Genomic DNA, 72,089 nt, shown 5'->3' on the forward strand with positions numbered 1-72,089 from the left:
TGCAGAGTAAGTCATAGAATGAATGAGACCTTTAAGGAAAAGCATAAACAGTGAGACAGAGGACCAAAGCCTGACCTTTAAGGAATGCCCGCATTCAAAGGATTTATATATATATTTTACAAAGCTGAGTTTACAAGTGCCAACTATATACATGCTGCTTGTCTTCACCACTGAAATATCAGCTTAAAGTATGTATCCGTTTGAGAAAGCCAAGCAACACAGTATTTTTATGTCATAGTAGGAACTAAATTATAAACACCTAAACATGCTTCTAAAACAAATCTGGCTGAAGAAAAGGCTGATTTTCATAAAGAAGAAAGAATGATATAGTGAACATAATCTATAAGATTAGTGTATTTGACCCCATAAGGATGAGTCAAATGAAGAAAAATTTGTGAGAAATATACTATAAATAACATTTAATTAGAGAAAAGAAGATTATTTACTCATTTTTAACAGAAGTAACCCAAAATTTACATTTTCAGTGCAGTGTCTTCTTGAAGTATGAAGTCAAACTAATTCATTAAAGTATTTTTAATAAAAGCTAGAGTAAGTATATGTTGGCTGAAACATTTGTGAAGACAAATTAATATATGAAAGCTACCCAGAGTATAGTAACCCATACCACCCTTAGTAGGGAAACAAAATCTTTCCTTTTTTAACATGTACCATTAGACTTTATGTGAAATATTTACTGTATGTTGCATGACACATAAACTTTAATATAAGAAATGATACATTATCTTTTATTTTTTATAATTGTGAAGTAGATACACAAACTTTTGAAATGGTAGACTTAGATTGTAACATGTTCTTATATTTAACATGTTTAATTGGTATTTTATCCTAACAAATTTAGCACATATCAAAAGCAGTTATAAGATAGAAACCTCCTTTCTTTTGGACATCTGACTTTTTAAAAACAGGAACAAGATTTACAAATTATACAAAAGCAGCAGCATATATAATACCAACATGGAGTTTTTAAGAAGATACTGGTTTTCCAGGTAAAGCAGTCTCTAATAATATGTCAACCCAGAAAACATATACAGATGCTAGCTAGCCTTAGATATACTACTTATACATTTAAAAAAATAGATGGAGAGTCCAGCAAAACTTACAAATTTGGTAATTTCCTACTCTCCAGATATTTTGAACACATCTAAGAAATTTAAACAGATAGGATAGAATATGATCTTAAAGAAGGGAACCCAATATTAGGGAATAGCGAAACTGAGTTATTAAAACTAAGGCAATTGTTTTTTTGATGTCTTCAGTCTCTTGACTAAGACCTAAATAGTTTAATTCTATCAGCTAAATTTAACCCAAGCTGACTTTTTATTTTTCTGTTTACTTTACGGTCTTTTATTCACATCAAGTCTTTGATGTAATTTTACACTCACAGCACATTACAAATCAGACAAGGTGTGTTTCAAGTGCTTAATAGCTTAGGTGGCTGCTGTAATGGAACAGCTCAGGTGTAAAGAGACATAAAGAGATGCATGTGCAAATGTGCTTTCAAAGCACTTCTTGGTGATAAGCTAAGTTGAAAGGTACCAGGAGAAATAACAGTCAGAGGGTCTGGGGGACTTGGGTGGTGGTGGTGGGGAAGGAGAGGGGATAGTCCCTTGGGAAAGCAACATTTAGGCAGAACTTAGAAGGGTGCTGAGGAGGGTCAGAAAGACCAAGAGTAGGGCAGGAATGTCTCAGGCAGCGGGAGTGCATGGAGGCCACTGAGAGGGCCAGTCTGGCTGGGGCAGGGAAGGAGAGAGGTAAGGCAAGACTGCAGTGGAAGGGGCGAGGGCATCACAGAGAAGACCATGCAGCATTATTCAAACCATGTTCAAAAACTGTGAACTTCAGAGAGCTGACTTTTTAAACATTAATACCATCAAATCTCTTTCAATAATATTTAAAAAATACACATGAATTAACATTATTTAGAAGTTTATCTCATTTCTTTAAATCTGGGCCTTGGGCTGATTTGCCAAACACTGGGGAAATACAGACATTAAAAAAAATGAGCAATTTGCTTGTTTCTTTTTAATTATTTATACTAAATAACTCAATTGAAAAAACACTTTTGTGGGGAATAGTACGGTGAATGATTCTTATTTGGTGGTTACAATGAAGGACTCGAATTAATTAAGACGCACTGTTTTGCGTCAACAAAAATCTGAAGGGTTGTAGTTTTTTCTGAAATGATAAAAAATTGAAGGTAATTTTTCTTGGTGTAGAATATGTTTCCCACTAGCTATTTTCTGTTACATCTAAAGAGTCTGTAACATACACATACTATCTTATTTCAGAAGAGGCAGTGACTCAGATGCTTAGATTCAACTTCTGATTCAGTCAAATAAAGTCCAAATGTTTGGATTTAAATTATCCACTATTCTCCAAAAATCCACAAAATATTCACACCAGAGAGGCCAAGATTAACTCTCCTAAAAAAAGAAAAAAAAAAAAAAAAAAAAATTAGTGAAATTGATTGCCAAGCATTTAAGGTCTTTTTTTCCCCCCAAATAACAGGAGTCTTTACAAGGAATACAAGTTTAATTGACATTTAGTGCTTTTCTGCAATCAGTTATGTTATACATGGTTTATCAGATGAATTCTAGTAACAGTTATTACTTTCTTACCTGTGCTTAAAACCCAAATTTAGAACAAATGGTTTATGGAGTGTTGAAAATTAATTTTTCAGTGGAACTCAAGAACTACTACAACAGATGGAGTTAACAGGACAATTTTAGCAAGTAAGTAAAAGTGTCAATTAATTTTTTTAAATGGAGATTTAGAGATGCTAGGCCTCTTAGAGAACTTTACATATTTGATTTCATTTAGGAGTTTTCTAATTATTTGGGATGCTTCAGTAAATATGGGTATTACTAATATAGCTTAAATTAAGCCTTACTGCACATAATATAAAGAAAAATCTACTCCACAGAGTAATACAACTGTATTCAAAGTAAGAGGAAGAAGAGGGCCAAAAGAGAACAAGGACTCATCTAACAGGATGACAGTCAAAGGAGAACTACACATCTCTACCATCTGGAGCTAGAAGAGTTTTAAGCGGTTGCTTTTGGGAGGTGGGCTTGGGGAATACTGGGAATGCCTTATTTCTGTCATGAAATTTTAGCACACTGTGACTTTTAAAATTATGAGTATGTATTCATTTTAATAAAAAAAATTTTAAATGTACCAAAAATGCCCTTCAAAAAGGGTAATTTCATCAACTGTGTTTTTTCTCCATACCCTCAACAACATGGCAAATGAGAAATTTCAGTATGATAGGGACGGAAAACATTTAATTCTGGCTTGCTTGTAAATGAGACTAAGCCTTTTTTCATGTTTGTTAACCATTTGCACAACACTCTTCTATGAAAAAGTCTTTCGTTCATGTTTTTGACCATTTTCTGTATTTTTCTTTTCTAATGTGCATGCTCTTTATGTATGATGAATATTACCTTGGCTTTGCTCTAAGCATTTGTCTCAGTTTGTCGCTTAGTTTCAAACTTTATTTATGGTGTCTTTTGCTAAACAGAACACTTGACTGTGCAGTCAATTCTGTCTAGATTTTTTTCCTTCTTGGAAGTAAAACATTCATATCATTCTAGTAACTGCACAAATAAGTGGCACTGAATTGATAATGTATTTGTATCAATCTGCTGTATTATGGGCATGATTCCAAGTGGACTATATTTGAGCCACTTGCTTAATTCCTTTATGACACAGGAGGGCAGTTTTTAACATTTGGTTGTTCTACAATGTATTAAAAAGATCAATCATATTTTAAAAGCTAGTAATTTGTTTTTTTCCCCTGGATTAAAAAAATCAAATAAAAAACAGATTAATTTTAGTCTAAAATGTTTCACTTATGTTTCCACATATAAGGGGCTCATTCAGATAAAATAAGCACTTTAAGAATTATATCAATTATTTGGGCCTCTGAGTAAATCACTGTCCCACTAAGTACTTTAAAGATTTTACATTTGTATGTATCTGACAAACTATATATGGCGCTCAACACAAGCTTGTATCAGTTATCAATTTAGATTTTTAGAGGAAAAGATAAATTTTCAATTAAAATAAAAAATTCACTATTTAAAATACTGCTAAATTAATTCCCCACTTCAAAATAGCCTTCCAGAAACACTTTTAAATGAAGAATTACAAAACCATAGCACATTCCATCTTTCTAATATATGTGTATTTATAACCAAATGCTGCTAGAAAATTTAGGAAAAAAGTCTATTTATTGACACAGAAAAATATCCAAGCTACACCATAAGATTAAAAGGCAGTTCACAAGGTAATATGTTTGGGTACAATATATTTTTAAATAAAATGAAAAATAAAAACAGAATCAACTTTCCCCATAAAGTAACTGGAAAAACATACACCTCCAACTGATAACGCAGTGGATACCTTGAAGGAGTGGCACTGAGAGAGAGTTGATCAGAGGGGAGTTTTCAATTACTAGTTTATACACTGCTGTATTGTTTAAATATTTCTATATTGAGCATGCATTATTTTTACAATTAAAAAATAAAAAAGAACCGTGGTAGCAGAGATGTCTGACAAGTGAGTTTCTTAATCTTTCTTACATTAAAAAAATACATGCTACAGGAAGCTGATAAATTTCTTAGAAAGCTGTTTATAAATTTCAGTTTATGTCCTAAAAATCTTTGCATCTAATATGTTTAATTAAGGAGTTTGTCTTTCTCCAGTGCAGTGCTGTCCAACAGAAATATAATATATAACCTTAAAAACTAAACAGTAAAAAGAAACAGGTGAAAATAATTTTAATAATATACTTCATTTAACTCAGTATATCCAACATATTATTTCAACATGTAATCAATATACACAATTATTAAAGAGATATTTTACTTTATTATTTGATACTAGGTCTTTAAATTCTAGTCTATGTAGTTCACACTATAGCGCGTGTGCGTGCTCAGTCGCATCTGACTCTGCTGTTGCCCTCCAGGCACCTCTGTCCATGAAATTTCCCAGGCAAGAATACTGGAGTGGGCTGCCCTTTCCTCCTAGAGGGGATCTTTTACACTGACAGCCCATCTCAGTCTAGACTAGTCATGTTTCAAATGCTCAATGCCACACACATGTGGCTGGTGGCTGCTGTGTGGGACAGTGCCGTTCTAAACCTGTATTAAATAGGACACGCATAGAACTCAACAGAAACATGCAGATCAGAGCTGAACAGACTGATGCTTTCTACTCAGCTCTTCCCTTTTCATTTTTTTAGCCTCAGGTTACTTAGTGCAGGCAGAGATGCACCCAGAACCCAGATTCTCAGACTTCCAGCCTGTGCATTACCAGATTTACCCAGCATTAGCCAGGGTCCATTTACTTCACATACTGTTTTGAAGCACTGAAATTTCAAATCACCAAAATGACAAGACAGCAATTTTGAGTTTACTGTAACAGTATGTGAGCTTCATTACTAAGTATTTAGACGACACAAAGTAAATAATTTCAACTGACCGTTTTTCCATTCCAATTAACAGTATTATGGAATGGGTGCTGACTCAGTCTCTTTGGAAGTGTAAATATTTTGTAGAAGGCTCTGTGTCTGAAATGGGATAGCCTGAACAAACAAGACTCCAGTTGGTTTGTTTGTTTTTTTAATTTTAAAGTGGCGAGAGCCTGATATATCTGAATTGTCCCTCTGGGGGACACCACTGTAAAAGCCAATAATGTGGTCGAATTGCCTTTTTATCAATAGGGAAATGGAGGTTTTAAGGAATTAATGGACTTGCTCAAAATGGCAGAAATCGTTAGCAAAAGCGCTGAGCCAGTACTAGAAGTCATGTCTTGTATCGTTTAGTGCACACATCTTTTCAGTATATGATGCTGCCTTCTGCAGAATCCGAACATAAGAAAAAGTGTATAAAATAAGTACTTGTATTAAAGCATAAATACCTACCCAAGCATTCCTGACTCTTTGGTTTTTATAATGTAGAGGAACATCAACAGTGTATGAAACATATTATTTCGGCCCTGGAACAAAGACAAAAAAACCCAGCAAGATTTAAACCAAACCAGAACAAAAATTCAGCCTGAGAGGTAAGTGTGGGTCCTATCAATTTATATTCTACTAATTCAGAATTCCATGTAATTCAGGCTTTCATTGATTCATTAAACAAAGTGCCTACTTTTGTGCTATAAGTGGGACTTCTGTGGTGAATAAAACAGAGAGGATCCATGTAATCAAGGAGCTTAAAGTCTAGCAGAAGGAAAGGCAGACAGGAAACTCAGAACTAACGTGCAATGAATGTTATGAGAGAGGAGGAGGTGCAGGGTGCCATGGGAACAAACACATAAAAACCAGAGCAGTGAAGCAATGCCTCCCTGAGAAGAGATATTTTTAAGTTGAGACCTGAAAGATAAGCAGAAATAAACACACTGCGAAGTTCCCACACAAGGGGAGCAGCATTTAGGAAGGACTGGATGGGAGATACTCTGAAGTTGATACCCCTATATCCTACACACAAAACACTACCCCCAAAATCAACAGTTTAAACAAAAGTGTTGAGATTAAAAAATCTTTAATCACGCTTTAAAATACATTATGATATATACAGTATAAGTAATATATTAAATGTAAATTTATTTTATCTACAAGGGACAAGGCAGTATTTTGTTAGCACTAAAATCAAACTACTGATAGCTCCTCATTTAGATTTTCAGTTTACTGATTAACTTATACCTGTCCACTCTGATTTAAGTTGTTTTGACTAAAATATCTTTAGGATATATGATTTTTAAAGACAGTGTTTCTTTAAATGGCCCAAATTATTTACACTTAGAAAGTTGAAATATTAAACTTAAAAAAAAAAAGAAAGATTCTCTCTTGGGTATCTGACAGAATGAAGAATATAATTTATGATTTAGTCTACATAAAATTTCTTTAGTAAAGATGCTGGTAACAAAATAACCACAAAGGTCATCAACAGAACTGATGTTTATAATTAAGAGTAAAATGTCTGGATAGAAGTATAAACTGGTACAATAAATTTTTTCATATAGTAATTTGATAACATATTTTAACAGCCTTGAAAATATTCTATTACCTAGAATTCCACTTTTGGACTTTGAGCTAAAAAATTATCCAAAATACAGATAGTTATATGCATAAAGGTGTTTATGACAATGAAGAATTAGAACATCCAAAATGCCCAACTGTAGGGAGTGGTTGCATAAATTATATCTTTATTATGAAGTTTTAAAATAGTCATTAAAAAGTGTTTTTATGAATACTTTTAAGGTCATGGAAAATTATGTTATAATGTTAATTTTTTAAAGGATATAGAACTATACAAATAATATGATTTCAACCCATAAAAAAGTACAGAGAAAACCAAAATGAAAAAAAAAAAAAACAAAAAAACAAAAACACCAAATAGTAACAGCTTCCTCTAAGTAATGGAATGAATTTTTCTTCCTTTTCTTCATACTTTTCCAAATTTAAGTATATATTACTTTCAGAATTTAAAAAAAAGGGATATAAAAATAGCACTTTCCCCCTAAGTTAAGAAGTTTACCTATTTCATAAAGAGAATCTAATTTTAAAAGAAATATCAAAGTCAGTCACCCATGACATTAGTAATAGCAACTGCTGTTGCTTCTGAGTAGAAGTACCTTGGGAAGATTGTAGACATGACGCTGGTAGATTAGCTCATAATGGGGAGGGTTGATAGCACTCTGATAAATGCAGAAAACATTCTCATTTGTCACATCTGTAAAGGAAATAGGCTACATTAAAAAACAAACGAAAAGCTTCCACTACATTATTTTATGTGAAAAGCTCAACTCATTCTTTTAGGAGAGGTTGTTTATACCTGGTTTATTTGGTGTCTGAACAAAGTGCTGAGAAGTAAATGTTTTTCCATCAGGATATTTAGGATGTGGAGGTAATCTGGAATCAAGGTAGGTGCAAAATACATGCATGATGATCTGAAGACAAGGAAATAATTTTTCAAAGTCAGCATGAAAACCTATGTGTGGTACTTTTCAAACATCTGTTTATAATGATTGCAATTTTTAAATTTTTCCCCTGAGAAAGAATTAGCAAAAATGCTTTCAAGTGGTTATATTTATAAGATGAAATCTATAAAATGAAAAGATAAAAGACATTCCTAATTTTGTGTTAAGTGGATTATTCACCCTCATATAGTTAATTAACAGCAAAATGAAGATAAAATACACATATAGTCAATTCTTGAATATCAGCATTTAAAACTTCATTTTCACATGCAACAGTCATTTTAAAAAAACAAACATAATTTTGAGAAACTTTTAAATGCCCAGAACTTTAGTCTTTGATCTCATAAATCTACTTCTAGGAATCTGTCTTAAAGTCATAACCCCAAATTAGAAAGAAACATGCATTATGTTACTCCCAACAGTATTTAAGATAGAAAAACAAAAATTCGCCCCCTGCCACTACATATTTCCAAAACTTTAAGGTCAGTTAAATGACAGTGAGTAATAATGCAAATACTTAAACACTGAAAAGTGAAAGAAAGCAGGATACAAATTTTACAATTACATCTATGATAAAAAACATTAAAAACAGCACAATCTAAGTAAAGAAAAAATAAGAAAATACATCAAAATATTAATAGTGGTTGGGTTAAGATGCCAGTACAATTTTAATTTTTTATTTCTACTTAATTTCTAAAGTCTTTTTATTTAAAAACATTTTTTTCAATTTTTTTTTTTTTTCTTTTTCAGCCACGGCATGCAGCTTGCAGGATCTTAGTTCCCTGACCAGGGATTGAACCTGGGCTTACAGCAGTGAAAGCAGTGAGTCCTAACCACTGGACCACCAGGGAATTCCCTCTAAGTTCTTTTAATGCTTATTTTATAATGGAAAAATAAACCCATAACAAAAATGTCAAACTGAGAAAAATAAATAAAAATAAATAATAAAATAAAAATAAAATAAAATAAATAAAAATAAAACTGAAGACTTACAGCAGAATCCGTGGGCAGGTCTGTATCCCACTTGCGACCTTTAAAGTCTCCACCTCTATTCCATCGAAACGAGCTCATACAGCCTCCCTGAGAAAGTTCTGTAGCAACAGAGGTGAGATTAAAAAAGCTAAGAATGTATACTAAAGAAGGAGAAACAGGCTAAGGGGTTACAACAAGGAAAGCACGTCATCTTAAAAACCCAATCAAAACACTCAAACAAAGAAATACATGATATAAAAAATTAAATAGCACCATGAAGAAAGAGTAAGATAAATCCAATGTAAGACAAGATTACTGTTCTGGATTCTTAAAAAAGGCAATGTCACGTGGGGAGGGGGGGAATTGGCAGAACTGTTTTAGACAAAGAGACAAAAAAAAGAGAAAGCAATACAATGTAATGTGTGAACATAAACTATTCCAGTTAGGGAAAAAAAGGGTATATAACCGTCTCTGGACAAATGGGAAATCTGAATATAAACTGGATTATCAGATACAGAAACATTCATTCTTAAGGTCTGACAACTGTATTACAGTTATGTAAAATGTTCTTACTTTTAGGAACTCATGTGCTGAGAAATAATGATGTCCACAATGTTAGAGCAAAAAAATGTGTGTGTGTATATGTAAAATGCATGTGTGTATGTATATATAGAGAGAATCAAATATTGTAAAAGGATGGTAATTGTTCAATCTGGAAGCCCCATATAAATGTTCACTTTGTTTTTTAAACATTTTTGTATACTTGACGTATAAAACTTTATATATATATATATATATGTATACACACTCTGTATATATGTGCACACACACATCTTTTTTTGGATGTATAAATATCTTGTTAGCTATGAGGCAAAGTGAAGAGTTAGTCACTCAGTTGTGCCCGACTCTTTGCAATCCCATGGACTGTAGCCTGTCAGACTTCTTCATCCATGGGATTTTCCAGGCAAGAATACTGAGTGGGTTGCCATTTCCTCCTCCAGCGGATCTTCCCGAACCAGGGATCAAACCTGGGTCTTTCTGCATTGGCAGGCGGATTCTTTATCACTGTGCCACCTGGCTATGTATATAAGCTCTATTTTTCATAATATAAATGTATGAGGTGTGATCACTGTTTGTGGTTCTCTTTTTAAAAGGCCTTATCCTCTTCTACAGATACATATCAAGATCCTTGCAGATAGTCTGATGATGACATACAGAACTGGCCTCAAATAACGCAGGAAGGGAGGAGGTAGATGGGCATATGCAAAGGGTGAGGGCTGCACAGGGACTGATGGCTGGAGGAACTGGGTGCTGGTATAAGAAGGCTGAGCAGATTCTTGTGTCTAGTTTTAAGTACGTTTGAATTCTCCTTATACAAAACGTTTTTGGGAGGAGAGGGTGGGATGAATGAGAGAGTAGCACTGACATATACTACCATGTGTCAAACAGCTAGCTAGCAGGAAGCCGCCGCACAGCACAGGGAGCTCAGCTCGGTGCTCTGTGACGACCTAGATGGGTGGGACTTGAGGGGGACTGGTGGGAGGGAGGCTCAGGAGGGAAGGGAGGATATATATATGGTGGAAACTAACACAACATTATAAAGCAATTATACTCAAAAAAACAAGTCATGATAAATGTTTATTCCTGAACCCTAGTCTAAACCTAGAATACAGAAGGGGCAACATAGCACATAACATAAATTAAGATTTATGATAAATCTAAAAAGTGAAATAATATTTCTAGAACTTGTTTTAGTGATGAGACCATTTTACAGAGTCTATCCAAATAAATGTAGGGAGGCATAAACAGAGTATGTGGGGGTACCAGGGAGGCTAAATATCCTGATTCTCAAGTCAGTCTCCTGAGAAGATTGTGTATGTGTGTATACGTGCACACTCTCTGTCACTCAGTCATGTCTAACTCTTTGAGACTTCACAGACTGCAGCCCTCCAGGCTCCTCTGTCTATGGGATTTTACAGGCGAGAATACTGGAGTGGGTTGCTATTGTCTTCTCCAGGGGATCTTCCCAACCCAGGAAAATAACCAGGATTATTTTCCCCAAATAATCAGGCTATAACACACATATAAAGAAGCAACATATTACACATGACCTATAAAAACTGAAAGAAGTAAGATCAGCATACTAAAATTTTAAAGAATGTCATTGTGGCATCCATTCTTGGTGGTGTAAGAATAGAAAATGAATGAAATATTCACGTGAACCCATGTAGCTCATATTTAAGTTTCCCTATATAGGACAAAATTATTACTGTATTCAAGGATAACTACATTATTTTGATCATTTTTAAGCATATAAAATATAAAACCCAAATCTGTTAAAGTATTAGCCTTAATGAAGCCATAATGTGTATTTATAAAGTAAGAGCATACTTAGTGATACTTAATAATGAAAAAAAATTTCTTTCCCATGTTACCTTTATTCGTAAAATTTCAAAGTAGTGAAACAGCTCTCATTTTTTTCCCCCTTCAAATCAATAATTACCTTTGATCCTTTCAAACAAGTATTCCTGATTTGGAGTGAGGTCTAGATACTGCACGATTGTATTCAGAGTTGGAATGAGTGGAGCTTTGACTAAAGCAGCCTGTTTCAAGCTAGTAATACTAGCCTCTGTTAAAATTAAAACACACAGGACACACAGGTTATTTTTCACGGGGACCTTCAAAAAAACTTCAAATGCTCTTCCCTGAATAGACGTTGAAGGAATAAATAAAAGCAATGATAGTTTATCTTAACAACCTGCATTATCTACTTCACCTACAATTTACTTGACCATTTCTGGCAAGGTGGCAGCTATATAAACAACTAATACACAGGAGATTCTTGCAGGGTATATATATTAATAAAAAGATACACAATAGCTTTCAAAATCAGACTGAGTTAAAAGATGTCTATTTTGCCACTGACAAGTGAAAACTTTATGACAGTGATTTCTCTCATCATTTCATGAAAGACTACTATCCAAAGAAATTAATAAGCCAACAGAAAGTTTCAAATGCCCAACCTTACTATAGAGTGTTGGGAAAAGAGGCTTTCTTATAGGTGACATTATTGCTAGAATATAAATTCGTTTTAAGCTTTTTGAAGGATTATGTACAAAGGCTTAATACATTTATATCTATTGAACTTACAACTTCACCTCTCAGAAATTATCCTAAAGAAGTAATTATAAATGTACACAAATATTTAAGGACATTTACTCACAGCACTATTAGTAACAGTAAGGGGAAAATCTTCTATTAAATAACAAAGATCAGTTAAATACAATATATTACATACATAGAAAAGAAATATAAACTAGCCATAAAAATAGTACTGGAGAATACTTAACAAAAAGAAAAAGTGGAGGGAAAAAAGGAGGTATGACTTTAATTCAATTAAAAATATATACACATACATACTATTTGCTCAACTCCCAAATACATACTTTCCACATTTTAATGTTCTTAAATTATGATATAACGTAATCTGATATATACAGTTGATTATCATAGTATCTTTCTCCAAAAAAGAATACACAGTTGTAACTAAAACTGACTGATTCTCCATGTTTTTTTTTAATTTATTTTTAAATTGATGGACAATTGCTTTACAGAATTTTGTTGCTTTCTGCCAAATAAAAACATGAAATCAGCCATAGGTATACATATGTCCCCTCCCTCTTGAAAGATCTTTCTACGAAAACTAAAACTGAACAGTTTTCATGATTAAAGTAAAAAACAAAACAAAAAAACAACTGACTGATTGTGGAATACCGGAGTGGGTTGTCATTTCCTTCTCCAGGGGATGTTCCCAAACCAGGGATTGAACCTACACTGGCAGGTGGATTCTTGACCACCAGGAAAGCCCACTTTCCAAATTTTCTACAATGAACATACACATGTTGTTTTTGCAGTGATAAACAATGCTGTTCTTTCCTAAAAAGCACATCACATTGGTAAAATATGAAAGATACTTCTTTTTATAGCTTATAAAAAATCTCAAAAAAGTTAACTGTAAGTTCAAATAATACTACCAAGACCTAGGAAGTAACCCTTCTAACTCTGCAATCAGAGAGCTCTGGCCTCAAATCACTGCTCTGTGACACTGGGCTAGTTACTTTACCTCTCTGAGTCTTAGTGGCCGTTCCATAAAACAGGCACTAAAAGCTAGCTTTCAAGGTTAATGTGAATGTTGTGTCCATTACATATAAAACATCCGGGGACTTCCGCAATGCAGGGGGCCCAGGTTTGATCCCTGGTCAGGGAACTTAGATCACATATGCTGCAACTAAGTAAGACCCAGCACAGCTAAATAACTAAACAAAAAAATTGGGGTTCTCAGTAAATTGGTACTTTGTTGTTGTTCAGTCACTCAGCTGTGTCTGACTCTTTGTGACCCCTTGACTGTGGCATGTCAAGCTTTCCTGTCCTTCACTATCTCCCCGAGTTTGCTCAAACTCATGTCCACTGAGTCAATGATGCCAGTATTTTAGCAATGTACAATTCTATACTTACAGAGAATAAAGACTGATGAAAAGATACCCAAAGCAAGTGGAAAGTGTTAATATGCAATCCAAAGCTTTTACATATTTCAAAGAGAAATCCATTCTCTAGAAAGATCTGGTTGACTAAAATACTCCTTACATTTTTGAAACTTCACTACTTAGCACTAAGTAAGTTATAGTATATATACCTTAGGCAAATTATATTACACTAAACTTTAACAGTTTTATTTTTAGCAGATAAATTGAAAATGGGGGATTTTAAATTAGCATTGTTATACATTTTTTATGCTTTGTACAATTTTGTAATTAATATCTAATAAGCTACTTGTATCTTGAATATATAAAGAACACCTACAACTCAATAATAAAGACAACTCAATTTAAAAATGGGTAAAGGGGGGAAAAATGCATAAAAGATCTGAAAAGGTATTTCTCCTAAGAAGATATACAAATGGCTCAGCACATGAATAGATGCCGTCATTATTATTACGGCTATTATTATTAGCCGTCAGGAAAATGTAAAAAAAAAAAAAAAAAGGTAACAAAGGATGCTGTTAAATAGCCCATTACAAGAAGAAATTTTCCACTTGGCAGATTCACTGAAGGAACTCAAATGCTGGGCTCTGTTCTCACATACCTCCTATTTGCAGCTCTGGACAACCCATTCGCCTCATCTGCGTGCTGACAGACTCGATCTCTTGCACAAGCGGCACTAATATTGTCTCGTTGATCCACTAGGGAGAAATGAGATGAACGATTTTACACACATAATTTTAAAGCATTTCTCAAAAGATTATTTTCGTGAAAGTTTTTTTTACTGTCTTGTACTTGAATATTAATAGAGTACACAGTGAAAGAGAATGGAAGTAACAGCACCCAAAGTTACAGAGTTAAGTAAATATGCTAACAGAATGCAAGTTAATGAAGTTATACTCTTAAATCAGATATGCTTGTTTGCCTGTTTTTTGAAGATATAAAATTTACAATTACATGTTAAGTTTTTCTTAAATTCTTCTATGATTATATATTAATACTTAGTTAAAAGGATCATCTTTAGTTTATATTTCTAGGGTAATTAATCACATATTTATGCATGTAGCATTTTTTTACTGGTTTGTGATTAGTATAATAGGTTTTTTTTTTTAGTATAATAGTTTTTAAAACTAGCATAACTGATTATCTCTCAGCAGGCTCCCTCAATTCCCTAACCATGTGAAAAACGGATATTATTATATTTAAAACTAGTTTGTGAATATTATACTATTCACTTTAGGACTAGGAATTTCATACGCCACTTTGCATGGTATGTGAAAAGACTGTTCAAAGAATCCACACCCAACCTGGTTTTGTGTTATGGGTTTTGGGTGTGTGTTCAACACCAACTTCAACTACCCTTTCTGCTTCCACGTTTCTGTTTAACCATAAAGCAGAAGGATGAAAAAAAGTTTCAGATCAAATACAAGTTATACAACTCTTAATAAAATTTTTGAATTAAAAAACCTCTGAAAATGAAGTGTTTTTATAATTTAGTTAGCAAGAAAATTTGATATATTGGCAAGACCTGAATTGAATTCCTGTGGAACTATTTTTAGACTTTATCTTACTCAGCATGATTGCTCATATGTTTTGCTGCAGAAACAATAATGTGGTTGATTACTGAGTACTAAAAAGACCCTGCTACTGTATTATAAAATATATGGTATATGTATACACTGCTTTTCAAAAGAAACTACATAAAATCCCCTAAATTTCAGAACATTGTAGCCTAAGAAATTCAGATCAAGGATTGTGTTTGCATTTCTTCCAAGCTAATACTCCTGACCAAGACTTTGTCTTTTAAATATATTAGCATTTTTAGATAAGCCTATAAGTGGAAATAAAAGGAAGTACAGTTCTAGGACATCATTTCACTTGTTCATTCTTCCAACATTTATTAAATGTATCCTACTTGCCAGCCACACTTAGGCTGCAACAAAATTGTCTGAGGTGCAGGAGGCCTCACTCCTAGGAGGCCTCACTGAGTATTCTAGGGCTGGCTATGGAATTTTTATTCAAGAAAGCCAACCAGGCTTCTGGTTCAATAAAGTAGCCTACTATTTTCACCATACCCTCTCTTGATACCCTATGTAAATTACAGCAAAAGAACAAAAAATGAGTACAAATGACTTCAACAAATAATATTTCCAGAAGATGGGGAGTTGGCGAGTAAATGGTGGAGGATGAAACAGTGGAAGAAGCTTCTACAGAGTCTAAGTGGGGCTTCCTGCAGTGGAGGAGGGGCCAATTTACCCCCTAGACTGGGGACATGTGGGTACTACAGAGAGCAATAGAATGAGGTAGGGTTGAAACCAGGGAACTCACTCTGTATGTGGGAGAGCTGGCTTTTGCCAACCTCCAGGCCAAAGATTAGAAGGCTCTTCTCATGAAAAATTGAAGAAAAGGATACACTCTGAAGTAGTTTCAAGTATATGTTATGTTCTTTAACACTGAAGTTTTCAGAGAATAATGACCGCATTTTTGCTTCCCTCACATGTCTAGACACACAATAGGCTCTGATAGGAAAGCTCTCTGAAAAGCAAAATTGAGATGTTGGGAAAGGGAAGATCTTAACAACTAAATACACTGTTCCTTTATCCACTCAAAATACGGTGATTTGCTAAGTATTGTGGGGAAAAGTCCCAAGAATGCAGACACCATATGGTAAACGTCATGTTTATCCTTGTGTGTGTCACCCATAGTGCAGTTTTAGTAATATTTAATTCTGATAGTCTAATAATTAACATCTCTAATTGATACTCTAATAACATACTTTGTATATGAAGAGGCACAAACATTGTCCACAGAGTAATGTCAAAACTCACATTTCTGAACTTAGCTGTCCATGAATCCATATGATCAAGAAGTTGTCTATTCATAGTTACTCTTGCCCAAACCTGTTTAAAAAAAATGTTTAGAATGAACAATCAGTGAGGAAAAGTCTTGCCAGGTTATCAGTCATCCCTTCCCCCACCCTCAGATATATTTTGAATACTTTGGAAAAAACTTCATGATCATCAATAGTGACCTGATTAACATGTAGTAGTTGCTATTCATGCACATACATTTAAAATTCCTTACATTGGTATGTTTAAAGAATATTCTTTCTTTTAAGAAGAAAATTCAAAATCCTTTATTTGGTACTAAACTGATGAAACTACAAAATGTTCCATATCAAATGTATATTCTAGTCAAATGTTCTAATCCAAATGCTATTTTAACAGCAAGAATCTTGTATGTGTTAAGTACAAATAGATACCTGAGATAACTTTTTATGAATGAGTGCCACAAAATGTTTTAGGTAGGACAATAATGTTAACTCTGTGTCGTAAAGAGTAAAATGTAGAATATAATTCAATTTTCAATACGCAAGTTAGCTAGGGGTCTTTCTAGTGTTTGAGAAAGTGACAGTGAAGTAGCTCAGTTGTGTGTGACTCTTTGAGACCCTATGGACTGTAGTGGTTTGCCATTCCCTTCTCCAGAGGATCCTGAGACCCAGGGATTGAACCCAGGTCTCCCACACTGCGGGCAGACTCTTTACCATCTGAGCCACCAGGAAAGCCCCTTTCTAGTGTATAACATGTGCCAGATTTACATTTCTAGCCAGTAAAAGTGGATGTTACAGAAAACAATTTCCAGAAGTAGAAAAGAAGACTTTAGAACAACCTGTAAATCACAAACATCAAGTCACTTTCATTTTCCATTTACCTCCTCTGCAGCTTGTTTAGAGCTGAGATCGGCTTCATCTTTGTTAGCACATGGCGCCTGAGACCTACAGGCAAGCTGATACTGAAACTTCTTCAAAGTCTGTGCATAATCCCCCACAGAACGGCTGTAGTTCCAGAAAGTAGGACTGGTGGGAGGCGAAGTAGAATCTGGGCTTCCTACAATGATGAATGGAAGGAGTATCACAGTGTGGTGTAGTAATTTTGATATCAGGGGCTGGTATATGAGCTCTGGGTATCTAGGAACCTATGCAATGGCAACCCAAGACAAAGTCTTCTCTCCTCCCAACATTATCTTTTCTTTAGAGAAATGGAGTGCTCATGCTAAACATTAAAAAGAACTTTTTCTGAGCAGTATCACTTTAACAGCCATGAGATTTCTAAGTGGTTGAAAGTGTCTGCTTATTTTTGTTGTAAAATTAAGCTTGTTTCATTCTCTAAGACTTTCCAATGATTCAGAGAGAAACAAAAGACAAATTTCATCAGGAAATAAATAGGCTAAGTTCTTGCTTGAATTTTTAGAAGCTCTTTCTGAATGGGATAACTACAGCCTCCTATTAATATACTAGTCTTTTGGCTAGCAGCTAAACTCACTCTTTCCAGCACTACACTGTGGTCTATTTATAGTTTAGTAATTCTTGTGTTGTATTAAGAGACTGTCTGCTGATTACACTTCTAGGTTTATCATTTTACTTTTAGGAAATGTAAACAGTCACATTTAGGGACTTAATACCACAGGGGACTTTACCATAGTACTTACCACACTTTAAGGTTTGTCTCCTTTCCCAAACAAAATTTGAGCTCCTCGAGGGCAGGGAGTATTTTTTCCCCTAGTATCTAGCACGTGTGTGCTTAATCGTGTCTGACTCTTTATAACCCCATGGACTGTAGCCCATCAGGCTCCTCTGTCCATTTTCCAAGCAAGTATACTAGAGTGGGTTGCCATTTCCTACTCCAGGGGAATCTTCCCAACCCAGGGACTGAACCCACGTCTTTTGCATTAGCAGGTGGGTTCTTTACCACTGGGCCACCTGGGAAGCCCAACATCTAGGACAATTCGTTAATAAACAGCAAATTTTCAATGACAATTATATGATACTTTGCTGTTGTTGAGTCACTCAGTCGTGTCTGACTCAGTCGTGTCCGACTGTGACCCCATGGACTGCAGCACCCCAGATTTTCCTGTCCTTTACCATCTCCCAGAGCTTGGTCAAACTCATGTCCACTGATACTTAGGAAGAGTTTATTTTTTTCAAAGTTTAACTGATGTCAAAATATCAACTGATATTTAATACCCTCACAGAAAAATCATAAATAGAGACTAGTTTTTTTAATCTTAGCAGTATTTTTAAAAGGCATGATTGTAAAATAATAAAACTGGTCTTCTTTTGATGTTTAGAGGCATGGAGGATGAGAAATGAAAGGGACATGTGGCAGTTATTTCAAGTCACAGCATCAAAACCTTGGAGGTGAGCCAGTCTTGTGCTGGTAGCACTGGTGAAAGTATGCTCCATACTGGCATAAAGATAATAACTATGTATATTAAGAAATATCACACTTGGTGTGATATTTCCAAGTAGAACTTCCGGCAACATTGACTTAGAAGAATGAATAATGTCAAGAAAAGTTTTAAACAAGTACAATGACTGAATAAATAGGGAATAAAAAAGGAAGAGACATGGGGTCATGATAAGAGCAAACAGTTTACCCTATTCTGACTAATTATTTTGACTGTTAATTTTAAAAATGATAATCAAGCTTTCTGAGGGCAAACCTGAACTTAAGGAAAATTTCAAAGAAGTCCGGCTTTAGATGACAAAAGTTCTATGTAGATGACAGAAATACATTTTTATATCTGTTGTACATGAGCTAAAGTACAAGGAAAATATATAGCAAGACGTGACACAATAGGGCCTCTCTATCATGACCATCATCACCAAAACAGCACAAAATCTGCAGCTGGACAACCCCAAAGACGTAAGAATAATAAAACATATAACTTAAATGAATAATGGAGCTTGCAAATATGTAATAGGAATAGCCGCTAAAAATGAAGAGGGAATTGAAAATCAGAGTGGCCAGTGGTCTGTGTGTGAAGTGATGCTGCAGTTGCTCTGGAGAAGTTTGTAGGCCTTGGGAAACCTATCAGTGTGGACTTCAGTGCCTGGGAACTGGAAATGTGCACACAGGTATCGGGCTAGACTGAGGCCTCCTTCCTACCTCTATTCCCTGCACCTGGCACACAGCTGAGGCCCTCGAAGGGGCTGCGTTCTCAGTGGATAAGGAAGAGAACATGTGTTCACTGACACCAGGAGGTAACAGGGAAGCCTGTCTCTCTTGGGTTGTTTTTAAAAAGAAATCCCCAGAGATTTAAAAATTACAGCTCCGCCTTCATGTGGGTTTACTGCACCCATTTACACTCCCTGTAAGGTCCAGGAACCTCCAAGCCCAGAAATTACTTAAATTAATTCAGGATCAATGATATTCCTCAATCACCGGATAGAGGCAAATATGAAACGGCTAGGAGGAAACAAAAGGCTTCCACCCAGCCTGCCTAGGACAGAAACAGCACAGATGAAACTCTACCGAAGACGAGCTTACCAAAAATGAAAAATGCGTTAAACACAAAGAAACATATCTCCAAGAAAATGCATCAACAAGAAAAAAATGTTAGTATGTAATCAAGAACTTTAGATAATGGAGCTATTGGACAGGAATTTTAAAGTATGCTTAAAGTGACTGAGATAAGAAAAAGAATGGAAAACATAAGAACAAAGCAAGATACTCTAAAATAAATCAGGCATATATCAAAGAGAAGCAAACAAAATGTTGAAACCAGGGAAAAAAAAAAAAGACAAATGAAAAAACTCATTGAGTTAAATAGCAGTTTAAAGTTTAAATTAAAAAGACAGAACCATCGGTCCTAACTGGATAAAACAAACTGTGGGGTGAGGAGTAAAACAGAATGCTCTTCTTTGTAGCAGAATGCCAGAATACTAAACGTACACTGAAGAAATGGAAATATTAGAAAGTCTCCATTTTGCAACTACTACTGTGGTAACGCTGGATCATCAATGGACGCGAAAACCGCCGGCGGGAAAGACTGCTTAAGGGACAGGACAGTCATAAGTCTCAAAAGCATCATACTGTACAGATGGTTTATAAATTACAGAAGGGAAAAGCTACTATGAACAAACTGTGCCATCACCATGACCAGGAGATCCAATTTAACTTTGCCAATAGAGGGACAAATAATATCATGTAGCCTCTGATGTGATGCACTGAAAGCAACATACCACCAGTTAAGTTTTATTCTTGCCCAAAAATATTTAAAATGAATCTAACAATGAGAAAACCATCACACAAATACAAATCTACCAAACTGGCCTTGTATCTTCAAAATGTAAATGTCATAAAAGATTAAAAAAGAGAACAAGCACTCATAAATGGTCCAGATGAAAAAAGACTAAAGAAGCATGACAATTAAATGAAATATGTGGTCCCTGACTGGATCCTCCATCAATAAAAGAAAAGAGCTACCAAGGTAATTATTGGGTCCACTGGAGGAAATGTAAATATGAAGAATAGTAGTAACTTAAATATGAAAATCATATGGTAGTCAGAAAGGAAAATGTCCTTGTTCTTAGGAGATGCATGTGAACTACCTTCTGAGAAACCTGTGTACAGGTCAAGAAGTGACAGTTAGAACCAGATGTGGAACAACAGATTGGTTCCAAATTGCAGAAGGAATACGGCAAGGCTGTATATTGTCACCCTGCTTATTTAACTTCTATGCAGAGTACATCATGTGAAATGATGGGCTGGATGAAGCACAAGCTGGAATCAAGATTGCCAGGAGAAATATCAACAACCTCATAAATGCCAATGACACCACTCTAATGGCAGAAAATAAAGAGGAACTAAAGAGCCTCTTAAGGAGGGTCAAAGAGGAAAGTGAAAATGTTGGCTGAAAACTCAACATTCAGAAAATGAAGATCATGGCATCTGGTTCCATCACTTCATGGCAAACAGAAGGGGAAAAAGTGGAAGCAGTGACAGACTTTATTTTCTTGGGCTCCAAAATCACTGCAGACGGTGACTGCAGCCATGAAATTAAAAGATGCTCCTTGCAAGGAAAGCTATGACAAACCCAGACAGTGTATTAAAAGGCAGAGACATCACTTTGACAACAAAGGTGTGTATAAGTCAAAGCTGTGGTTTTTCCAGTAGTCAGGTATGGATGTGAGAGTTCAATGATAAAACAGGCTGAGTGCTGAAGAATAGATACTTTTGAACTGTGGTGTTGGAGAGGACTCCTGAGAGGCCCCTAGACTGCAAGGAAATCAAACCAGTCAATCCTAAAGGAAATCAACCCTGCATATTCAGTGGAAGGACTGATGCTAAAGCTGAGGCTTTCAATACCTTGGCCACCTCATGCAAAGAATTATCTCAATGGAAAAGACTGACGCTCGGAAAGACAGAAGGCAAAAGGAGAAGGTGACGACAGAGGATGAGATGGTTAGATAGCATCACTAACTCAATGGACATGAATTTGAGCAAGCTCTAGGAGATAGTGGAAGACAGAGGAGTCTGGCATGCTGCAGTCCATGGGGTCACAAAGAGTTGGACACGACTTAGCGACTGAACAACACACAGTATATGTATCTATTTTCTCATTATTGGAGAAAGGAGTTATAAATATGTAAAGGAAGGAGGCTAAGACAAACCCTGTATAGTTGGACTGGAATTGGAGGTATCATAGGAACTCATGGTTTTTAATACATATAGATGGATTCCCTGGTGGCTCAGACAGTAAAGAGTCTGCTTGCAATGCAGGAGAGCTGGGTTCGATCCCTGGGTTGGGAGGATCTCCTGGAGAAGGAAATGGCAACCCACTCCAATATTCTTGCCTGGAAAATCCCATGGATGGAGGAGCCTGGTGGGCTACAGTCTGTAGGGTTGCAAGGAGTTGGACACAACTGACCGACTTCACTTTCACTTTCATGGATGGATGGATGGAGAAATATACAAGTGTGTGTGTGTGTGTGTGTGAGTGTTTCCATATCTGTTTCCTAGCTTTCTGCCCAGTGGACTTAAGATTAACCATGGCATATCCAGTGCACAGACATTAATTACAAAATATCTTTCTCCACTAAAAGCAAACATGACCCCCTGGAAAAACAGACTAATTCCAAAGCTAGTTACTAGAGAAAGAAGAGCCTGGAAAATCTTATGGGAAGTGGGTTGGGGGTAGGGTTGGGGGAGGGGGGAGGAGTGTTCAAAGAATGATACCAGAAGAACACAGAAGCTAGACAATCACACTAGCCAAATCTGAGACAATCTAAGCATCAAAATAAATAACCTAACTGGAGGAAAGAAGCTCTACCTTACAGGAGAATACTAACAAATATGTATATTTAAGAAGTGGCTGCACAACAAACAATGTACATAATGCTAAATGATACACTTAAGATGTTTAAAATGGTAACTCTTATGTAAATTTAACCACACACACACAAAGTTTATAAAAAACAAAAAAGGGATAAATAAAAAAAGGAATGAAAAATTAGAGAAGTACCATGACAACCAGTAATAATTAACTTTGAAAAGAATCTTAAAAGGGTATTAAGGCTATTAAGTGAAAATTTGATAAGGAAAAGGATATTTATAGTCTCAAAGTAGTTTTCCACAAAATATCAATACAGATTAATTCATACAAAATACTTAATTACCTAAAACCTATGGGCCCAGAAGGCTTAAAAGTATATAGATAGACATAGATACACAGGCAATTAGTATAGCTGTTACTGTCAGACACAACAGACTCAAAGGCAAAAAGCCTAAGAGATAAAGATAAAAGGAGTAACTGACTAGAAGGATATTCTGAATTTACATGCACATAACAATCTCATAAACATTTAGCAAATTTGACAGTTACAGGGAGACATTTATTGGGAAACAATCAGTGGGTGCATTTAGCACACTTTCATAGTAATAAATAAAGCAGATAAAAATTAATAAAGAATTTAAGAATACCATTATGAAGCTTGACTCAATGAACAAACAAGAAGCCCAATATTTATAGACTATGCATTCTTTCAACACACTAAGATCCACTCACAAAAAGTGGTCATAAATAGCAGGCCTAGGTACAGGTTTCAAAAACTATGAAAAAATTAATAGGGTACAGATCAAAATCTCTAGTCACCGTACAATTAACTTAGGGGAGGGAAAAAAAAGATAACGAAGCCTTTCATTTCCCATATTTGGAAATTCAAAGCAACACCAATCACCAATAATACTTCTAAACAGTATTTCTAAATAACTTGTATAGGTCAAAGAAGAAATAAAAATGGAAGCCAGAAAATATCTGGCTGTGACAAAGGCAATGTAGAGGGTACACAGGGTTCTTTGTATTTTACTCTGTAATTTTTGGTTTCCTTGAAATATTTCCAAATTTAAAAAGAAGAAAAAGCATGTATCGACAAATAACAAGGTAATATTGATTTGTTTCTTTGACATCTGTGGCACTTTCAGGCAAAATTAAATTAAAAATCAATAGAGAGACTTCGAGTGACACAAAGAGCCATGGTCCAATAACTGGCTTCCTCATTGCAGCCGTGCTTTAGCACCGAAGGCGCTTTCTGTGAAAGTTCCTGAGGGGGAAAAATCATTACTCGGCTCGATAACCTAATTTGGTTTCAAATAATTGACTTTGTAATAATCAAATCCACCCCAAAGAGATGAAGATTTGCTAACATTGTTTCCCAAGGTAAACAAGAGACAAGTTAAAAAATGTTCTGAAGAACAGCAGCATGTCTGGTGTAAATCCATGCTCCCTCCATTCTCCCTGCTACACCGACCTTCACAAGAACTACCCCAATAGACAACCCTCACTTCACCAGGCCCTGCCACACACCGCTTCAAAAACATTTTATAACCTCAACTTTTAAACAAATTATAAATTACATTTTACAAAAAAGCTTTTAATCGTAAATGAAAGGTTTAAGATTTCTGTTAGCTCAGCTCTATTTTACATCTTAAATTTTGATGAACTTGATTCTAACAACACAAAATGCTATGCTATGCTATGCTAAGTCACTTCAGTCGTATCTGACTCTGTGCGATCCCACAGACGGCAGCCCACCAGGCTCCCCCATCCCTGGGATTCTCCAGGCAAGAACACTGGAGTGGGCTGCCATTTCCTTCTCCAATGTATATAAGTGAAAAGTGAAAGTGAAGTCGCTCAGTCGGGTCCGACTCTTAGCGACCCCATGGACTGCAGCCTAACAGGCTCCTCTGCTCATGGGATTTTCCAAGCAAGAGTACTGGAGTGGGGTGCCATTGCCTTCTCCAACAGCACAAAATACAAAAACAAAATAAATTCCTCTGCTAAGCTACACAAGGTGTATTAGTAAAAAGATTTAAAACAATTATGCATGGGATCAAAGTAAAAAAAATAATATATGAACAATAACACCCCAAATATGTATATTAGCTCCAAGTAAAATATATACATACCCAGCTTAACTCTCTGCTGTTTTTCTTCTTCACTTCTAAGGAAAGTATCCAAGGTTCGCAGGTCGGTCATGTAGTCTTCTTTGTCAGTAGGGGAGTTGTAGACGGTGGGTGAGGAGCGGTAGCGAGATCTCAGCCCACTGCTCTCCACTGGACCAACAGTGGTAGGATACGGAGAAGAAGGAGAGGGACTATAGCTTGCCAGCTGTACAAAGTGAAAGAACTTGACTTTATTTCTCTTTAATTGATACTTCTTTGTTGTGGTTTTTGAACTTTCAAAAAGTAACACACCAACTAGAATGGTCAAAATCCAGAGCACTGACAACATCAAACGCTGGCAAGGATGTAGAGTAACAGGAACTTGGATTCATTGCTGGTGGAATGCAAAACAGTAGTCACTTTGGAAGACAGTTTGGCACTTTTGTACAAAACTAAACCATACAATAGCAAACATCCTGCTCCCTTGCATTTACCCAAAAAAGCAGAAAATGTATATCCATACAAAGACTTGCACACAGGTCTTGTTTTCATTGCCAGACACTCCTCACTTAACAAGAGATAGTAGGGAACCATCACCCTACATGCCATGCTGTATGCCCCAAAATAAAATTAAACAAATAAATAAATAAAGAGTCTGCAGAAAAATCCTAGATGGTGACCCTCAGTACATTGTCTTTTGCAAAAGCTAAATCTTTTTTTTTTGGAGGATTCTTTTAAGATGTGATATAAAGAACTTCTAACTGGTGTCAGGAAATCTGGGTTCTATTCTTGGCTCTTTTTTAAAATTTTTGGCTGTGCTGGGTCTTCACTGCTGTGCGTGCAGGTTTTCCTCTAGCTGTGGAGAGTGGGGACTTCCCTCTCCTGTGCGGGCTTCTCATTGCGGTCGTCTCTTATTAAGCAGTTGCAGCACACGGCACAGTAGTTGTGGCTCCCAGGCTCTGGAGGGCAGGCTCAGTGACTGCAGTGCAAGGTTTAGTTGTCTCACGGCAATCTTCCCAGACTAGGGATCAAACCCATGTCTCCTGTACCGGCTGGCAGATTCTTCACCGCTGAGCCGCCAGGGAAGCCCTATTCTTGGCTCTTAAATAGGCAAATTTGGGCAAGTCAATTACCCACTGGTTCTGGGTTTCTTCATTGATTAAAAAAAAAGAGTTTTGACTCACTAGATGATTTTCAATTCAAACCTCCCACTTCTAAAATAGTAATCAAAATAGTAGTAGTAATAGAAACAGTAAGTCAAATAGTAGGAGATAAGAGGCCTACCTTGTTATAACCACTGATGGGTGAGTAGGTCACTCCGGGGCTGTAAGATCCACTGCCACCTGATGACAGACCTTGCAGCTGAGGGCTATATCCAGTTATACAGCTGGTGGTGAACTTGGGGCTGGTACTGGGTGAGCGAGATGGGCTATAACTTAACACACTCTGACCCTGAATTGAAGGAGAAGGTGGAGAGGGAGGGATTTGGGCTGCTGCCAGATCACGTGGAGGAGTAGTCTGTACAACTAGAAGGAACAAACAAATAATTGTGTGTAAGTATACCACCTGCCAATGCAGGAGACATACGAGAAGAGAGTTCGACCCCTGGGTAAGGAAGATCCCCTGGAGGAGGAAATGGCAACCCACTCCACAGACAGAGGAGCCCCGAGGGCCACAGTCCATAGATTAAAAATTTTATCAGTGAGTTTCAAAGAATCCGTCACGGCTGAGCAACTGAGCACACATAAAGTAAATAAAATTTCTATGAAAACAAATGCAATGAACTGAATCTTTTTTTGTCAGGGAAATGGTAAGTAAGTGTGACTTGGTTGTTAAATTACATAAAGTATTATTACCAAAAGACACAAATGGTTGTGTACCATTTTCCATCAAGTTCAAAATAAGAAACTGGCTTTAATGCAGCAAAAATTAGTCATTTAATTTTAACCATAATTAAACAATGGAACAAACTTCCATGAGGCTATGAATGTTATTTAATTTATATAAATAGGAATATAATCATTGATCTTAAGAGAATTTATTGTAAAACTGTTTAATAGAGTTGAATCAGATGGCGTTAGAAATCCCTTCTAGCTGAGTTTATGAGAAAATTAAATTGAGAGATTTACCGCCAAACTTTCCCCTCACCTTTGCAAAAGGTATAAAACACTTACCAGCTGTTTTCAACCCTAAAAGTGTTTGCTGTCCAGGGCTAACAACCAGACTTGTTGGTGCCACAGTGTATTTGAAATACCTCCAAAAATCAAATAAGGCATTTAGACTGAAGAGAGATGCAAGGGCAAGCTCTGGAAGAGAACAATTTATTTTTCAAAAGGGGAGTGGAACATTTAAATGGGAGAAACAAAACCATGCATACTTTAGCAAATTAACAACAAAAAAATTAAAAACTATATTCTTATTCCTCATTAACAGTTAACATCTAATGAATGTCTATTATGTGTAGGGCATTTACCAGTGAGTTTCAAAATAGTATCATCAATCCTTTTACAATAAACATTTTCACCTTTATTTTAAAGCTCTGCCAACAGGTGTAAAGAAGTCAGGTGACTTTTGCAATAGCACCCAGCTAGTTACTGAAGCCAGATTCTAACTCAGGTATACAGATTTCAAAACTCTTGCTCTTCCACTTGCCCCATCACTTCCCTATCAAGACTTTAATGTATGTATTAGACTTTGGAATTTATTTTAATGACCACAAAGACTCTTTATACCTAAGGACTACTGAAGAACAGAGAGAGGAAACCGAGGAAGGTATCAATGGGAAAAAAATCTGGTTGGTCTTGAAAGGTGAAAACGTAGACAAGTAAAGAAGACAATTCAGGGAGAATAACAAATACAAATCTTACCAGCTCCAAAGTTTATTCTTCTTCACAGAACTCATGATTACCTGGAATTCTACTGTTTATTAACTTGATTGTCTCTTCTGCTAGAGTATTCCTCCCATGAGGGTACGGACCTTGTTCCCCTCCTGGTGTATTCCCAGTTTTGGGAACATAGCAGGCATTCAAATATGTGTTGAATAAAGGAATGAATACTAAGTTGAATTCAACTTGAGAGCAGTTTTCCATTGGGAGTAACTAAATCACAGTGAAAATTACTTACCTATATACCAGAGGGGCCAATATGTCACATTATAATAAGAACTAATCAATTTTCCAGTCCTGAAAAAAATCAGAAAGGCTTTTTAATATTAAGACACACACACACACCCCAAAAATCAAAACACAAAACCTGTGGAACCAACTGTTGGCCTCTTCAATTTTTACTTTTTTCCCACTTTTTTTGGCTAATTAACTTACATTTCAGTATATATCATTCCAGCCATAGACACATTTAGGAGTCCCCAGGCTAAAACCACTTTCCTAGCTTCTGTTTCTCTTCTCATCTTGATGGTTCTGTCAATAAGGGAAGCACTTGGGTTTGGCTCCCCCTGCATCTGTTCAAAATCAAAAAGCTTAGGAATTAATCAAAAGGAACTACTGCTCCATTTAAGAAATCAAACTTGTGTCTATTACTGTTGTTCAGTCGCCCAGTGGGTAACTTAAAATTGCACATACTTTTCCTCATCTTTCAAATGCTTTTCCCAAATTGTTTTTACCCTTTAATATTAGTTAATACCCTTTAATATTAATTAATACCCTTTAATATGAAAAAGGAACCCTAAATGACAGTTTCATTGGCACCACAGTGTAATCAATAGAGAACTGGGTGGTCCCTTCAGAGAATAATTTAACATTCCCAATAAAGAAAACTGTCTTACTTTGCAATTCAAGGGTTAGTGTTGTGTTTTTGGAATATGTAACAAGGACCAGGCCAAGAGCTATAAGAAATCCAAAATACCAAGTTTGGTGAGAGAATATTCCAAATAAAACATGTCATTATTTGCCTGCTACATGCTTGTGCAGAAATCATTAACTGCCTACGATCTTTACCAACTCTGCACCCAGGCCATCTCCGTTTTGTGTTGCTAATAAAAGTATAAGGATTTAAGTTTTAGAAGGGCGAATACTCGCGGTGTGAAGGGAGTAAGGGTGAGTGGGGACAGTGAGCAGTTTTGGTCCACATTGGGATGTATACTTCCTGTTTCGCTAGGGCCAATCTTTTGCAGACAAGTGTTAAGGCCTGTTCCTGCTCTAGGGAGTCGTATCCCATTAAGTACAGACCAGTACCCTTCCCGCCACCCTGACCAGGAGTCAATATTCCCCAGTGCAGAAAGCTTCCCTCCCTGGCTGTCCCAGTACAAACTTTAGCAACTCCTATGGCTTCTTTCCTCCCTTCCACTACGGGCAGTGGGTGGTCTGGCCACATTCCCCTTTGGCTGAACCCTCGCCAGGTCCGCAGGCGCGAAACTCCTACGGCCGCGCGTACTCCTATTCCAGGAAGCACAAAGATGACCCCGAAAACGCACCGTGTTCTTCGGCCGGAAGCGGCGGGTTCGCGCCACTCTCCACCGCACATGCGCGAAACCAAGCGCGACAGCGAAGTCGACCCGCTCGTGCGTCTACAGTTACCGGAAGGACGGGACTGTCTCTTCTCGCGGGAAGGGGAGGAGGGGCGGGGGAAAGGCTAGGAGCGTTACCAGGGAAACAGCCTCCGGATCTGTGGCTCCCACTCTGGTGCGGGGAGAAAGCTGAGCAGCAAAAATTCAGACCAGGTTCTGAACCCACAGTAAAAAGTAATAACTATAACAAGCTGATTTTCTATATATTAATATCATTTTAGCTTCCTTTGGGCGTTTATGGACTTATATTTTTGAGCAGATTTTATTAAGCAATGTGGGTAATTGTAGGATACAGAGTACTTGGTAATGTGTCCAGACACCGTCAGCAATGAGAAAGCATTTTTCACACCTCTGTGTTAAAAAAAATTATGTGTCCTGACCCCATGTAAATTTTTAAATATCCGTGTAATGAGGTTGCAGCAGTAACAAGAAAAACCGAATTGTGTTTTGTTAAAGTTGTTAGTGGTTTTGAGGTTTTAAAAAGAAACAGTCTTTACTTTTCATGCATATTCTTTGGAAGAACTTCTAATCCTGAGGAAAAGGTTCATCGGGGAGTTCAGTTTGCTTTTATTTAACAAATATAGATGCCTACAATGTGCCGCTGAACCGCGCGCGGGATGATGTGAAAGTAAAACTTTCCCTGGTTTCTGCCTGGAGTAGCTCAGAGAGGGGATTGGGGTGGAATGGGGAGGCGGGAAGGTGCACTAGAAAGGTAGGTGAGGTGGAGTGCAGTGAGCCCTAAGGAAGCATGGCGGGCCCAGCCAGAGATCCCTGCAAGCTTCCTGGAGGAGGTGACGCGGGCCTGAAACAGTCAAGGTTCAGGATGCACAAGTTCTGGAGACTTGCTTGTGGGGATGCAACGAAGCGTGTCTCTAATACAAACATCACACTGGTCCTGATAAACCAGTGGATTGTCACAGCATGTCCTAATGGCCAGAAATTTTCCTAAAATGCTTCTAAGTTCCAACAGAAGAAAATGAAGTTTTCTTGTGGTATTGCATGTTAATGAAAATCTGCAGGTATGCTATGCTCTTAAAGATCTAACTGATTTTTTTTTAAAGTGGAGTTTTTATACTTTTAAGGCAATGGCACCCCACTCCAGTACTTTTGCCTGGAAAATCCCATGGATGGAGGGCCCTGGTAGGCTGCAGTCCATGGGGTCGCTAGAGTTGGACACGACTGAGCGACTTTCACTTTTCACTTTCATGCATTGGAGAAGGAAATGGCAACCCACTCCAGTGTTCTTGCCTGGAGAATCCCAGGGATGGGGAAGCCTGGTGGGCTGTCGTCTATGGGGTCACACAGAGTCGGACATGACTGAAGAGCCTTAGCAGCAGCAGCAGCAGATTGCCTTAGCAGCAACCGTGGTTTGCTCTAGTTTTAGATTTAGGGATGAACTAACTTGAAAATTGTTCAAATGTTCAAAATTAGAATGGAGAAGGAAATGGCAACCCACTCCAGTATTCTTGCCCAGAGAATCCATGGACAGAGGAGCCTGGTGGGCTATAGTCCATGGGATCTCAAAGAAGAGTTGGACACGACTGAGCAACTAACACACACAGAAAATTAGAATACCAGTTTCCTCCCCAACACATGTCTGAAAGAAACTGTACATGTTTTATGTAACTCACAACAGACACATCTATGTTTTCCTTCTTAATGTAATCTGTGAATTACTGTGCATTTATTCAAGGCTTAGAAAGGAGCACTACTACTACCTAATTTAGATATATTGTTGGCATTATGTATTAGTTTTCCAGGGTTGCCATAGGAAAATACCACAGACTGCATAGCTTAAACAATAGGAATTAATTTTTTTCACAGTTGTAGAGGTTGGAAATCTAAGATCAAGGTGCTAGCAGGATTGATTTCTCCTGAGCCTGTGTCCTTTGGCTTGCAGATGGCCCTCTTCTGTGTCCTCCCATAGCCTTTTCTTTTTTTTCCCCTGTGCTTGCCCATTCTTGATATCTCTTCCTTTTCTCATAAGAACACCAGTCATATTGGACTAGGGCCCCATCCTTATGACTTCATTTAACTTTAATTACCTCTTTTTAGGCTCTATCTACAATTATAGTCAAATTGGGGCTTGAGGTTTCAACATAGGCTTTTTGGGGACCACAGTTCAGTCCACAACACATTAGAACTATGTGTGTTACATTACAATGGTATGATGTATATCAAAGAGACTGAAAAATGAATGGATACCTTCAAGACTTAGATTTACGTAAAGAAAATACCATGTATACAAGTTTCAAGACACACATACAAAAAGATTAAGGCAGAATGCACCATATTGAGGTATGGGGAATTACCTTAAATTTTCATAGATGTGACTTACACAAATCTTCCAAAAATGTAGGAATCCAAGAAACGTTTGTCAGTTCCTGTCACAATTAATGAAGTGTATATGTCATAATAGGTTGCCAAGGAAGTTGTCATACACCTCAAGTACTTCCCAGTCATCTTCATCCCTATGAGTATGTTTTATTTTCAAAGCAAGAAGTCATCATGGGAGATCTTTTTTCTTTATTTTGGGAGGTGGATCCTCCTGCCATTCCTATAAGTTTTACCATTCCAAATCAAGATTATGAATGCCGGAAGGATGACTCTTGTGGGACAATAGGGAACTTCCTGCTTTGGTATTTTGTCATTATACTGGTCCTGATGTTCTTCTCTCGGGCTTCTGTCTGGGTAGGATATGATTTTTCATTTTAAATAATATATATTTAAATAGATTTACTGTATACTAGGGAATTTCCATAAAATAAATTTTACAGTGGTGAAACTAGTTTTTACAAGTTTGTTTTCTAGTTTTTAAAATAATGCAGTATCATTTTAGAGGATCCAAAAATATAGAAAAGGATGAAGAAAATTGATGTACTGTTTCTTATTTCCTAGAGATAACCACTGTTAACATTTTGGAGTATGTTCTTCTAGTTCTTTTTTTTTTTATATCATAGTATATCGCTCTTCATCTCTATTTTTTATCTTAGATGGTTTGCATTATGTTGTATATATTTTCATATCCTGCTTTTTTAAACTTAACATTATGTTGTAATACTTTATTGAATTATTTTCACACAGAAGAAGCACTCTTAATGACTGCATAATTTTGTCTTATGGTTGCAGCATAGCAAATCTGCAATTTTGAGACATTTAGATTGTTCTCAGTTGCTAAATTCTCCACATGCTAAGTAAGCTGGGATAAACTTCCCTACTGGTTCAAGTTCAGTTCAGTTCAGTCGCTCAGTCATGTCTGACTTTTTGCGACCCCATGAATCGCAGCACGCCAGGCCTCCCTGTCCATCACCAACTCCCGGAGTTCACTCAGACTCATGTCCATCGAGTCAGTGATGCCATCCAGCCATCTCATCCTCTGTCGTCCCCTTCTCCTCTTGCCCCCCAATCCCTCCCAGCATCAGAGTCTTTTCCAATGAGTCAACTCTTCGCATGAGGTGGCCAAAGTACTGGAGTTTCAGCTTTAGCATCATTCCTTCCAAAGATATCCCAGGGCTGATCTCCCTACTGGTTAATGACCTCCAAATTCCCTTTGGATGTAATTCTAATCAAAGATACCAAAGTTGTCATATTTGTAGGATACATGTTGTGGGAATGAGGCAGTACATTATCCACACAGAATAAGATCCAGAACTAAACAGAGCTAAAGTCACCCCTCTGGACCACTACTAGGAGAAGAAAATGCCATCTTGGCCATCTCTCGTGGCTCAGATGGTAACGAATCTTCCTGCAATGTGGGAGACCTGGTTTTGATCCCCAGGTTGGGAAGATTGCCTGGAGATGGAAATGGCAACCCACTCCAGTACTCTTGCCTGGAAAATCTCATGGATGGAGGAGCCTGGTAGGCTACAGTTCATGGGGTTGCAAAGAGTCGGACACAACTGAGTGATTTGTACTTTCTTTCTTTCACCCGCTCCAGTATTCTTACCTGAAGAATTCCATGGACAGAGGAGCCTGGCAGGCTACTGTCCATGGTGTCACAGAAAGTTGGACATGACTGAACAACTTTCACACATACACACAAGGAGTGAGATAGTTCACTTAATCAGAGCTTTGATGCTCCCATGTATTATGAGTAACCGAACTTTTATAAGTCACTGATATGGAATCCTTGCTGGCCATTATTACCAGGCTGATGATTAATAAAACCACTACCATTGAGCCTTACAGCCAGAGCACTGGGCTGGCAATGGTCAGCTAAACTGAGTGCTGTATCAGCTCTAGATGGATGTAGAGGAGGAGGCATATTATGTCTATGCCAGCTAGATTCCATTATAATAATCAAAGACTATTCTCCACCTCCTCCCCATAAAAAGAAGTTTTATCTACAGTCTATATGCTTAAGGTAGATATTTTGCCAAAAGAATATTCAGAATACTGATAACTTATACAGGTCTTAGACTCCCTAGCTAAGTACATTGAATTTTTCTAGATTGGCAAGAAAAGCTACTTTAGAAAATTAATAAAAAATTGAAAATGATTCTTGACAATTTCATCATGAAGACCACTTGAGAGGTCTAAGCTATTTCTCTGCTCCCATACTTGCACCAGCTTTTCGGAGTCATAGAGCAATGAGCTTCAAGGACCTCAAAAGAGCATATGGTCCAGCCTCCTCTTTGTAGGCAAGGAAGATATTGGTATCATTCCTTTGTTTGTTTGTTTGTTTTCCATCGATAAAGCCCAAAGAGATTAAGTGACTTGTCCAATGTCATGAGTGGTTATGACAGAATAGACCCAGGTTTCCTGCCGTATCATTTGTTAGTTTCATAGCATAGTTGAAATGTTGAATTATATCTATTCAGTGCTGATTAAAGTCCATGGGGTCGCAAAGAGTCAGATATGACTGAGCGATTGAACTGAACTGAACTGAAGTGCTGATTAAAACCTTAATTATCTTAGAGGTTTTGTCTTTCTCTTTATACCCTTATGGCAGCTTAAAGGGTCCCAGATTTGAAATCTGAGAACCACATGCAAGCTAGTCAAAAAGGATGAAATTTCCTCTTCACTTTGAACTTAATTTTCTCTGCTAAATTGTGAACCTTTATTTACAAACCTTGAAGTAATGGTAAAATCATGATGGAAATGTGGTGATAATTATCCTCCAACATAAAGCACACTGATCTCCTCTGGATCTGCCACTTTTTAAGACACATTTACCCTTTTGCTTTCATAGACTATCAGATCAGATCAGATCAGTTGCTCAGTCGTGTCCGACTCTTTGCGACCCCATAAATCGCAGCACACCAGGCCTCCCTGTCCAACACCAACTCCCGGAGTTCACTCAGACTCATGTCCATCGAGTCAGTGATGCCATCCAGCCATCTCATCCTCTGTCGTCCCCTTCTCCTCTTGCCCCCAATCCCTCCCAGCATCACAGTCTTTTCCAATGAGTCAACTCTTCGCATGAGGTGGCCAAAGTACTGGAGTTTCAGCTTTAGCATCATTCCTTCCAAAGAAATCTCAGGGCTGATCTCCTTCAGAATGGACTGGTTGGATCTCCTTGCAGTCCAAGGGACTCTCAAGAGTCTTCTCCAACACCACAGTTCAAAAGCATCAATTCTTCGGCACTCAGGCTTCTTCACAGTCCAACTCTCACATCCATACATGACCACAGGAAAAACCATAGCCTTGACTAGACGGACCTTTGTTGGCAAAGTAATGTCTCTGCTTTTCAATATGCTATCTAGGTTGGTCATAACTTTCCTTCCAAGGAGTAAGTGTCTTTTAATTTTATGGCTGCAGTCACCATTTGCAGTGATTTTGGAGCCCAGAAAAATAAAGTCTGACACTGTTTCCACTGTTTCCCCATCTATTTCCCATGAAGTGATGGGACCAGATGCCATGATCTTTGTTTTCTGAATGTTGAGCTTTAAGCCAACTTTTTCACTCTCCACTTTCACTTTCATCAAGAGGCTTTTGAGTTCCTCTTCACTTTCTGCCATAAGGGTGGTGTCATCTGCATATCTGAGGTTATTGATATTTCTCCCGGCAATCTTGAGTCCAGCTTGTGTTTCTTCCAGCCCAGCATTTCTCATGATGTACTCTGCATACAAGTTAAATAAGCAGGGTGACAATATACAGCCTTGACATACTCCTTTTCCTATTTGGAACCAGTCTGTTGTTCCATGTCCAGTTCTAACTGTTGCTTCCTGACCTACATATAAGTTTCTCAAGAGGCAGGCCAGCTAGTCTTGTATTCCCATCTCTTTCAGAATTTTCCAGTTTATTGTGATCCACACAGTCAAAGGCTTTGGCATAGTCAATAAAGCAGAAATAGATGTTTTTCTGGAACTCTCTTGCTTTTTCGATGATCCCAGTGGATGTTGGCAATTTGGTCTCTGGTTCCTCTGCCTTTTCTAAAACCAGCTTGAATATCAGGAAGTTCACGGTTCACGTGTTGCTGAAGCCTGGCTTGGAGAATTTTGAGCATTACTTTACTAGCGTGTGAGATGAGTGCAATTGTGCAGTAGTTTGAGCATTCTTTGGCATTGCCTTTCTTTGGGATTGGAATGAAAACTGACCTTTTCCAGTCCTGTGGCCACTGCTGAGTTTTCCAAATTTGCTGGCATCTTGAGTGCAGCACTTTCACAGCATCATCTTTCAGGATTTGGAATAGCTCAACTGGAATTCCATCACCTCCACTAGCTTTGTTCGTAGTGATGCTTTCTAAGGCCCACTTGACTTCACATTCCAGGATGTCTGACTCTAGATCAGTGATCCCACCATCGTGATTATCTGGGTCGTGAAGATCTTTTTTGTACAGTTCTTCTGTGTATTCTTGCCATATGCTATATTTAGTTTAGCTATGTTTAGTGTTTATTCAGACAGTGCTGGTATTTTCCCAAACAGTCCCAGTCCCAGTCCAAGCTCCTCTTTTTGCATATGTGGAAGTGGAGCTTAGAAGGGGTTAAGTGGCTTGGTAAAATCCCAGTGGCAGAAAGGCAGAGCCATAGCCCAGAGCTCCCCACCGTCCTACCCTCCCCTTTGGGGCAGGCACTTCTGCTGTTTTCACTCAACTGAGTCAAACCCAGAGACACTTAATAAAATACTTTTGGTAACCATAGTTCATATGATTCCACTTAGCTTGATGTAAAATCTTTCTTTTGATTTTGTGATTGTATTTTGATTTGACGTCAACTCAAATATGGAAGCTTTCCATGAAAAGAAAATAAACCTAACTTTTTAAAGTTCATAAACTTCTAATATCTTCATAATCACCTCTAAACATTTTACATTTAAAATAAGCTCACCCAAAAACATTCTTAAAAAGGTATCCTTAAAGAGGATGCCACTCAAAATTCTCAGAAAATTATTTCAGTAACTCAAAAACAAAGAGGTACCTCATTAGAGAAACTTACCAAACATTGTGAAGATGGAGTATTAAGAAAAGAATGGGCCAAAGATCTCAGACTGCAGTTATAAATACCCAAGTATGGTACTTTTCAATCCAAAGGTAGTTTGGCTTTCTACATAAATTCATTTTTCCCCTAATTGTAGACAGTTTGAAGGATTAGATGGAAAAGAAAATCAGTTTCAACTCTCAAAGCCACTATTGCTAACTCTTGTGTACATTCCTTAGTATTTCTTCTTTTCACATTTTTAGCTAAGTTGTGATCATACTGTATATACAAATTTGCATCTTGATTTTTAAATTAATATTATAACATTTATTTCCTCATGTTATGATGTAGCCTTATTATAATAATTTTTATAACTATATATGATATGATTGTATCATAATTTAACTATTTCTACTTTTGAATTTTGTGTTTATATTATCCTAATTACATTGGGAGAATATGTCTGTACACAAAACTTTCTTTTGGAGTTTATTTCTCAGTCATAGATTCCCAGAATTATTATGTGCCAAAAGTGTTATGAGTATTTCTAAAGTACTTGATATATTCTGAAAGAGTTGCTTTGTATGTGTAGTTTTTGGCAAAACAATTTTTAGCATCAAAAAGTGGAATATTTATCTGAAAAATGGGACAAATATATTTTATGGAGTATTGGGGCAGAATATTTGAAATTGGAATTATTCAAATAAATCAATTTCTTCTGGTTGCCAAGTTCACAAGTAATATATTATGGTTGCATTTTGGAATAATGTTCCTGAAGTATTTAGGAGATAGTAAATCTATAAATTCATATAAAGATCTTAAAGAATTATCATAATGTGACCTGATAAAATGTCCTTTAAAAAGTAATTTAAAACTAATCCTAGTACTATCATTTTTTTAAGATTATGTTTTGTGTCAGTTGCTCAGTTGTGTCTGACTGCTTGCAACCCCATAGACTGTAGCCTTCCAGGGTCCTCTGTCCATGGAATTCTCTCAGCGAGAATACTGGAGTGGGTAGCCATTCTCTTCTCCAGGAGATCTTCCCAACCCAGAGGCTGAACCCAAGTCTCCCACATTGCAGGCAGATTCTTTACTGAGTCATTTTTAAATGACATTTAAACAGTATTTCTCTATAATGTCAGTGAGTTCAGGAAAACTTTATAACTTATAGGTTGTCATTGGTCTTATTTTCTCCCGATCTTTTTTCCATTTTGCTGTTCAAAACATTTTGGTAGATCCTGCTGTCAAAGCATGGTCTTCTTAATGGGCTGCAGAAGTAGGATCACTATCATAGTAACTTAGTAAGTATTTATTGGACCGCTGCTGCTGCTGCTAAGTCACTTCAGTCGTGTCCGACTCTGTGCGACCCCATGGACTGCAGCCTACCAGGCTTCTCCATCCATGGGATTTTCCAGGCAAGAGTACTGGAGTGGGGTGCCATTGCCTTCTCGTTATTGGACCGCACTGACTGCTTAAAATTAGACACTGTCAAAGTAAATATGAGTGAAAAACAACCAACTGAGATCACTAGTACTAATCTGTATTTCTGAAATAGATGTCTGAGAAGAAAAAGGATGAAGACAATGGGACAAGTACTTCACCAAGTAAAGGTAAGAGCCAGCACTTCTTTGATATTGGACTATGATGAAAAAAATATGTGTTGGGTGTGGAAAGCAGACAACAGAGATAAACAGTCAAGAGCATTATAGAGCCTCCCCAGACCTCTGGTGGCCCATGGATGAGCACTTTGCTTTGGTGCAGAAGGACAGCTTAGCTACTTCAGCAGAGCTGCTAGAGGCTACACATTACTGGTAGGTAGAGCTAAAGCTGTCTTTTCATTTCTCAGCATTCTCCCATCACACAGCTTGCCTTTCACACATAATTATTGCTAGTGTTTCTGCAAGACTATGAGCTATACATGATATCTTTTTGAATAACTTATAAGCAGTGGTGGAGAAGGAAATGGCAACCCACTCCAGAATTCTTGCCTGGAGAATCCCATGGACAGAGGAGCCTGGTAGGCTACAGTCCATGGGGTCGCAGAGTCAGACACAACTGAGTGACTTCACTTCACTCACTTCACTCACTTCATACTTTCTCCCTGGAGAAGGAAATGGCAACCCACTCCAGAATTCTTGCCTGGAGAATCCCATGGACAGAGGAGCCTGGCAGGCCATGGTCCATGGGGTCGCAGAGAGTCAGACACGACTGGAGTGACTAAGCACGCACAAGCAGTGGTGTGCTGATAAGTCTTTAACAACTGGCTCTCCAAAAATGTGTGTAGTATATAGCATTTAAAATTTTACTAGTGTAAAGTATGTATATCAGATAATTTACAAATAATAAAATACATAATATACTTTAGGGTAAATTCCATATAGACCACTGATTCTCACAAAGTACTTCTTTGATTTTGGCCACTTTCAGCCTTAGCCAACCTATAGTTACAATAGATAAATGGGTTTAGTTCCAATATGACTGTTACTTTCCTTTAAGTTAAGGAATAGGACAAAAGAAACACAAAGAGGTATGTTGGAACTTAGCTTGGTTGTTAATAATGTGAATGACTTCTTTGCTGAGCTGGATAATAGTTTTAGAATACTCTGGAAGAATATTTCCTCATTTTTGGGTGCTGTTCACATTATAGTGGCTATAGGCATGATACCTTTAAATGTTATCTGCATCAGTAACATGTTCTCCACTACTTTGGGTTGTGTGCCAAGTTGCTTCAGTCGTGTCCAACTCTTTGTGACCCCATGGACTGTAGCCCACCAGGCTCCTCTATCCATTGGATTCTCCAGGCAAGAATACCAGAGTGGGTTGCCATTTCCTCCTCCAGGGGATCTTCCCAACCCAGGGATCGAACCTAGGTCTCTTATATCGCCTGCATTGGTAGGCGGGTTCTTTACCACTAGTGCCACCTGGGAAGCCTGTCTAGACAATCTACAGAACCTGTCTAGACAAATCTACGTAAAAGAATACCTGCTTCTTAGTGCTTGTTGATTTTTATCCCATCAAAACTACTTTCAGGTTACCAACATAATGTCACTGAACATGGGAGTTAGGAAGAGATGTATAACAACACATCATTACATAGTATTTTTAATATCCAGAAAGAACAGACATAAATAGTAGCTTCAAGAGCAAACCTCATAATGAAATGTAGTAAAATAATTAAGGAAGTGATGAGTTCTGAGTATTTATTACATTTATTTTTAGCAAATTGATTTAGTGGTAAGCATGTATAATTTAAATTTTACTAATGGCTACATTTAACAGCCGTCTTGCAAGGTTCTGGAAAGTTTATCATTTCTTGTGAGCTCGCTGGTATGAGCCAAGTCCAGTACACCAGTGTATACAGAGAAAATTCTTTTTCATTTTCTGCTACCCAAATCACATTCATATACACACTTGAATCTTCAAAACATCAAGGCAGGGACTTGCCTGGTGGTCCAGTGGCTAGGACTCTGATCTTTCAATGTGGGGTCCTCGGTTTGATCCCTGGTTGGGGAACTAGATCCCACATGCCACAGTTAAGACCCTGTGCAGCCAAATAAGTAAATCAAAATAAATATTAAAAAAAAAAATCAAGGCAAAAGTTAAAAGGGTCCTCCTCAGAAAAGTTTAGAGACCTTTCCGTTGATATTATTTCAAGGGTCCATGAAACTTCAAAAGTAATATGTCAAGCATCTATTTGATCCTTTTGGTTTTTAGGAGTTTTGGTATGGCACTGGAAAATGAAGTCAGCTGCCAACACTTGAAAATGAGTGGGGAAAAGTGGTGGTTTGGCAAATGGCAGCAAAGAGTGAGCCACACCATAGGCTTCCTTTTTAGGTAAGATGAGGTTATAGTAATCAAAAATGTGCCTAACTTGTTGATTTCTTTCATTGTTGTTAGAAAGCAAAGATATTTCCAATAAGCGGCGAGGCAAAGAGGGTGCCTGGGATTCTTTGCAAATGATGAAAAAACCAAAGCAGAGCCAACTTACCCCTGTAACTGACTCAGAAGTGGCTTTGGTCAATGCCTGTCTTGAACAAAGACGAGCGAGGCACTATTCTGAATTCAGTCAAGTGAATCGGACCCCACATGACAGTGATACTACTGAGTGTGACAGTGAAGAATCTAACTCCGGAGCCTCCTCATGGAAGGAGAGTGAAAGTGAACACCACCCATCACCAGCCGGTATTAAGAAGAGAAAAATAGCTCAGAGGCAAAGGAATATGGGAGGTTACCAAATCAGGGAAAGGCCCTGCCTCCACTGCAAAGCCATGAGAACCAATGAATGGCTAACTCGCCATTTCCTTCAGAATGCTTCAGTAACAAGCTCAGTGAAGGGAAATGAAAATTCTGGACCTGATAATAAGACAAAATTCAGTAAATTTTGAATTTAATCAAGTCCTTACCTCATTTGAAGCCAAATGAAAGAGATGAATAAAACGTGAAAAATCACCAGAGGTCTAGATGAGGAGGCTTTTACAATAAAGTCTCTCTACTAACAACAAAAACATTCTTGGAACCCAAGAGGTAAAATTTCAGATAATTCTTTGTCCAAAAACAGGCCAGTGAATTTGTTTATGGCACCACTGAAGCATCAGAGATCTGTATCCACTATGATTTTTTTTATGCAAAAGAGCACCACACAGATATTTTATGCCTTGAGTGTATGTATTTTGTTAATGTCTGTAATACAAATAAGGAAGGTCTTTGAAAATATATTTATGTTTAGAAACCACTTAAATTTATTCATATGTTTTGATTATCCAGTTGACTGAATGAATTAGGGAATGTTGGTTGGAATAGAATTGGCCCCAATTCCCCAGATCCATATTTACAGGTGAGTCTACCTGAGTTGTATATTATTTTGGCTCCACAGCTTGTAGATTTTAGTTCCCCGACTAGGGATTGAACCTGGGCCCTCAGCAGTGAGAGCATGGCATCCTAACCGTGGAGTCCTAACCACTGGACCACCAGGGAATTTCCTACATGAGCTGTATTGTTGCGTATGTGTCAGCTTGGGGCTGGTGAGAAGGAGCTGGAATGAGGCCCGATTCCTACAGTAGACCAGAAGGACAGCTGGGCCATGGGCTATCCATGGTTATTGTCTGAAAGGCATGACAAGTGTTAAAAAAATTATTCTGAAAGTGTTAAAATGGTAAGGAAGACTTTATTCACGACTACTTGTAATAGGTGTCCAATCTATTGCAAATGGGGAGAGAAATCAAGCTCAACTCCAAATCAGCAAATTCAAGTGGAGATTTGTAGCCAAGGGAAGGGTATCAGTGGATGGGATAGAAAATTCCTACAAGGAGCCACCAAAGGTAGGAGAATTTGTGCTAAATTGACCTAGCATGATTCTTGCAAAAGGCAGACCAAGGACTTATACATCAAAAGTGGAGGATGAGGAACTTGATCAGATGTCAAGGGTGATCAGACATCAAGGGTGGGAAACACTAAACTTACTTAGCAGAATTCTTGCAAAAACTGGTCTGGGCAGCCAAAGGCAGGATGAGCACCAAGGGTGAGATCAGGTAAGAAGAGGGCTCAGAGGAGACTAACTAGAATTTGTCAAAGAAAGAGTCTTTACTGAAAGTTAGTCTCAATCCAGATATACTTGGGCTAAGTTTTCCAGTTAGGTGGGGGCCCCAGTGTGGGGCTGGGAATTCAAGCAGAGCTAGTAGATAGTTGGCCATTCGGGAGGATGGCAGAACTCCAACTGGGATACAAAACAAGACCCAGATCCCAGAGAAGAGTCTGGCAAAGACAAGTCACAAGGGCTCTGATCACTTAAGAAGGGCTTAAGTGTTCGGGAAAGATTTGGATACCACACTGATAAAGACTAGCTTAATACTAAGAACTGAGCCTTTTATGGGGTATTGGGAGAGATACAACAGAGCTATGACTGTGGACTTGGAGGTTACTCCTGATGACTTCAAATTCCTTAACTGATGCCAACAAGGAGACCAGGGAGGCAACGTGGGAGCCCCAGCCATTGGAACTAGGCCCCTGGAATCCAGGACATGGGGTGACATTTCTGAGCTTTTTTGTAGAGACTGTCTTAATCAGATTTCCTCAGGGTTCAAATTGGTCTGAGGCTGCAAGTGAAAAGGAGGACAGCTTCAAGATTTGACCTGGGCATCAACCTTTTCCACAGACTTCCTTTACTTCTTGATATCGTCCTCCACTTTGTCCCCTCAGGTGTAACCTGTGCCCTCCCTTATGCTCCAATGTACCTTGAAACATTCTCTATCTCAGCACCTGTAGCACTTTTTTTTTTTAAGGGAAATTGGGGACTCATAGGTAATGAGGGTTTTAAATTTTTTTAAATTTATTTTTGGCTGTGCTGAGTCTTTGTTGCTGTGTGGGCTTTTCTCTAGTTGCAGCGAGTGGGGGCCACTCTCTAGTTGTGGTGCATGGGTTTCCCGTGGTGGCTTCTCTTAGTGCAGAGCACAGTCTCTAAGGCATGCAGGCTTTAGTGGTTGTGGCTCACAGGCTTAGTTGCCTTGTGGCATGTGGCATCTTTCTGGACCAGGGGTCGAATCTGTGTCCCCTGCAATGGTAGGTGGATTCTTAAGCACTGGACCACCAGGGAAGTTCATCACGCTTAGCATTTTAATGCCTGTATTTATTTGCAAGTCCCTCTGTCATTTATATATATGTCCCTGGGTTGGGAAGATAAATATATATATATATTATCCAACTTTAAAGGTACGGTCCATGACTTATCTTTGTATCTCTCTGACCCTGCACAGTGCCAAACAACATGATAGATAAATAATTTAGTTGAGTCAATATGCAAAGGAATTCATGAATGCAAAAGAGAGAAACTGAGGAGAGCAGAGGCAAAGAAAGCAGAGGAGCCAATATCTAAACTTTACTGAATGATTCTGATATTTCTAACTTGATATGATTAAGATGCTTGTTACCTTGTTTATTTAAATAGCACCCAAATAATCAAACCCCAATTACCAAAAAAACAAATGAAAAAATAAAAGGCTCAAAATATAGTAGTAAGTTGATGGAGCAGAATTTAAATCTGAGTCATCTGAACTTTGGAGTTTGGGTTCTTAATTACTGTGATCTTAACCACTATTCTCTGAAGCTGGAAGATCCTGATTTCAAGGTAAGTCAATTACCACCTCCTACACAGCCATAAGTGATTAAAAAATAAGTGTTAGTCACTCAGTTGTGTCTGACTCTTAGTGACCCATGGACTATATAGCCTGCCAGGCTCCTCTGTCCATGGGTTTCTCCAGGCAAGAATACTGGAGTGGGTTGCCATGTCCTTCTCCAGGGTATCTTCCCAACCCAAGGATCGAACCCAGATATCCTGCATTGCAGGTGGATTCTTGACCAATCTGTCTGAGTTTCCCTGATAGCCCAGTTGGTAAAGAATCTGCTTGCAATGCAGGAGACTCCAGATTGATTCCTGGGTTGGGAAGATCTCCTAGAGAAGGGATAGGTATTCTTGGGCTTCCCTGTGGCTCAGCTGGTAAAGAATCCGCCTGCAATGCGGGAGACCTGGGTTCAATCCCTGGGTTGGGAAAGGCTACCCACTCCAGTATTCTGGCCTGGAGAATTCCATGGACTGTGTAGTCCATGGGGTCGCAAGGAGTCAGACACGACTGGGAGACTTTCACTTCACTTTCACTGAGCCACCAGAGAAGCCCCATATCCAAGCCAATATAATCTCATCAGAAAAAGGAGGACAATGACAATTTTCCAGATAATAGACTAAGTGACCATGCCCCAGATGTTTTGCTTGTAGATCCAAAAATATAACTGATGAACTATTATCCAAAAAGTCATTTATATCAAAGATTGCTACTTTTCATGGTCTCATCTATGGGGCTAACACAGGTCAAAGTTGGGGGTGAGTGATAGCTGTATATTGGAAGAAGGAATCATGGACAAGTTAAATCAGGGGGTATAAATATGAAGGAGTTAGGGTGGTTTGTAAGTACATTAAACCCAAAGCAGAGACCAAAAATAGCTGGAAGGACAGCCAAAGCCAAGGAGAGAAATACACTGAATCAAAGGAATAAGGCAAGGGCAAGGACATGGAAGGATGAGGAGCAAAAGCATGACCAGGCTCACTGGAACTGTATTAATGGGAGAGGTACAGAACATGTGAAGTGGGAGATAGTTCATGAAACTAAGGCTGCAAATACTAGTTTTGGCTTGGTGTTGATTGTACACAGAGCCTGTGTGAGCCGTCAGGGTGTCCCTTGGGCTCCATAACAGTCCCTTCTTCAGTCTATCCTTGCTGAATGGGATAAATTTGGCCACACCTGGTTTTTATGGTAGAAGGTTATAACCTGTTTGGGTGGCTTGCTTGTGAGGAGGCGTGGAATTCTTGGGCTTACTTCCTATCTATGGTCCATCGTTGCAACTAAATGATCAGAACTGACCTTTGTAGGAATGTCCACCTACATCATGCATCACAACTCTTGTCAGGAACCATGAAGGAGGGAACTATGGGATTCATTGAAGATTCTAACTGGGATAGATATAGTGAAAAATGATACTATACACACAGAAGATGTTTGGAGAGAAATTGGGGAATAGGGGAACTGGAAAGTACAGCTACACTAGGTAGTCTCAAACTCTGAACCTCTCTGTCTTTCAAAGACCGGATGTTGTAGTTTGGGTGGGAAGGGAAACAAGCCAGTAGGTTAAACCAATAATAACAGCAACAGTAATAATACTGATCATAGATGACATTTAGAGAGTGTTTGCTATATGCCAGGCATTAAGTAAGCATTTTATAAGGATTAGTTTACCCTTCACAAGCCTGCATCCAGTTTTATGGATGATGTAACCGAGGCTCAGGGAAATCAAATGATATACCCAAGATCATATAGCTGGTGAGTGTCTTGGATTTTGTCTGATCCCAAAGATTTTGTTTTTATGGTGGTGATAACACATTATCCATGTTCTTAATGGAGAGCAATTAGATAAGAACTTGAGAGACCAGACACCAAATAGCAAACTAAGTCCAGAGACTAGAGAAGGACTGTTCATGGAAAATGGAGCCAAGAGCCAGAAACTGAGCTGAGATCACTTAATTGCAATTAAGTGAAGCAGGGAAGGGCTCACACTGTTGAGTGGAGAGGCCTGACAGCATCATCTTGTCTCACCTACAGTGGGTAAGCCTGGATGACTATCAGTAGATCAGGCAGAAACTCAGGGTAGGCTTTTGAAAAAAGAAGGGAAATGGAAACTTAGCTGGAAGGGTAGATGAAGGTAGGAATGAGCTTTTTAGTGAATGTTGAGAAACAGGAGGCAGTAGTGACTAGAGCAGAGAGGTTGATGGGCAAGGATTTGAGAGAAGAATGGGGGGAGAAAATCAGATAGCTACAGTTCCTTCTATTATTACTGATCCTCCTATCTCAGGTCCCCAAAAGAGTCCTCCTGCCTCGTGTCATTGGAACCAATAGAATGAGGCTGAGCTGGGTTCAGAAGTAAAGGGACGCTGTGCTCTTCCCGTCAAAGAATGGAGAGGTGGCAACTTGTGCCTCTAGAGTCCACACACTTCCCAAGAGGCCCTGGGCGGGGCTGCACAGAGGGATCTTGTCATCAGTGATGGGGCAGAGATCTTGTAGTGTGGGTACAGCTGCCGTGCGCCAAGCTCCAGGTTGCACTGCCGGGAGCAGTGTGTCTGCACACGGCCCGCTCTGCCGCCATCTTGGATTGCAGTGCTGGGCGCACAGCTTCTGCACAGGGCCAGCTGAGCTGAGGTGTCCGAGCAGCCGTTTTGCACAGAAACTCTCGGCTGAAGTGATGGGTGTGAGGCAGCCCTCCATAAGCAAGTGAAACTGGACTAAGCACAAAGGAAAGACAGGAAAGAAAAAAAAAGGTTAGACTTTATTACCAAGATTCTATTTTTATTTCCTAGGAATTTTTAATGGGCTTTTCTGGTGACATCACCGCTTACCCTGTTCTCTCACAAAAGAATACTATCTCCCGACAGATTCTAGGGTGCATGCGAGCGTCCTAAGTTGCTTTGGTCATGTCTGACTCTTTGCAAGCCTATGAACCATAGCCTGCCAGGCTCCTCTGTCCATGGGATTCCCCCTGCAGGAATACTGGAGTCGGTTGCCATTTCCTCCTCCAGGGAATCTTCCCCACCCAGGGATCGAACCCGCGTCTTTTACGTCTCCTGCATTGGCATGTGGGTTCTTTTCCACCAGCGCCACCAGATTCTAGGGTAGTGTTTCCAAAACAGCGACCCATTAATAGATTATGAAATTAATTTAGTGGGTAGTAACTAACATTTATTTATAAACAGAAAGTTACAATGTCACACAAAATAAGGACAAGTATTGTTTTTGTTTCAGTGTGTGTACCAAGTTGCAATCACTGTAAAATGTGCTTCTTACTCTGGTAGGATAGAAAATAAAAGCCACTGCTCTGGAATAGTTTTCTTTGTCAATTTTCTGTATTTGCCAGCTATTCCACTCAGTTAGTGAAGGCAGGTGTCACTCTACGCATTCGCGGTTGTTGTATGCTAGTAATTAGTAAATCTTCACTTACCCTATAGGATGGACCAACTGTCTAGATTAGTGAAAAGCTTGAATTAAATTATACAACTCTGAAAGAACTTGAGATTTATTATTTTCAAATAGAGTAAGTGAAAGCAAGCTAACCAACTGTTGCTTGGTACACTGGGGTGGGTTTTGCCTTGGTGAATAAACACGAGTAATTTGTAATTGACATTTCAAAGAAGCCTTAGAAACAGGCCAGCCTTTGTTTAAATCATAATTACCCTGTTTGTATGTAAAAGGATACTTCTAAAGCTTTTCAAAACAACTGGTTCTTTTAAGTAGATAATTATTCCCTTTCCAATCTTGTTTATACTATTCAGAATTGCAGTGAACTCTTTTTTTTTTTCCCCCATAGATAGTACAAAGGTTAACTTCAGCCAGCCTTTCCTCAAATTATCACAAATTCCCAATTAGTGAATTCTAAACAGGGTTTTCCCTGTAACAATATACCAAAGACTTGTATGATGTGTTCTTTATTGCTTTGAATAACATCTGACAAGTTTCCAAGTACCAGGCCACCTGGATATTCTCTATCTGTCAGGAACATGTGGTCACAGAGGTGCATTGGAGGGTAAGAGGAAATACAAATCAGGCGCAAACATGCAGGGTAGTAAAGGAGACAAAAGGGAGAAAAGGACCCTTCTCTCTCTCTCTTTTTTTTTTTTTAGTATCTAATATATACCAACTGAAGTGTTCAAATTGTAGGCACTTTATAGTGTAAAGAAGAGTTGCAATTTATATCTAAATTTAACAAAGCTACAGATGGAAATAGAAAACCTTTTTGTATGCATTCCGGCAGTTATTAGAGGGGGTTCAAGAGAAGCTGGCAGGGAAAGCACATATTACAAAAAAATTATGCTTGTCTTTTTTTTGTATAACTTATCCCTCACTGCAGATTTCCACTTAGTGCGCAAAAGGAAATGCATGAAATACTTAAAAATGTTATAATCCCAGACAATCCGGTTTTCTAGTTCTTATCTTTTATCTTCTGAGCTTGGCCTCTTTCACAGGCAGATCCTCCGTCTGCCTGATTACAGGGGCCTGTTGTCTGTAATTGTCTTTGTTTATTAGGGCCCTCTGTCACCATGAAGTTTTCGTGTGTTCAAAATCTTGATTTAGCAGTGAGAACATCAGGCAGGGAGCCAACTCTGCTACTAATTAGTGTAAATCAAAAGGGGGAAGCAGGGAGATAAAAACCAGGTCCCCGCGGAAGGGGCTGCAGCCAGGGTTAGTAAGACCGATGTGGCAGGTCAGAGAGTTGAATGAGACAAAAGGGCTTAGAGAAATGCGACTTAGGGCCAGAGTCTTTTGTCTCTTTTCTTTGATTGCACCCCTTCAGATGCAGCAAGAGTCTGTGGTAGCCTCCACTGATTGTTCTCCTTCTGTTCTCCTTCTCCTTCTATTCTCCTTCTCCTTCTGTTAGCAGCTTCCCATTTTGTCCCTTTCTTCCCCTTCCCTCATAGGACTTAGGTCCCAGCTGGTCTAAGTCAATCAAGGTGGTGCCATTCCGCTTGTCACCGAGTGGCATGTGATCTAATTCTGGAAAAGGACACTTGCTAGTGGGGACATTCTGGGAAAACCTTCTTTGGTCTTAAAAATGAAAAGGCAAAATGATCCCTTTCTGTTTAGCAGATGATATTGATGACTTCAACTGTGACAGCTACCTGTTTCCATAAGGACATTAGACTAATATTGGAGTGAAACTATGGAAAACCTAGATCCTGAGCTGCCGAGTTACATTCTGGAACCATCCTACTTTTGGACTTCTTGTTGGGCAAGAAATTTTCCCTTAAACATTTTAAGTTGGCTTGCAGCTGTTATGGAGTCTTAGTCATCTTTTTCCTCTATAACTTTTAAAACAACTCCTTTTGCCTATTATAAAGTGCTCAGACATTAAATAAATGATAAATAAGACATGTACTCCTTTGATGGAGCCTGTGGTGGTGTTAGTGAGAGCAGTTAATAGCTGAGAAAAGAAAAACATTTATAAATGAAAAACATTTATAAATGTTGTGGGTTTTTTGAGTTGACTGTTTCATCCCTTTTCTTTTCCATCAGTTTTTTCCCCCCTGATTCTCATGCATGTTGTTACAGTGTGATCCTGCCTGTTTCCACCCCTTCATCTTATCCAGGCGTTGATTTCAGTAGAACTTTCTTCCAATCGAAATTCCTTCCTAAGAATTTGGAATTGGGAACAGGAAAGAGATCAGTCTCTTTAGGTGACTGAACTTAGAGCAAGTTTTCACATTTCCCTTTATGTAGATTGGAAACCAGGGAAAGCAGGTTGAAACAAGAACAAAAGAATGACACGGAGAAGGGCAGAGAGATGCAATGGAAAGTTCTGATGGTTTTCAAGTCTCTGGTTCCAGTTAATTCCCAAGGTTCATCTGTTTGCCCGCTTATAGGCATTATGACACTTCACTAGCTGAATCTTATAAGTTCCCCTTTTTGCTTATGTTAACTCGAATGAATTTCTTTTACTAGAAACTAAAAGAATCCTTAAAATGGTGGTATGCTGTTAGATGTTTAACAATTGTATTTGTTAAAAGCCTTGATTTTGTAGCACTTGCTGATTTCTATGATATAAATACTCCCACTGTAGCTTATTTCAAATTACTGAAGAGACATCACTGAATGTGGAGTTGGGAAGAGATGAGCACCTTGGCTCTGGTGAGTCAGTTTGAGAAGGCTCTAGTATGCCACTGCCTACCAAATACATCACAGGGCACGCTTTTCAGAAAATCCATTAAACGGGAGGTTCAGGGATATATACTAAAGGCTGCTAAGCTGGGAATCTGGTATTAAAATCTTTTCATTAATTTTAAATGTGCAGAGTCTTGGGACTCGGAGTAGAGGAAGTAGGATTAAGTCTTTAAATACTGAAAAAAATACTTTTTAAAGTATTGTAATGATTTGAGTGTGTTGGCACTAGGCGGGAGGTAGGGAGCTTGGACTGAGGAAGGGGAAGAGGCTGGGAGTGTAGCTGGGAAAATGTGGAAGAGGGTGACCTGGGTAAGGGCAGCATCCAGGCCTTGACAAAAAGGAGAAAATCACCTCTGCAAGTGAGGACAGGGCTCCTAGGGGTGAAAAGTTAAGGCTACCTGGTACCCCTGGCCACCACTCCAACAAAAGACTAAATTAGGTCATTTTGACCATCGGTAAAATCTTCTGACTGCTTTGCTTTTGTCTGAAGTTCCTTTAAAGAGGAAAAAACCTTTTGTTATACAATTAAAGATAAGGTGTAAAATGTATATGTAAGGTTGGAGTAATGACTTTATTGTGAACGAGGTCAAATAATCAGTAAGTCTGGTATCGGATTCTTCCCTCCTCTTGAAGACAGCAAGTTGGGAGGGATGGAGAAAGATGGTATCAGGACTTTGAAGAAGACCCTTCCAAGCCTAGCCACCTTCCCACACTTAATTGCTCGGCCTGGAACACCAGTCACCAAGTCTTCAAATATTGGACTCTTCAAATGTTGAACTGCTCCTCAATTTTAAGACCAATCTCAAAGCTCACTCCTCTAACATTTCCTGTGGATCTCCCAGGAAAGTTGGGTTCCCATAGTTGAGACCCCTATGTATGTATGTATAACCCATCTTGCTGTCATGAACCCCCAATCTTTCCTCTCATAGGTTTGATGTTCAAAAACTGGAATTTTTGGACAATATGCATTGACACTCCTAAACCCCAGAACTTGGATTTTTGTACTTGAGCTCATGAATTAACATTTCACATGCATTGTTTAGGTTCAATGACTTCAGTGTCTTGGTGCACTGGTAATTTGTACACCTATTTGAATAGTTACTCCTTGACATTTATACATGAAAAAATGAATGTGTTGATGTTAGTGATAAGAAGAGTATATCATAAATTTAGTTCATGAGACAAAGTTGGAAATCACTGGACACACTTGAAGGGGTATGTTTTAGCGTCAGTTAGTCCAGTCTAGGGGTTAAGCCTGTGGACTTTGCTCATTTGTGGGGAAAAAAGATCAGAATTAAAGAACACATATAAAGTGCTGGAAAATATATTCCTGAAGAATATATCTGAAAGGTGATGTGATCTAATTCCTTATATATGAATTGAGTCCAGAAGGAACAAAATTGAAAGATAAAACAAGGAAACTATAAACGTACTAGAAAAACACACTAATAAAAAGTTTCCTAATCTCAAGTAGGGAAGACTTTTCCAAGCACAATACAAAGTCTAGAAGCCTTAAGGCAGAAGACAGATACTTGGACTGAATAAAACTATTTAAACTTTCGTAGAGAGAGAGAGAAGGCAATGGCACCCCACTCCAGTACTCTTGCCTGGAAAATCCCATGGGCTGAGGAGCCTGGAAGGCTGCAGTCCATGGGGTCTCTAAGAGTCGGACACGACTGAGCGACTTCACTTTCACTTTCATGCATTGGAGAAGGAAATGGCAACCCACTCCAGTGCCCAGTGACAGCGGAGCCTGGTGGGCTGCCATCTATGGAGTCACAGAGAGTTGGACACGACTGAAGTGACTTAGCAGTAGCAGCAGCAGAGAGAGAGAGAGAATTGAAAAAAAAAGAAAAAAACTCAATAAATAAAATGAAAAGACAAACTGGGAAAATTTTTGTAAGAAAATTAGGGCAGATCTCAACATCCCAAATATATAAAGAGTTTTAAAAATAAGATAAAGTCAAATAAGTTAGTAGAAAAATGGTCAAAGTATATGGATAGAAAGTTGATAGATGAGGAATGCCAAATGACAAAAAAAAAAAAGTACACAAAAAGTTGTTCAACCTCACAAACAACTAAAGAAGTAAAAACTAAAACAGTGAAAGATTTTTATTTCAGATTTGCATAGGTCTAATGTGTGATGATACCAATATTGGGAAGCTGTGGAAAGCAGGCCCTTTCAAAGCAATGTTGGTGGGAAAGAACATTGGTATAATTTGTTTGGAGGACAACCTGGGAATATAAAAAATAATCATACTCCGTGACCTAGCAGTTCCATGATTAAGAATTGGTAACATCCTTTCAGATGTGAAAAAAAAAAATGTAGCTGCATACTTAAGAATATTCACTGAAGTATTATAGACCTGCTTAGGTTGCCAGATACCCAAAATCTACTTATTAGAAATGACATTTTTATTATGTGCTTTCTGATTAGAAGTACTCATGTGCATTGTATGAAATTCAAATAATGCAATTTTGTTATAATGGAAAGAAAATTCTACCCTAAAGAGGATAACTGCTAACGGTTCAATGTATGTTATTTCCAGGACATTTTTGAACATAAACATATATAAGTTGAACCCTTGCTTTCTCTAAACTTAGGAACGGGTTGGATTCAGATAAATATTTTGAGATGTATTTCTCCTCATCCTAACTCTTAGGAGCTCTCTGAAACTTACAAGCTGAATACATTCAGAAAGCTTAATATCCTTCACTATCTGAATTTACTAACCAAACTTTAATTCTTGCTGTCTGAATTCAGAAATAAATAAATTTAGATAGCCAGGGATAATTGTATGAATTTTTTTCCACAAAAGTTGAATTTTAATATACACTATTCAACAACTTGCTTTTTTTTTGCTTATAAATATATTTTTGACATCATTCCATCTAAGTTCATAAAGACCTATCTCATATCTTTTTAATGGCCACATAGCAGTCCATTGTTTAGTCACTCAGTTGTGTCTGACTCTTTTGTGACCCTGTGGGCTGTACCCCACCAGTCTCCTCTGTCCACGGGATTCTCCAGGCTAGAATACTGGAGTGGGTAGCCATTCCCTTCTCCGGGGGATCTTCCCCACTCAGGGATCGAACCCACATCTCCTGCATTACAGGCAGATTCTTTATCACTAAGCCACAGGAGAAGCATTCTCTTGCATAGCTCTGTCATTTACTGAATGAGTTTCTTATTGATGAGCATTTTTGGGTAACCTTAGTTTATGTACTGACATGGAAAAGTGTCCAAATGAGTTATACATGTGTATGTAGAATGTATATGTATTTATTTTGTCTTCCCTTCCAGCTCTAAGAATTCATAACTATGTGTATTGGGGTTTTTTTTATTTGTTTGTTTTAAAATTTCAATCAGGTCCTATTTCTCTTAAACATGTGTGTGTGCCAAGTTGCTTCAGTAGTGTCAGATTTTGCAACCCTATAGGCAGTAACCCACTAGGCTCCTCTGTCCATGGGATTCTCCAGGCAAGAATACTGGAGTGGTTACTGTGCCTTCTTCCAAGAGATCTTCCTGACCCAGGGATTGAACCCTCATCTCTTATGTCTCCTTTATTGGCAGGCAGGTTCTTTACCACTAGTACCACCTGGGAAGCTCAAGAATGTATAACTTTTAGAGTTGCATGGTTTGGTTCTTAATTATAAGATATATTATAATTATACTTTTAATGTGTCCATGTTAGTTGCATCTCTCCATCTACAGTAAATTGTAAGTCCTTTGAAACTGCAAGCATTGTCTTCACTTCTGTGTTTTCCAAAATGCCTATAAAAATGTTCAGCACTCACTTTGGAAAACAGTTTGGCAAATCCTAAAAGAGTTAAACATAGAGTTACCCTCGGACCCAGCAATCCACTCTTTTACTTATTTAAATTTAAATATGATTCAAAATTTTATGTCTCTTTTACATCAACTGTAGTTGTTGGTTTTTTTTTTAAACCTTTTGACCCCCTTTGCCCAAATAATACATTTTTTGAGCAAATAAGGAGGTTTTTTTATTCTTCAAAAAAAGTTTCTTGGCATTTAAAATATTATCTTGATGAAGATCTTGAAAGAAAATTACTAATTGAAATAATGTCACTGACATCTTTAAAAAAATTTTAATTCTGTAAATGTTATATACAAATAAAGCAACTGCTAAATTCCACAGGTGTAAAAATTACATGTCTATTACCGTTGTTTGACAATTTCATCAAGAGAGTATAGATGAGAGCTTAGCCTGCAAGTTAAAAACACATCTTTTTTTATTTGGATTTTCTCAGGGGGAATAGCCTACAACACTGGATCTTGTGTTTGAGCATGTTTCAGGCTCTCCCCTGAGCCTGATCTTCTCCATATATGATGGGAAGAAGTGTGGAAAAGTAAATGTAACAAGTATTTGTTTTAGTGAAACCTTCAGAACCCATGTCTGAGCCTGGATTGGACACTAAGCCCAGGGATTTATAAAGGCCAAGCCTGCCCTCTGAGGTTTCAACCCTTGATATTCCCTATGAGTTGAGAAAAATAATGATTTCACCTTTGTATGTGTGCAAATGTTGTTTTTTTTTTTTTATCATTTTTAACTGAAGTATAGTTGATTTATAATATTATGTTTATTTCATATGTATAGCATAGTGACTCAGTATTTTTGCAAATTATACTCCCTTATAAGTTATCACAACATAATGGGCATAATTCCCTATGTTATATAGTATATCTTTGTTGCTTAATTTATTTTTAAGTTAAAAAGTTGGACAGTATGTATAGTCTGTCTAAAATTTTATAAAAGAAAAAAATAACCTGGTTAATATATACATGGAAAATAATTCTGATAAAATGTATATAACCAACTGGTAAGATCCCTTGAATTAGGAAGTGGCAACCCACTGCAATATTCTTGCTTGGGAAATCCTATGGACAGAGGAGCCTGGTGGGCTGTAGTCCGTGGGGTTGCAAAGAGTTGGATGACTTAGCAACTAAACAACAACAACAATAATCATCAGAGGAAGATTGGGACAAGGTGGGTGACAACATAAGAGGTAGTCACTTTTTTGCTATAATTTTCAGCAACATATGGATATTTTTATTATAAGAATATTATTTTAGAAGCAGAAAAATATATAAAAAGTATACAAATATAACAGTGTTCCTTATGCTTTGAAATAGCAAAAAATTGGATGTCATAAATAAGGGATTGGTTAAATAAATTATATTCATATTATGGAATACAGTTTAGCTCTCCCCCAAATATAGTATCATCTCACACCTATACTGGAGAAGGCAATGGCAACCCACTCCAGTACTCTTGCCTGGAAAATCCCATGGACGGAGGAGCCTGGTAGGCTGCAGTCCATGGGGTTGCTAAGAGTTGGACACAACTGAGCAACTTCACTTTCACTTTTCACTTTCATGCATTGGGGAAGGAAATGGCTACCCACTCCAGTGTTCTTGCCTGGAGAATCCCAGGGACAGAGGAGCCTAATGGGCTGCTGTCTATGGGGTTGCACAGAGTCGGACACGACTGAAGCAACTTAGCAGAGGCAGCAGCACACTTATACAAAGAACCAATAATAATGATATGTTTCTGTATAGCTCAAATTGTTAATTATATCTAGTTAAATATCTCAACTTTCTGAGTTATTTCTGTAATGTTTCAATTCTTAATGAGCAGCATGAATTACTTTTGCAATTGGAATGAAGGGTTATTATTCAATGCATATTGAAATTATGGATTTTATAATATTTTTTAGGTCTTGAGAATTAACTACCCCACCATGTTATATCAGATAAGTGTATTGCTTAATTTTTATGTGTTACACTTTTGTATACATTTCTAGAAACATATAATGTATTTTAGTTAGAGACTATTTAGATATCACTTTCCTTTTTTCTCTAGATCAGTGCTATTCAATAGAAATTTAATGCAAGCCACCTATGTCATTTTAAATTATCTAGTAACTACATTTTTTAATGTAGTTTTTTTTAATTTTTTTTGTAAAAGGAAACGTGATTAATTTTAATAATATAATTTATTAATCCAATATATGTAAAATACTATCATTTGACATGTAATGAATATAAAAATTATTAATAACATATTTTACATTCTAATTTTCATACTAAGTCTTTGAAATCTGGTGTGTACTTTATTATTGCAGCATATCTTAACTTGGATGCTAAATTTTCAACAGTTAAAATATCCTACCAAAACATTACATTGTTTTTAAAGGAAGAATATTTTACACTGCTTCAGTTTTTAAACTTGAGTTAAAATTAATTAAAAGTAAAAAATTCATTTCCCTAGTCATACTAGTCATATTTCAAGTGGTCAATAGCTACATGTGGCTGGTGGCAACATACTTGAAACCGTGTGAATATAGAACATTTTCACTACTGCAGAAAGTTCTGCTGGACAGTGCTGGTCTAGACACTGAGCTCTTGACTGATAAAATCAGCTCATCTTCCGAGTCCTACTTAACAGTGCCTGTCACCTAGTAGCTATTTCATAAATGAGGGATCCATTCATAAACCTGAGTTGGGGTGACCATAAATGGGAACCTGGTGCAGACTGAGAAGGATAAGAAGACCTTCACAGTATGGAGTTGGGTGGTTATCTTCCAGCTGAAGAAAGACAAATAGTTACTGTATCGGAGGTGTTTTGAGCCTGGTGTTTGCAAACAGCAAGTGATCTATGAATTTCTATTTGTTTTTCCTGATTTAATATAAACAAGAATTTGTGGAATGGACTTTTAGACCTAAGCAAGTGCAGGAAGAAGGCCAGGGCTCAGTGTAAACTGGGTCCTACTGAGTTAACGTAGTGGCTGTCTGTTGGTGGCAAGTGAGGGCAGCACAGACGGTGGTGAGCTCTGAGGAGTTCTGAAGTGTGGATAGATGGGAAATGGGGGGAGTATTAAGGTGAAGCCAAATCAAGAACTTGCAGACGAAAAGGAAAGCCAAGTCTATAAAGCACAGTATCAGGAAGATTGGCAAACCCAGTGGGACCAAGGTATAAGGAAAGATGCCAGGATCTGTTTCTTCCCATCCCAACTTAGAGGGAGGTTTGGTCTTTTTTTTTTTTTTTTTTTAATGTAAATTATAAGCAAATTGAGAATTAAAGTTACTGTTAACCTCATAGAAATGTATAACCAAATCACTGGTTTAAATGTTGAGTGTATTTCCTTCCTATATAATCATTATTTTGAATGCATTTTTATTTTATAAATGGATTTTAAAAAACATCTTAATATTCTGTAACATCTTTCCATGTCTTTACATATTCTTCAGTTCAGTTCAGTTTAGTCGCTCAGTCGTGTCCAACTCTTTGTGACCCCATGAATCGCAGCACACCAGGCCTCCCTGTCCATCATCAACTCCCGGAGTTCACTCAAACTCACGTCCATCGAGTCAGTGATGCCATCCAGCCATCTCATTCTCTGTCGTCCCCTTCTCCTCCTGCCCGCAATCCCTCCCAGCATCAGAGTCTTTTCCAATGAGCCAACTTTTCGTACGAGGTGGCCAAGGTATTGGAGTTTCAGCTTTAGCATCAGTCCTTCCAATGAACACCCAGGACTGATCTCCTTTAGAATGGACTGGTTGGATCTCCTTGCAGTCTGAGGGACTCTCAAGAGTCTTCTCCAACACCACAGTTCAAAAGCATCAATTCTTCAGCGCTCAGTTTTCTTCACAGTCCAACTCTCACATCCATACATGACCACGGCTATGGAAAAACCATAGCCTTGACTAGACAGACCTTTGTTGGCAAAGTAATGTCTCTGCTTTTGAATATGCTATCTAGGTTGGTCATAACTTTCCTTCCGAGGAATAAACGTCTTTTAATTTCATGGCTGCAGTCACCATCTGCAGTGATTTTGGAGCCCCCCAAAATAAAGTCAGTCACTGTTTCTCCATCAATTTGCCATACGTATTCTTAATATTCTTTCATTTTTTTTTTAATTATTTATTTTATTTTTTGGCTGTGCTGGGTCTTCATTGCTGCCTGCGGGCTTTCTCTAGATGTGGCGAGCAGGGAAGGGGGCTACTCTCTAGCTGTCATGTGAGGGCTTTTCATTGCAGTCGCTTCTCCTATAGTGCAGAGTCTTTAGGCAGTGGGCTCTAGAATGTGGGCTTCAGTAGTTGTGGCTTACAGGCTTAGTTGTTCGGTGGCATGTGGAATCTTCCTGGACCAGGAATCTAACCCATGTCCCCTGCGTTGGCAGGCAGATTTTCGATCACTGGACCACTAGAAAAGTCTTATTCTTAGTATTCTTATACACCATTTTTAATGGGCCCCTTATTTTTGGTTGGTGTGGATTTGTTCCATTTGATTTAACCAACTGTCAGAAGACACAAAGATTTTTCACCATTTGAAACAATATAACTACTAGGTAAATCTTTGTGTATATTTATGGTGATCTCTTTAGAATAAATTCCTAAAAGTAGAATGGTTAGGTGAGAGGTTAATATCTATAAGTTTTTGGATTTGAATTGCTAAATCCCTCTTTTGAAGCCTGTAACAATGCACACTCTTCCATGGGTGCCTATTTCCCCAAACCCTCATCAATTCTGGGTAACATTAAAAACAAACCAGCAGCATCCACTATAGCCAAAAGCCCAACTTTGCTAACTTGACTGGTGAAAAAAGAAAATGGCACCTCCGTTTTTAAAACAGCATTTCTTTGGTTACTACAGATGTTGGACTTAAAAAAAAAAAAACAAAAAACCTGGCCATTTATTTGTATGTGTGTGAGATTGACCTGCCTATTTTTGTGACTGTCCATTTTCTACAAAATACTTACTTGGAGAGTTTTCTAAGTGCTGTCTACATAGTAAGGATATTAAGGATATATGATACAAATACTTCCCACTTGTACAGTATTTGCCTTTTCATTGTTTTCGTATGTGGCTTCACAGGTTTTTTTTTTTTTTAATAAACCTTTAATTTTTGAGTAATTTTTAGAATAATTTAACTTTACAGAAAAGTTGCCAAGATAGTACAGACAGTTCCTGCATACCTCTCACTCCACTTGCCCTAATGTTAACAGCTTACAGTAGTCCCTCCTGACCTAGTGGACAGATGGCTAAAACCATGAATAGTACCAACCCCTTTATATAATATGTGTTTTCTTACATATACATACCTATGATAAAGTTTAATTTATAAATTAGGCACAGTAAGAGATTAACAACAATAATCAATGAAATGGAGCAATTATAACAACATACTGTAATGAAAGTTATGTGAATGTAGTCTTTCTCAAAATATCTTGTATAAATGAGTGCCTTTTCCATTTCAACTAAGCACTTGTGTACTGTGGCCTAACTTTTTTTTTTTAATTTTATTTTTAAACTTTACAATATTGTATTAGTTTTGCCAAATATCGAAATGAATCCACCACAGGTATACATGTGTTCCCCATCCTGAACCCTCCTCCCACCTCCCTCCCATACCATCCCTCTGGGTTGTCCCAGTGCACCAGCCCCAGGCATCCAGTATCGTGCATGGAACCTGGACTGGCAACTCGTTTCATACATGATATTATACATATTTCAATGTGTGGCCTAACTTTTGCAGTGTGAAGTGTGACAGCAAAATTTGCATGCATTTCTTTTTCCTTCTTCAAAATTTCATGAGTAGAGGATTTGTTCTTACTGTAGACCTCAGCATATACTTTTTTTTCTTTCCTTATTAAGTCAAGAACTTTCACTTTTTCACCCAAAGGAAGACTCTGTGGCTTACCCTTGGCATATTCAAATTGCCAGCATCACTACTCTTGTGCTTTGGGGGCCATTATTAGTAATATAAGGGTTCCTTGAGCACAAGCACTGTGATACTTCGACAGTGGATCTGATAGCTGAAGTAGCTATTAGGCGACTAGTGGTCCTGACACACTGGACAGAGGAACGATTCATGGCTTGGGCAGGATGGAGCAAAATGGCAAGAGGTTTCATCTGACTGTTTAGAACAGCACACAATTTAAAATTATAAATTGTTCATTTCTGTAAATTTCCATTTAATATTTTTGGACCTCAGTTGACCTTGGGTAACTGAAACCTTGGGAAGCAAAACTGCAGATAAGGGTGAGCTACTGTATATAACCATAGAATATTGGTCAAAACAAAGGTTAAAGTTTGGTTGATTAAAAATTGAAGCACACTTTTTTTCAGACATTTGTGCATTTTCCATGCAAGTCTATGTAATCTATAATGTACTGAAACATATCATTAATAGTTTACTAATAGAGCTGTAGAACTTTTTTTTTTTTAACTATGAATTATAATGTTTCTATGTGCAAAGGCACTCAAAGTTTTGATTTTGAAGTGCTTTGGTGTCTGGTAACTCTACTGAAGGATTTACTTTGCAGTCCTGTCTCCTATGGTTTCATTTAGTGTCTTACTCTCCCTACTATCAGGCTACTTACTTTCTAGGGTTAAAGGGCAGAAGTGAAAAGTGTGCCTAACATCATTCTTAATAAGACGTAACATGCCATGAGGGCACTTTTCTAAAGACAGCTATCATCTTACTCTTTCTCAATTACAGCTTCCCCAGGGATGGGTTGATAAAGAGGTGTTTGGTCTAAAGTGGTGTTTTCCTAGAACTGAGTGGAAATACCTTGGATGACTGGATAGCCCAGAGTGTTGGAGCAGTGACTCGGGGTCCAAGGATGCCTGCTCCACCCTGGTCACTCCTGGGTCTTTGTGTAAGTCATTTCCCCACTTGGGCCTAATTTCCTCATCTGCAAAGCAATGGGACTTCAGTGATCTTTTTCCATCTGGAGATTTTCTCAGTGATTCTCGAAAACAGATTTATTGCAACTGATAGATAGGTTCATGATGTGGGTTGTGGTGAAGGTTTCATATGTCAAAGCTTTTCAAATGGTGTATTTTAAAATATATGCAGTTTAGTGTATGTCACATATATGTCAATACAGCTATCTAAAAAAATTTTTATCCAACTTTTAGAATGATGAGGCAATAGAAAGGATAATACTCTATTCTGATAAGCATCTGTTTATAATGTTAGTGAGAGAGAGAAACAACAGTGATTTCTGGAGTTTTCCCTATAGCTTCCTACTATGGCTTGTGCTTTCTCCTCCCCCAGCTTCTATTTTTTTTAATTACTATTTTCATCTATTCCAGGGAATGTTCATTTTCTTCATCTCAGGCATCATCCTTCAGTCCCTGCTCTTTTTTGGAATGCCTGAGGTTTAGGAGCGAGGGGGTCCAAGCTTCAGTTGGACTTTACTGTGTCTCTAGGCTCATCCCCACCATCTTTTTCAGGAAAAGAAGAGAGCTATCATGTCCCTAACTCTTATAGTGAACTCAACTCATTGGGTAGTACCTCTCAGCAAAAATTCCTCTTTGAAAGTACACTGTAAGGGAGACAAATATATTCTTACAGTGGAACTTCATACGGTGACAGCTGGGTAAGGAAATGCTCAGAGGCTGTTGTGGAGGTGGGCTCTGCCCCTCCTTTCCTACCCACTGCTAAGTATTCTTTTCTTGACTTCTTCTGTGCTCAGTCAGGCACCAGTCACTCACCAGGGACTCATGATCTTTCCACCGAAATACCTCTTTGAGCCCATTTTCTGCATTCCCTCTGGCACCACCCAGTCCATATGCATCATTTAAAAATCTAGATTTCTCCAGGAAGCTCTTTGCTTGACTCCCTGCTTAAAACTTCTCTGCCCTGCAACCATGCTGCAGGGTTCATCATTCTCAAGACTGCAGTCAGCTCAAAAATCTTCCAAGGCTCTCCATCTGCTCCTTTCATCAAGTATAAACTCTTCTGTTTGCACGGTGAGACCCTGTACCACCTAGTCCTTGTCTTCTCATATTCTACCTTCACCACCATGCCCAGGGTCAAATCTGCCTGAGTGGGTCAAATTTCCTCCCAATTCTGTTGTATGCCATTTTCTCCCAGTTCTCTACCTTTTACATGTTTCCCAACCACCAGAAATCTACCTGCCCTAAGATTCAGCTAGGGTTACATCTTTTCCAAGAAGATTTTACGATTCTGCAAGTACATTAATTTCAATTCATATGACTACTGTTTACTTGATAGGTTCTGGGGACATGAGGATGAATTATGGCTTCTACCACTTGGTTTCTTTCTTCTCCCCAGTACCCAACAGAATGAAAAAAACAGAAACACTGTATATATACCTGTTGGTCTTCTTTACAGACTGGGACCTGGTGGACCAGAGTTGACGAAAAGAGAGAGAAAAAGAGAGAGAGAGCAGTATCTCTTGGGTTACATGGAAAACCAATAAAGCCCATACACAGGACTTGTACCACTCACGAAGGCACAGGGCGTCCTCTCAAGGAGGTCTTGAAAGCCTGGGCGAGAAAGTGAGCTCTGTAGGTTTCCACACTCCAACGAGAATGAAGACAGAAAGCAGGATGCGGGGGACCCAGGTCTCTAGTGGAGCAAGGGTATTTTATTAGCAGAAATGCAGGTTTATATATATTTAGTAAAATGATTATTCAGCTATTACAAAGAATGAAATTCCACCAATTGCAACAAAATGGATAGTCTAATACTTATAAGGTTGCTGATGCTGAAGAGTCACTGAAGGGAGTTACTGAAAGGAATCCAAGCAGGTACCCTTTCCCATGATCTCAGTCCTGAGAACTGTGTGCAGCTGTACTTGTTCCCGGAATAGGAACTAATAAGGAACAGAGAATCCTTGAGAAATGACACACAAAGGAAGAAAAGTGCAACATATTGGATTCCTTAAAGTTGAATGTCCCCTGACATATAATACCTTTCCCCTTAAAGTTGGTACTTGAAAATTCAAGTTCAGTTCACTTCAGTCGTTCAGTTCTGTTCGACTCTTTGTGACCCCATGAACCACAGCACGCCAGGCCTCCCTGTCCATCACCAACTCCCAGAGTCCACCCAAACCCATGTCCATCAAGTCGATGATGCCATCCAACCATCTCATCCTCTGTCATCCCCTTCTCCTCCTGCCCTCAGTCTTTCCCAGCATCAAGGTCCTTTCCAATGAGTCAGTTCTTCACATCAGGTGGCCAGAGTATTGGAGTTTCAGCTTCAACATCAGTCCTTCCAATGAACACCCAGGACTGATCTCCTTTAGGATGGACTGGTTGGCTCTCCTTGCAGTCCAGGGGACTCTCAAGAGTATTCTCCAACACCACAGTTCAAAAGCATCAATTCTTCGGTACTCAGCTTTCTTCACAGTCCAACTCTCACATCCATACATGACCACTGGAAAAACCATAGCCTTGACAAACCTAGGGATTTAGAATGTGTGCAGATAAAGAATTTGTCACATGGAGGACAGATGAAAATTTCCTTGTGTCGGTTGACACTTGCTAGGCTAATATAATGCATATGAATGGCTAAAATATAATAAAATATGATTCCTAAAAATAGAAAGGTGTATTTTCTCTGTTTGCAATGAAGAACAAAGTCAGATTAATGTAGATGTATGTTTATAGACAAGGAAAGATAACCTTTGTTTAAAAAAGCCTTTGTTTAAAAATCAGAATATATGGGACTTCCTGGTGGTCCAGTGATTAAGAATCTGCCTTGCAATGCAGGGGACATGGGTTCAATCCCTGGTTGGGGAACTAAGATCTTACATGCCCTGGAACAACTAAGCACACTCCCACCACAACTAGAAAGTCCTTGCCCTGCAGTGAAAGATCCTGCACGATGCAAGGAAGATCCTGCATGCCACAATGCAACTAAGACTCAACACAGTCAAAAAGAAAAAAAAAATCAGAATACATGTGATGGTCTACTCTTTGTTAGAAAAAGCTCTAAAACATGGAAAGAAGTTTGGAGAGATACACCCTAAATGGTTTTCTTTTGGTGGAGGAATTTTTGTTGTTCAGTCGCTAAGTCTCTGACCCCTAAGTCTTTGTGACCCCATGGACTGCAGCCTACCAGGCTTCTCCGCCCATGGGATTTTCCAGGCAAGAGTACTGGAGTGGGGTGCCATTGCCTTCTCTGCCAACTCCCAGAGTTTACTCAAACTCATGTCCATTGAGTCAGTGATGCCATCCAACCATCTTATCCTCTGTCGTTCCTTTCTTCTCTTGCCCTCAATCTTTCCCAGCATCAGGGTTTTTTCCAACGAGTCGGCTGAGTCAGGTGGCCAAAGTATTGGAGCTTCAGATTCAGCAAAGTAGGAAGTCAAGGGTGGAGGAATTACTGGTGATTAAATAAAACACTTTCTTTTAATCCAAACTTTTTATAACAAGCAATTTCATTGTCATAATTAGAAAGACATTTTCATTTTAGGAAAAAGCACAGAAACAGGGACATCAATTTGGTACAAATGCAGATGGATCACTTTAGAAACGGTTCAGAATTGAATATTAAATGGCCTTCTGTTTTGTTTTAATATAGAGTGAGGACTGGAATGGGCCATATCTACAGGGAGATTCAGCAGATGTGGACTAAGTGATTGCAGTGTTTCAGGGTAAACATTATAAAAATAAACAAATGAGCCAATTAATGGAATGTGATAGAAGGGATGCCTGAATAATTACTATAAATGCTGTGCCCCCTTTTTTTTTTGTCAGAGACCCAGAAAGGACTTGAGCCTCTAGGTCTATTAATCTGGCTTCTATTACTGGTCATAGTTAGTGGCACTTTATGTTCTAAATCATGAACGTGTAATTTGTCCTTGATATGCTCTAGTAATTTTGTTTTCTTTACCTCAAAGTTTATTATCTCATTGTAGGAATGTAAAATGTATGGATTGGTGATATCACACAGGTGGGTGACTGCAACCTTGAGAATCTGATCTGCAGGTAGGAATTTTACCATTTGGGAACTTTACTTGAGTTCTTAGACTGCCAACAGATCAGCCTTAGCTGTGGTTTCTATAAATAAAGTTCAGGAGTAACACTTAATTCTGGATTCTTGGAAGATCTTTGACTATGAGATCAATCCTGTTTTATGGTGCCCTTTTAGGGCATATCTACTGTCGAGAAACATCTGTAGGGTAAGTTATGCTTTCTGGTGCCTATTTGAATTTTGTTTACCTGATTGACAGAGTATCACATTAAACTGTTGTAGAATAATGAATGTAAGTGTTCGGCATTTTTAGAGTTCTTTTAGATTTGGAGAGGGAGTAATGGAAATAATAAGAATGAATGATTAAAAAGAAAGAGATAAATGAATTTAAAGGAAAAAAAAAAGTGAAAACAGAACACAGGTACCCTATTTCTCTTTGTTCTTATTTTCCCCTCTGATGATTGTAATGTGGTGATGACAGACATCAGTGAAAAAAGCTGTTTGGTCATTTATCTGAGTGTCATCTCAGTAAGTGATTGGGTTACTCTTGTCCTCCTTTCTACCTCTCTGAATTTTATCTTTCAAGTCAGCTCAAGTCTGCCTCATCTTCAGATTTAGTTTCTAGGCAGTGGGAGCTCATGAAGTGGGAGGACCAGGGCTTCAAACTTCAGTCCAAATCCAACTCTCATGGCTTTGTATCCATTTTTGCTCCAAATTACGTCACTTTCAAGATTCAATGAAGATCTTTAGGCAGCATTTCTTGAAGAGTGTTTCAGAGAATTAACGAAATAGCCAAATAAATTTGGCCCCAAAACACAGGTGGTCAAGTAAATTTGGGAATCAGAGGCTTAAACAAATTACAGAATTTCTAGGAACTTTAACTAAATTAGTGTGCATTGTAAATCTATAAGAGGGGATCTAGGTTGCTGCAGCTATCCATTTCTCTTTGATCATCAAACTTTTCCCCACCTTTATTGTTATTTTTTATGTTGAACAACTCAAAGGGCTATTATTCCTTAGGACATGCACCAGGAAATACTGGCCCAGCATATTATTTTCCCAGTGCCTTTTCATTTTAAAGGACACCCAGGAGTCTACAGATTAGCTAGAAGGAATGAGACTCAAATGGAAGAATTTTCAGACCATTTGTGGCCAGGAGGCAGGAGAGCTTTGAAGAGCTCACATTCTATGACTTAAGTATTCCTCTGGAGTTCATTGGAAATTGGGTGGTATTTGGTTTTAGAGAGTCTAGGTTCTAGTACCTTATTATGGCTCTTTGTACCTATCCCTTCCCCTCTGCACAAATGGGCAGGGCAGTAACTACAGAAAAAGTAGGGAAGTCAGCCTACTCAGAGAAAGGAAACATCTGTCACCAAGGAAGGGCTATAAGAATCTAGCTCTACTGCTGAACTTTTTTTTAGAGGGTATGTATTTGCTTGTTTTGCAACTTCTCTTTCCTGCCAGGATGTCCTTGATATCCTTCATTCCTCATTGTGTGTGTGTGTAGAAAGAGAGAGAAAGAGACACACAAACCATATTTTATCCAGGTCTCAACTGTCCCTAGCAATACCCCAAGTTTGGGCTGCATGAATGGGGTTTGGAGATGGAATACTGATACATTTCAGTTAACAACAAAAACACCTTACGTCTACTCAAATGTACATTTGATTCCTTTTTTGAGCACTTATAAGCACCAAATTAATCATTCTACCTTTTGGAAGCTAATTTCTGAAAAACAGGAACAGACGAGATGTACAAACCAATGCTTTATGAGCAGCAGGTGTTATTTGGTAAATAATCATTAGCTAAAGAAAGCATAATTTTATTGGCAAACTTCCTGCTAGGCATGGGTATAGCTCTTAATTATCATTTAAATAATATTTCCTTAGGGGAAGTAAAAGCCATTCTATCAACTCCTCATTCTGAGGTTGTGGGTCAATATACTATTTATTAGTTTCTTGATTGTCAAAGAGATTATTGACTACTGCATTAACCTTTTATATGTAGAGACTTATAGGCGCAGAAAGTAACAGAAAACAGTGTCCAGGTTTTGTTTTTAAGGTCGTGTCTGTGGTTAATATTTTTTAGAGACCAAGTTCTTGAGATCATAAAAAGAATGAAGAGAAAATAAAAAATCTGGTGGAACTGGAGAATGAAGAACATTTTCAGGTCTCTGTCCTGAGGGGACTTCTGCTTTCCAGAGTGAATAGTTCACAATTAGATGTGATGATAGAGATCTCTTATTTTGAATTTGTACATTGTTTTCTCTAATGAGAATTGGGGAGTGCTAACCCATGAAGCTGGGACCCAGAACAGCTGGGCTCTTGTCCCAACTATATGACACTGAGTCATCTACCTTCTCTGCATTTTCCCATTCAGTATGTAGTGGTGGTTTAGTTGTCAAGTCGTGTCCAACTCTTGTGACCCCATGGACTGTAGCCCCCCAGGCTTCTCTGTCCCTAGGATTTTCCAGGCCAGAATACTGGACTGGGTTGTCATTTCCTTCTCCCGGGGATCTTCCTGACCTTGGGATTGAACCTGGGTCTCCTGCACTGCAGGCAGATTCTTTACCAACTGAGCTACAGACCCTGTGTTACAGATCCCATTTGATATAATGAGGATAAATACACCATTCTTGTATCTCACAGGTGTTTTATAAGAATGAAAAGAGAGATCAAATCTGAAAGTTATTTTGAAAAATTATTGCCACCTTCAATGCATTATTTCTTCCCTAAATAATTTATAGTGTTAATATTCTGTTATGAAATTAATTGGATCACTTGAATGTCAACTGTGAAAAAAAACTGCCATAGTTTAAAATAATCTCTCCCTTCTGCCAGTTTTAATATCTAGCCATATGGGGGGGAGAATATAATATATATGCTGATGCTTGGATATTTAAAAACCCTTATTGCAACCTCACAGTGATTTCACAATGATTCTGGTCTTAAAGGCTTGAGTTAAGATAGATATGAACTAATTTCCTGAAATCTATCCATGCTGAAATGTCCATTTCCCTGGAATGACCCAGTCATTGCCTTGATCTTTTAGCCATTTCAGCTTGTTTTCTGGAAATCACCCACCATCTTAGGAAAGACAATTCAGTTCAGTCGCTCAGTCGTGTCCGACTCTTTGCAACCCCATGAATTGCAGCACGCCAGGCCTCCCTGTCCATCACCATCTCCTGGAGTTCAAACCCACGTCCATCGAGTCGGTGATGCCATCCAGCCATCTCATCCTCTGTCGTCCCCTTTTCCTCCTGCCCCCAGTCCCTCCCAGCATCAGAGTCTTTTCCAATGAGTCAACTCTTCACATGAGGTGGCCAAAGTACTGGAGTTTCAGCTTTAGCATCATTCCTTCCAAAGAACACCCAGGACTGATCTCCTTTAGAATGGACTGGCTGTATCTCCTTGAAGTCCAAGGGACTCTCAAGAGTCTTCTCCAACACCACAGTTCAAAAGCATCAATTCTTCGGCACTCAGCTTTCTTCACAGTCCAATTCTCACATCCATACATGATCACTGGAAAAACCATAGCCTTGACTAGACAGACCTTTGTTGGCCAAGTAATGTCTCTGCTTTTCAATATGCTATCTAGGTTGGTCATAACTTTTCTTCCAAGGAGTAAGTGTCTTTTAATTTCATGGCTGCAGTCACCATCTGCAGTGATTTTGGAGCCCCCAAAAATAAAGTCTGACACCGTTTCCACTGTTTCCCCATCTATTTCCCATGAAGTGATGGGACCAGATGCCATGATCTTTGTTTTCTGAATGTTGAGCTTTAAGCCAACTTTTTCACTCTCCACTTTCACTTTCATCAAGAGGCTTTTGAGTTCCTCTTCACTTTCTGCCATAAGGGTGGTGTCATCTGCATATCTGAGGTTATTGATATTTCTCCCGGCAATCTTGATTCCAGCTTGTGCTTCTTCCAGCCCAGAGTTTCTCATAATGTACTCTGCATATAAGTTAAATAAGCAAGGTGACAATATACAGCCTTGACAAACTCCTTTTCCTATTTGGAACCAGTCTGTTGTTCCATGTCCAGTTCTAACTGTTGCTTCCTGACCTGCATACAGGTTTCTCAAGAGGCAGGTCAGGTGGTCTGGTATTCCCATCTCTTGAAGAATTTTCCAGTTTATTGTGATCCACACAGTCAAAGGCTTTGGCATAGTCAATAAAGCAGAAATAGATGTTTTTCTGGAACTCTCTTGCTTTTTCGATGATCCCAGCGGATGTTGGCAATTTGGTCTCTGGTTCCTCTGCCTTTTCTAAAACCAGCTTGAACATCTGGAAGTTCACGGTTCACGTATTGCTGAAGCCTGGCTTGGAGAATTTTGAGCATTACTTTACTAGCGTGTGAGATGAGTGCAACTGTGCGGCAGTTTGAGCATTCTTTGGCATTGCCTTTCTTTGGGATTGGAATGAAAACTGACCTTTTCCAGTCCCATGGCCACTGCTGAGTTTTCCAAATTTGCTGGCATCTTGAGTGCAGCACTTTCACAGCATCATCTTTCAGGATTTGAAATAGCTCAACTGGAATTCCATCACCTCCACTAGCTTTGTTTGTAGTGATGCTTTCTAAGGCCCACTTGACTTCACATTCCAGGATGTCTGGCTCTAGGTGAGTGATCATACCATCATGATTATCTTGGTCGTGAAGATCTTTTTTGTACAGTTCTTCTGTGTATTCTTGCCACCTCTTCATAATATCTTCTGCTTCAACTTATGTCCAAATTCCCTTTGTCAGCATCCAGGCAGTCAAAGTTATTTTAGAGTCCCAGGGAACTGCTTATTCCATCATGACTGAAGATGTTCAGGTAATTATCCCACAGCCCACTCTTCCAGAGGCTTGCTGATCCGTATGAACTGAAGGTCCATCCTCTTTAATCTCTGGGTATCTTCTTCCATGGAAGGGATGTGTGGGTGCCACTAGGGCCTTCTGAGCTCTGAGCCACCCCTGCAAAGTGGTAGGAAGTTTCTGTCCCTCTCTTTTTCACATTTGATACAAGTGGTGAAGAATCCACCTGCAGTGCCAGAGACCTGGGTTCGATCCCTGGGTTGGGAAGATCCCCTGGAGGGGGACATGGCAACCCACTCCAGTATTCCTGCCTGGAGAATCCACATGGACAGAGGATTCTGGTGGGCTATAGTCCACGTGGTCGCAGAGTCAGACGCGACTGAGCACCTAAGCATGCTGTGCAAGTGGGATATGATAATAAAAAGTGTAATGAAAAGGGCAAAAAAGAGCCTGACATGAAAAACAAAGTGCAATCTGAAGAGTGTGACTCAAAGTAGGTAAAAGTAAGATGTTACTCATTTAGTTTCATTTAATTGTGGCTGTGCTGGGTCTTTTTTGCTGCATATGGGCTTTCTCTAGTTGCAGCAAGTGGGGGCTACTCTCTAGTTGTGATGTGCAGGCTTCTCATTGCAGTGGCTTCTCTAGTTGCAGAGCGCTAGCTCTATGGCCCAGCACTCTTGCCTCGAAAATCCCGTGGACGGAGGAGCCTGATAGGCTGTAGTCCATGGGGTTGCAAAGAGTCAGACACGACTGAGCGACTTCACTTTTACTTTTCACTTTCATGCATTGGAGAAGGGAATGGCAACCCACTCCAGTGTTCGTGCCTGGAGAATCCCAGGGACGGGGGAGCCTGGTGGGCTGCTGTCTATGGGGTTGCACAGAGTTGGACACGACTGAAGTGACTTAGCAGCAGCAGCTCTATGGCGAGTGGGTTTCAGTAATTGCGGCACACAGGGATCAAACATTGTCCTCTGCACTGGCAAGCAGATTCTTAACCAGTGGACCAATAGGGAGGTCCTCATTTAGTTTTTTTTAAAATAATTTCATTAATTTATTTTTGGCTGTGCTGGGTCTTCGTTGGTGCACACGGGCTTTCTCTAGTTATGAGCCGGGGAGAGGGGTTATTTTCTAGTGTAGCATTCGGGCTTCTCATTGCTGTGGCTTCTCTTGTTGTAGAGCAGGAGCTCTAGGGCATTGGGGCTTCAGTAGTTGTGGCAGGTGTGCTCAGCAATTATATCTCCTGGGCTCTAGAGCACAGGCTCAACAGTTGTGGCACACTGGGCTTAGCTGCTCCACAGGATATGAAATCTTCCCAGCTCAGGATTGGCACCTGCATCTCTTGCATTGGCAGATGGATTCTTTACCGCTGAGCCACCAGGGAAGCCCCCGCATTTAGTTTTTGAGATTATCTCAGACTCTGGGTTCCTGGAAAGGGAGAAAAAGCCAAAAGACAATCACAGGACTGACTGTCATCCTATATTTACAGCATCTCTCTGGCCACAAGACCCATTAATGTCCCAGCCCATTTTAGGGTGCTGCCAGAATATGGGAAAGACGTGACCCCAACACCTATAGGACAGAAAGAATGCTTGGGACTGGGTGTCACCATTTCCTTCACAATTGTAGATTCAAATGCGTTGCTATAAACCACTCATATGTGTGACTGTGATCTTATCTTAGGTTCTATTTGACATGCAGAATGAAGAAATGTTACTTAGAGAAAAGAATGGAATGGTAACTTCAACTTTGAAACTTATCATACATTGGAAAAGGCAGGTGTTTCAACATGAACATCAGAGAAATGGGCCATGCTCTACTGTGATAACAAGGCCTGTGCTTCCACTTCATGATTTACTGGAAATTGCACGCATATTATTTTCTGCCTTCTCCAAGCTTCCCTAAGATTTTACAGCCAGTATCAGTGTTATTGCCTTAAGTCAGGCCCTGAAGCCCACCTGCCCATCCCAGCAGCCACTGCCTTATTTAGAAGCATCCAGGAGCAGCTTAAGTTAGCACAAAACAGCCTTGTGCTTATCCTCTCCCCTCAAGGTTCCCTTGCTGAACTCTGACCTTGCTACCCACAACCCATCCAAGAGCTGTGCTTGATGGCTGCCATTGATGATAGAATCCAGGGACACCTTGATACTCTGCCTTACAGCCACCATGGAGTCTCCCAACATGCCAAATGCTCCTAGACCTGATAGCAGCCAAGTCTTGTGCCATCTCTCGTGTTTTGTTGGTATGAAGAAAGCCCCCTTCATCTGGATCACCTGGACAGTGCTGCACTTGCCTCTGTGACAGAGAACTTTTCTTGGGGGGAGGGGGCGGCCCTGGATCTGCACTGATTTGCGTGGTAGGTTAGGGGAGGGGATGAGGAGATGAGGGGGTTGAGGCTTAAGGGGAGTGCTGGGGGAGCAGGAAAGAGCCAGGGAGGAGATATGTGGAAGGAAATGATTCCCCAAATCTGCAATTCTAAAATACAAAGAATTCTGAAAACACTTTTTTCCCCCCAAATTTATTTGGTGGCACACCCTGACCTGACCTAAACTCATTTAGGGGCAAAAACCTGACCTGAACTGACTTACCACTCATTTGTTTCACTGCCAGAAATATTAACGTGTTTGAGTATGAAGCACTGCCACATGTGTTAAATACACCTTCCTAC

At 38.6% G+C, this 72,089-nt stretch overlaps 2 protein-coding genes across 6 annotated transcripts; one reads left to right on the top strand and one right to left on the bottom strand.

Annotated features, from left to right (window-relative positions):
- Nucleotides 1-725: 725 nt before the first annotated feature.
- TMEM209 (transmembrane protein 209) lies at nt 726-29,317 on the bottom strand. Of its 5 annotated transcripts, none has more exons than XM_044946862.2 (16): nt 29,172-29,317; nt 28,063-28,199; nt 27,866-27,924; nt 27,651-27,731; nt 26,917-27,048; nt 26,027-26,268; nt 24,767-24,968; nt 17,229-17,404; nt 16,346-16,417; nt 14,122-14,218; nt 11,483-11,608; nt 9,001-9,098; nt 7,863-7,977; nt 7,663-7,760; nt 5,948-6,021; nt 726-2,444 (listed from the first exon to the last, which is right to left on the bottom strand). In XM_044946862.2, the coding sequence occupies exons 2-16, from the start codon at nt 28,197-28,199 to the stop codon at nt 2,390-2,392; spliced, it is 1,764 nt and encodes a 587-aa protein (XP_044802797.2). In that variant the 5' UTR covers nt 29,172-29,317; the 3' UTR covers nt 726-2,389. The 5 variants fall into 5 exon arrangements, with proteins under 5 accessions (XP_044802797.2, XP_044802796.2, XP_025147308.2 ...); XM_044946861.2 differs by lacking the exon at nt 29,172-29,317 and adding an exon at nt 29,009-29,165; XM_025291523.3 differs by lacking the exons at nt 27,651-27,731; nt 29,172-29,317 and adding an exon at nt 29,009-29,165.
- A 2,258-nt stretch (nt 29,318-31,575) lies between these two features.
- On the top strand, nt 31,576-41,498 carry SSMEM1 (serine rich single-pass membrane protein 1). Its single transcript, XM_006043413.4, has 3 exons — nt 31,576-31,955; nt 38,178-38,232; nt 40,520-41,498. The coding sequence occupies exons 1-3, from the start codon at nt 31,773-31,775 to the stop codon at nt 41,005-41,007; spliced, it is 726 nt and encodes a 241-aa protein (XP_006043475.1). The 5' UTR covers nt 31,576-31,772; the 3' UTR covers nt 41,008-41,498.
- The last annotated feature ends 30,591 nt before the right edge of the window (nt 41,499-72,089 follow it).

The sequence above is a fragment of the Bubalus bubalis genome, chromosome 8, assembly GCF_019923935.1.
Source record: "Bubalus bubalis isolate 160015118507 breed Murrah chromosome 8, NDDB_SH_1, whole genome shotgun sequence".
NCBI classification, from domain to species: Eukaryota; Metazoa; Chordata; class Mammalia; order Artiodactyla; family Bovidae; genus Bubalus; species Bubalus bubalis.

Bases quoted from the DNA above. Each gene is read 5' to 3' on its own strand.
- TMEM209 (XM_044946861.2), bottom strand. From the start codon at position 29,071: ATGTGGCCAGACCACCCACTGCCCGTAGTGGAAGGGAGGAAAGAAGCC. The intron at 24,969-26,026 runs GTAGGCCTCTTA...CACTTTGTACAG, and splicing joins CCATCAGTGGTTATAACAAG to CTGGCAAGCTATAGTCCCTC. The intron at 11,609-14,121 runs GTATGTGAGAAC...TAATTTTAACAG, and splicing joins TCCAGAGCTGCAAATAGGAG to AGGCTAGTATTACTAGCTTG.
- SSMEM1 (XM_006043413.4), top strand. From the start codon at position 31,773: ATGGGAGATCTTTTTTCTTTATTTTGGGAGGTGGATCCTCCTGCCATT. The intron at 31,956-38,177 runs GTAGGATATGAT...TTTCTGAAATAG, and splicing joins TCTCTCGGGCTTCTGTCTGG to ATGTCTGAGAAGAAAAAGGA. The intron at 38,233-40,519 runs GTAAGAGCCAGC...CATTGTTGTTAG, and splicing joins AAGTACTTCACCAAGTAAAG to AAAGCAAAGATATTTCCAAT.